Source organism: Polyodon spathula, chromosome 20 (assembly GCF_017654505.1).
Source record: "Polyodon spathula isolate WHYD16114869_AA chromosome 20, ASM1765450v1, whole genome shotgun sequence".
NCBI classification, from domain to species: Eukaryota; Metazoa; Chordata; class Actinopteri; order Acipenseriformes; family Polyodontidae; genus Polyodon; species Polyodon spathula.
The window spans coordinates 20925545-20997633 of NC_054553.1; the positions used below are offsets into that span (position 1 = coordinate 20925545).

General features: G+C 38.3%; 2 protein-coding genes across 3 annotated transcripts; one reads left to right on the top strand and one right to left on the bottom strand.

The window, feature by feature from the left end:
* Window positions 1-20384: 20384 nt before the first annotated feature.
* On the bottom strand, window positions 20385-37124 carry tsen54 (TSEN54 tRNA splicing endonuclease subunit). 2 transcript variants are annotated; one of them, XM_041220468.1, is made up of 11 exons: window positions 37039-37124; window positions 31346-31504; window positions 30169-30232; window positions 29536-29619; window positions 27222-27320; window positions 26300-26352; window positions 25207-25305; window positions 24387-25027; window positions 22492-22552; window positions 21854-21970; window positions 20385-20818 (listed from the first exon to the last, which is right to left on the bottom strand). In XM_041220468.1, exons 1-11 carry the CDS (start codon window positions 37107-37109, stop codon window positions 20668-20670), a joined length of 1599 nt encoding a protein of 532 aa, XP_041076402.1. In that variant the 5' UTR covers window positions 37110-37124; the 3' UTR covers window positions 20385-20667. The 2 variants fall into 2 exon arrangements, with proteins under 2 accessions (XP_041076402.1, XP_041076403.1); XM_041220469.1 differs by lacking the exons at window positions 20385-20818; window positions 21854-21970; window positions 22492-22552 and adding an exon at window positions 22935-23452.
* A 4491-nt stretch (window positions 37125-41615) lies between these two features.
* On the top strand, window positions 41616-53244 carry LOC121295917 (5-hydroxytryptamine receptor 3A-like). The gene is made up of 9 exons (XM_041221045.1): window positions 41616-41664; window positions 42533-42693; window positions 43027-43071; window positions 43163-43272; window positions 43689-43858; window positions 47045-47205; window positions 48381-48591; window positions 50718-50882; window positions 53009-53244. Exons 1-9 carry the CDS (start codon window positions 41616-41618, stop codon window positions 53242-53244), a joined length of 1308 nt encoding a protein of 435 aa, XP_041076979.1.
* The last annotated feature ends 18845 nt before the right edge of the window (window positions 53245-72089 follow it).

Genomic DNA, 72089 nt, shown 5'->3' on the forward strand with positions numbered 1-72089 from the left:
CTGGAGCGCCTTAGCACCTTCTCCACACACATCACACCCATGCCAGGTTATTCAATAATGAGGTGCTGACACCGATGTGTGGTCTAATCTCCCTGAACTACTCTGCATCCCTGTGAAGTACCATCAGTGTATCAGTGCTGAGATCAGAGCAGGGCAGAGTATCACTAGACACCGGCATGGGGTTACAGCCCAGCAGGAGACCCCACCACTGTACTAATGCTGTGGGTCCTGCTCCTAAAATCACCATCGGGGAGACCGAATGAGAGACAAAAGAGGTATATTTCTCATCATTTAGAAACTTGAGTAGTTTTAAATACATTTGAACCACACATGTAAAACACCACAAAAGAGAAATAATCAAAATTAAAAAAATGTTATCTGCTTTATTATCCCCACAGAGGATGAAAACCCCGACAACAGTGATACAGTACTGGTGGTTTTATATTCGGCCTGTCTGCATATATCTGGAAAGCCACTCATCCAATTGTGATAGGACATGGTATTGTCATTTCTTATTCCGTACTACCATGCTCATGTTGATACATGTCATGATTGTCCTAAAGTTTTGCATTACCCTGTAGAATTAACTCATTTTGTTTCAGAAAGTCAAATGAACCCTGCTGACCAATGTTACTTTAACATTGCATACAGCTTTGTAGTTTTCCATATGTGACATTTGACATCTATAGATAGTGCCTTGCAAAAGTATTCAGACCCTCTCACAATTTTCACATTTTGTTGCTTTAAAGCCTGCAGTCGTGACACTGAAGTAGGAATCAATATGTGTTCATGGAACGCCTGCAAAGGCAGAAGGGAAACTGAGTGCTTGTGGAACTTGGCTGACAGAATGTTAGTGACAAAGTCGAACAGACAGGACAGGTCCCCTACTGCTTGAAGAGCCGCTAGCTGCTTGAGCAGTTGTGGCGAGTAGGGGATGACATGGATAGAGGAACCCCCCCCAGTGGAGGACTTACCTGGTGGTAGGGAGACCCAGCTACCCCGGGGGGGACAGAAAGGTACCCGGACCTGGAAAGGAAAAAGATCTAGTCAGGTCCCATCCGTAGAACCGACCTCCATCGGGTGTTAGCCTCTAAGTGAGGGCCGGGCACCCCCTGGATGCCCTTGGGTCCTGGAGGAAAATGAGAGAGGGTTAAGAGAAAGGCGTATAGATTAGAGCCTCTGAGGCTAAAGCGCCCGAGCTGTGAAAGAATAGGTGTGGCTGGGGGTCCCCTCTGACCTACAAGGAACCTAGATAGCGCAGCCAGAGGAGTGAGATAGCTGCATATTACTGATACACTTGTTAAATTTTTAGCTTATTCAGTATTCCACCGATAAATGGGTTTAAACATTTCTAAAGTAGATAGGAACATACATCTCTCTCTCTCTCTCTATCTCTCTCTCTCTCTCTATCTATCTATATATATATATATATGTGAAAAACTTACACAACTCACGGTTCATTGCCCATTTAAATCAGTACCCAGGACACAGAAATTGATTTCTTGTGCTTACGTGCACTTGGAATAAACCCAAACAAAAATAAACAAAACAGCTCCCTTGGAGCACTAACTAAACACCAGCACGAGAACTTAACTACAACAGGACAGCTAGGCTGTTTACCTGTAATTCAAACTCCTAAAGCAGAACACACAAAAAGGCTTTTTTCACACTACCTTTGTTACAGTTGAAATCACCATCAACCAGGCTCCTTTACACCAAAGCAGCCCCAAACAGCCTGGCTGCCTTCTTTAAATACCCTGCACCTGGCTCTAATTTACAATAAACACCAGGCGCAGGGGATAACTAATAATTAAACAATAAACCCATTTACACCCAAATGTGCATTCTCACATGTTTCTGGTCAGGGAAACTTAACCCCTTTCCTGCCATGTTTACTATATATATATATATATATATATATATATATATATATATATATATATATATATATATATATATATATACAATTTTTTGTGGAATGTCCAACATTTTATAAAGCGTGTAAAAAAATTATAAATGATTTTGTGTCTTGTTTGTTGTTTATTTCTCTTTTGCTTCTGTATCTCCAGCAGCAGTTTTAACCTTTATCAGATTGGAATGAGAAGAAAAAGAGAATTTCTCAGTGAAGTGCAAGAGATGAGCAGTGAATTTCCCCTCTGGGGTGATTATAATCCAAACACATGTAACAAAAACAAAATGTCTTTACTTTTGAAAGGATCCTGATAATTGGTTGAGAACACATTCATGATTTAACAAAGCTTCAAGACATTGCTGAAGAGATCTGTCAGGTTAATAACACTTTCGCAGGGGAGATATCGTTCACTATCCTTCTAAAATCAGACCACGGTCAAATGCTAGTGTAATAAATTAAATAGTCTGGGAGCAACTACTCAAAAGAGTTTTCAGTCTATTTCTCCATATTATCATCCATAACTAAACATTCAATAGTGCTGAAATACTAAAGAAATGTATATTCAAGTCTTTTCCAATGTCTTCAAAGAGCCTGAAAGAGACTGAATGGAAGTTTCTCTTAGCATTTCTAGAGTTCACCAGTTTAATACATTGTGTTGGGTATCTTATTGTATAAAATACTCTATGTTATCATGTGTAGTTTGAGCAAGACTGATTTATATACAACAGAGCCCCTGAGATGCATGACAATCACTGTTGTGGATGTAAAACATGGTGCAGGTTCTGAGATATGACCTAATGTAAAGACTTGCCCCCATGTGACATATTTTACTTTGCATAGGTAGACCTGATCACTAGCACAGCATTACCAGCAATGGCAACTTCATAGTGTATTAGAATACATACAGTACTGCACATGCACTAGCTCTGGTTCAGGTATGGTGTCAATGGTACACAAAAAATAACAACCTGGGTCCCTGAGTAATGCTTATTCTTTACTGTTCAGAAGGTAAACATGCTTTTGTGCAGTGTGAGCCATACAGTCAGGGAAGCGCATGTCTGTGTCCTGGCTGTGCGAAACTGTCTTTGTTGAGAGCGTTGCATTGGATCTGGCGCTCCTGTGGGTTAGGGATCATCAGGGACTGTTTCTCCTCATTGGGCTACAGCGGACCCTACTGGCCAGGTGCTGGTTTACAGTAAATCAAGTTATTGAAATGTTCATTTTTAAACTGTGTTATTTTATAGCTTTCAATTCTCCTTCTCAATTCTACAGGCTCAAGGACGATCTTCAATGGCTACTCAGCAGTGGCGAGACAACAGCAATTGTTCAGTACTGAAGGGCAAAGGTAGCACAAGGGCAGCGTCAATGAAACTAGGCTGCTGTTGGTAGTGGCACCCGAGTTGCAATATTCTCATATATATGTCAACCAATGGAAACACAATTGATTAAAGTGCAGGAGAGTGCAGTTAATGTATTGGTCTACAGTAGTCCATACTAAAAGAAGTCCATTCACAGGTGTCTGTAGGTGTTTAGTGATACTCTACCCTGCTCTGATCTCAGCGCTGATGATACTTCACAGGGAGGCAGAGTAGCTCAAGGAGATTAGAACACAGATCAGTGTTAGCACCTCATTATTGAATAAGATGACATGTGTGATGTGGTCTGCCTAAGAGGTGAGTTTGTATTAGGTGCTAATGAGCCGCAGGTTTTGGTGTACTAGGACTTACATTTCATATCCCTGGATTACACCACTCTCTAATGGCTGTTTTCTTTCCTTGAATAAGTGGCTCACACATATCTCCCAGCACTTACACTTTCTCAGGGAAATAGAGAGGCGTTCATCCACACTGGAAAGTGGCATCCTGTTCTCACATCACAGAAGAATGAGCCACAAAAATTGACAAGAAGAATTGAAAATACCTTTCATTGAAATAAGAAATCCCAATAATAATCCCAGTGTATCTGTCTCAAGAATTCCATGCGGAACCTTTAGCAGAGCACAGCATTACCAACAATGGGAACATAATGGATTGGGAACAAACACTGCACAGTAGTCCTGATTATTAGGTGTGTTTACACTAGCGTTCTGGAAACATTCCAATAAGATTCTAGGAAAGTCTGTACCGGAACGGTGCGGTTACACTTGCTTCAAACAGCGGGGGGTACTTCTCACAAGAGCTAGGAAAAATAAAAATAAGGAAAAATAAAAATAAGAAGCTGTCGCCCTGCTGTAGTGACAATATAAATTAGCACCATCATTTGAAAATATCTCCAGTGTAAGCAGTGGATCTTGAAGACTGTTGAAAGAAATTTAGAAAAGTGAGCGATAATTAATCTTATCAATATTTAATATAAAAAATATAGAATTGCTTTTTTAGATGCTACGAGTTGAAGTTCTCTTTAAATTTGCTTGTGTTCCCGTTTTCAATTCCAATGCTTAAATGAAAAGGCAACACTATGATAATGTTGCTGGTCAGCCTGCAGTGCCCACTGGATATTTTCTGCAATCTTTCCAGAATACGTCATCAGAGCTTTTACACTGAAAAAAGTGACTTGAATCTGTCCTCTTATCCTCTCGGTCTGGAATATTTGTACCAGTGTAAATGCACCTATTGTCTGGTTCTGACATAGTACCCAATATCCCGCAAACACTGCATAAGAACCACTATCACATTTTAAAAAGGAAAGTACCCCTTACTGAACAGTCAAAGAAAACCCAATTAAGAATTCATCAACTTTTTTAAGTGAATATGCTTCTTGAAATGAAAAACGTCCATATTGCCGTCTTCTCTGAGAATGTGATGCACATGTCGCCCTAGACAGACCTACAGTTAAGAACAAGTGTGTGCAATAGGGTAATCCAGCGTCCTAACCACATGCGAAAGTCTGCATTCGTGGTTATTGACTGTTTAACTTGATCTCATCTCACCAACAGGGTACGGAGCTTCTAATAATAATATTTGTGACAAAAATGGTCTGCATCTAATTCACATTATATTGTGCTACATTGGTGATTTTCTCGTGTATTTTGCAGGATACCATGTTGTGAACTGGCTTGTGTGGTGATGTCAGGCCAGGAAGGAGTAGCACACACAAAGACAGCACTGGGGTATGAAGACACTGCAGCACGTTTTTTTGATAAATAAAACAGAACAAAACACTTATATAAAACAAAAAGGCACGTTGGCCAAAACAGGCAGAAATAGCAGTTGTAATGATTTGTTTTACTTTCCCTTTCACTCACGTTTTGTTCCGCCTCTGAACACACTCGCCGATCAGCCAAAGCTGTGGGTTTTTATACCAGTGACTGTATCCAAATTAGTAATAAATTAATCAATAAATCAATTTGGAGATGGTCACATTCTGCATGGGTTAAGCATGAATGGAGAAATTTAGCCCCATCCATGCTGCAAAAACAACAATAGCAACAAAACATTGTGTTTTATACAAATTATGCAATACATTTTAAAGAATAATAGCAACAGATACAAAATAATACACACACACATAGGCGGGGTGTACCCTGTCATATATCTCCCCCCCTTGTGCATAGCACACATGGCCTCAAAGGCCACCTTCCCCCTTATAATCCCAAAAGTCTTGAGTGTACTCCTGAGCCAAGAATGGAGGAATCAATGGACCCATGGGTGACAGTGTAGTCAGAGGAAATGTTGACAGGGCAAGGCTGGCTCCTCCAGCCAGGGCAATCCTGCCAGTGGAAATGCTGTTCTTGTCAGTGCTGGCAGTGGAACTGTTGTCAGCGGAAATGTTGACAGCACCACGGCTTGCTCCTCCAGCCAGGGCACTCCTGGCAGTGGCAATGCTACCAGTGGTGTGGCATATTCTGCCAGAGGCCACAGCAAATGCCTGGGAGTCAACAGCAAACAATCCCCAGGCAGTGACGAACAGGCCTCCCTGGGCGATGGCGGTGGCGCTGACAGTGGTAAGGCTGCCCTCAGCACGGGACATTCCGGCACAAACAGCAGCACTGACATTCTCCAAATTAGTAATAAATGAATGGATGAATCAATCAATCAATCTGGAGACGGTCACATTCTGCATAGGTTTAGCATGGGTGGGGAAGTTTAATCTCATCTATGCTACAACAACAACAATAACAAAAGGGCATGCTTTATACAAATGAAACATTACGTTTTAAATAATAATACAACAAAAATACAAATATACACACACATGGGCGGGATGTACCCCGTCACACGTTTATTGTACGGCCTGTGGTTACTGCAATCTTTGTATCGTGCACGGTTTGAGCCCTGTGACAGGCATGCATTCAGTGCGCAAGGCAAGCGCGGGAGGCAAGCTCGCGTATTTGACCATCTATAATGGCTTTGCGGCGATACGTCCTCGTCCAGTAAAAAAATACAAATAAATATTGAAGCAAATTTCAAGCTTTGGACCACAACATATTCTCACAGAATGCAAATCAACTTTGGAAAAAGGCATGCTTTCTGTAAACTATGCAGGACTGAAATTTAACATGGTGCTAACCAGTACCAGCTCCTGACTTTAATAAGTGGGGAGACTAAATTATATATTTAAGCGATAGAGCTCGTAGATGTGGGCTCTACCGTGTGGAGTTAATGCGTCCCAGCTGTGAGTGAGGGCGCTAACGAAAGTCAAGGTCATCTACCACATAGTAGAGCCCGCACGAGAATGCTCTATCGCTATTAGAAAACGATTTATTTATTTGTTTTCTCTTTAAAAAAAACAAAATTTAAAACCTATATTTACCTTGAACTTCTGATATTTTGCTGGGTAAACTTCCGAGGAAGAAAATAGTCCCTAACATAATTAGAAGAAAAAAAAACATTGACGTAGAGAAAACAGTTTGTATTATCATTATGACATTACCAGATAAATTCACTTTAGGATTGTTGAATAGTCTGTGTAGTATAGAGTAAAAACTTATAGAGTATAGAGTCAAAACTTGTTGTTGGAGGCGGGGCGTTATTCAAGATGGCAGGGAGAGGATTGGCTGGTGCGGAAAGAACTGAAACAGGGTTGGAAAAGTTTGACTGTCTGGTTTTGATGGAGGGTGTTGTTTGGATCCAGCCGATGGCAGAATTGTGGACCAGTCGTGTCTTCCTTGTTGATTTGCTGTCCAGTAGCTGCGAATTGAGCCTTCATTGCCGTGTCCTGTCACAGACATAATTTCGCTTGTCTCTAAACCAGCATGAGAAAGTATGTTTAAGTAGTTTTTTATGTTAACAAATTAGTTGCAGATTAGAATGTTAAGGGAAAAAGCCGGTATGCATGCGCAGATTTATTTAAAATTTAATTCACAGTTAAGCACTTCAACGTTCCAACGGGCATCTATACAAAATAGAAGCCCGCTAGATCTGGAAGCTGATTGGCTGTTCGGACTCAGTCGTTTTCTAGAAAACCCATGACGGAATACTACACTAACTATTCAGCAAGTGTACATGTCCAGATAAATTATTCTAAGAAAGAGTAAGACCCCAATAAATAAATATTTTAGCTAAATAATAATAATTTTAATAATGATAATCACGTCTTCTCAACATGTATGTCGTTTTTATATTCTAATTATGTTAGGGAGTATTTTGGGCTATGCAGAATCTGCAGATTTCTCTGGGTGTTGAGTGACGTCTACAGCAATCTGCAATTCTGTGCAGAACTGCGGAAATATGCGCTATAAGAATAAAACTAACACAGACCCGCGGCTGCAGCAGGATATCAAAGGGACGATGCAAAGATCACGAGTGACCTGCTAATCGTAATGCAAATAACCACTAAAACTACTGCTGCCACCTAGTTAGCGGAGGCGAACCACATTTTATCATTATACAATAAAGCAGTGAACAGCCTTGTCAACGCCATATTAAATAAATAAATCAATTATTGAAACAATGTACTAAATCCGTGATAAGTGATGTACCATTGTATCATACAATGTATAGTAGACTATTGAAAACACATGTAATGAATGCATTATAATCAATGCAACACTTATAGCAGTACTGTAACTATTTCTAATCTGAATTTGATTTGTTCACATAGAAACCAAGTAAGTTAACTTATAGTAGTACTATAACTATTTTCTAAGCTGCATTTGATTTGGTTACATAGAAACCAAGTAATACAATTTTACAATAAAGTTAATGTAAATATATCATGTTGAAAATGTGCACTGTGCTGCAAGGTGTGGAGAAGGCGTTTCTCTAAAAGCTGCGCGTTAGGTTGCTAAGGTTGCAAGTACCATCGCTTGATTTAGAAGAAGCGTGTTTTCAGTAGAGAAATGCGTTAACCGGTGTATGAAGGAATTACGATAATTGCGGAGTAAAATAAAAGCACCTGTATTAATACCGTAATGTACCTAAACCGCGGTAGAGCGAAAAACCGGTATACCGACCCATCCCTACTACATAGGCAGACCTACAGCATGCTGTGACTAGTTTATCAAATCTGTAGCAGACATCTTCCCAGAGACTTACAAATTGCAAAGTATTCTACGGGAAAGACTAAAGTCACACAAATGGTGGAAGGTAAGTGTTCACAGTTTCTATTACAACTTCCGCATCAACATTGCTTTAGAAATTCATATTGATTGATAACACATGTTTATATACAGTAACAGCGTGTTCATTTAAAATAGATGATAGTTGACTTAATGAAATGTACTGACTGATATTACTGATCTGCCACAATATGAGTGTCTTGGCTTTTTTTGTTTTGTTATATAAAGTAGGTGCCACAGCTCGCCCTTTGATGATGAGGTCAGTGTGCAGTACCAAACTCAGCCTTTAGGTATCTTGTGTGATGAAAGTAACACCACCAACGGTGTATGCTTGTCCTGCAAAATCAGCTACAATAGACCTGTTTACTGTATTGTGGCCGCTGCCAAATCAACCATCTACAACTACAGTATAACAAGAACCACAGGGACCAAGAGAGGATTGGATTGTGAAGCATGGCATGGTTGTTTTTCTGTTTGATATTTTTCCCTTTTAAAAGGAATTAGAAGGAGCACCGTATTAGTCTTACCAAATAATAATTGTGAATGGTTGTATGCCTTTCTCTTATGTACATATTCACTTGAATTTAGGCCACTAAGATTTCAGTTTACAAAGGCTCCCTTATTGACAGGTATGTGCAATATTTGGTCTCCACGACTCCCATGTGCAGCAGGAACCAAAGTGTAAGAGTGAAGTGGGTGTGTTCTATTACCTGTAACACAGGTAAGAGCTGAATTCAGGAATGTTGCACATGGATAAATGTCTCCAAACCTGAAGGAAGAAGGACATCCCTCCCAGTTTGACAGAGCAACAGAAACTGAACATTGAAAAAATACAAATAAAGGTGCATGAATATATTTGATCATGCAGGCTAGGGCTCCCACCCAATAAGGTACTGTACACAGAACACTGATCATTAATCCAAACCAGTCAAGACTGGACCCAGCTCAGATTAGTGGTTTTGTTCTTATCATAATCTGCACCATACTAAAAATGCCTCATTGTACTGTTTTTAATAAAGCATATAGAAGCAGATTGAAATGTTTAACACAATTTCATGGAATCATGACATTGGAGTTTAGTGTCTGTGACAATGCATTTCATTATAATAGCATTGTTCGGATTATTGATCGGCATAGTGGAGTTCAGATTAGTGAAAATATATTGTATTCCTCTCTGGTGGCAGTGTGAAGTGTTGTACACATACCTTTGCTGACATCTAGTGGTCACAACATTCAATGCAATGATATAACAAACTTGTGTCTGCTAAATATTCAAATCCATCCTGGATAGATGTCTGACCAGTATAATTCATAATATATCTCATATACTGGTATATTCTCTACTTGTTCTCACCACACTGAAATATCACTGACAGAATATAATGGGAGCCAACAGGGACAAGCTCCTAATAATATAAGTTTAGGTATTGTCACACTGTTTAATATCAATCACATTTATCAGTCATGCAACTGAAGCACACCTGCAATCACTTTGGAAATAAAAGCATGATATTGGAAACTGTACTTCTAAATAAGCTGCTGTACAGTTTGAAATGCAAGATTAGCATACAGAACAGACAGGCTTTAATTAATAGTGTGCTGTACAATGTATAGAAGACTATTGAAAACACATGTAATGAATGCATTATCAGTGCAACACCTATAGTAGTATTATAACTATTTCAATGCTGTTTTTGACATTTTGTTGGGGAACTCCTGATAAAATCAATAGCTTATTGTCACAACTTGTGACCCTTCCAAGTGATATTAAAACTAATTACCAAAAAAACAGGGAAGCAGAATCCTAAAGCTGCTGTTCAGTGTTTGACAATGCTAAAAACGCAACGGGCAGTAGTATAGTGGAGTAGCTAAGTCCAAAAATTATGCACTGCATCCTAGATGCTTAACATTTTCCACATTCATAGTTTATGACTAGACAGTGTCTGATTGAGTGCTAAGCTGAATTTGATTTGGTTACATAGAAACCAAATAATACAATTATCGCTCTTCAGCACAGAATATCCAGACCAGTGACCAGCTGCGTAAAGCACCCAAAGTTACATTTCCACTTAGTTTTCTCTTAATTTGTTTATTAGGTTGCAGAAATCTACCTTAATGAATTTTGTGGAATTTAATAGAGATTTGTAATCTGCATATTCACCACTAGATGACAAAGCATAAAAAGAAAAATAATTTTATTTGTGTAGTACAATCTGAGCAGTGAACTTGTTTGATAAATTTATGCGCTTGAAAAAAAAATTTGCTACAAGCTCAATGGAAACAGGTATAATTTGGATACATTTTGCACATATGCAAACTTTTAAAATATGCTACACGTCAGCATATTTTAAATGTCGACATTTTGAGAAAATGTGCATTAAAGTGCCTAGATCTGCATACATTTTAATGGCATTGAGTTAATTCACATACAATGCTACGAAATGCTGCAGTATTTAAAAATGTACAAAAGGGGATGGCACTACAGAGGTTTTAGAAGCCCTAGGAAGTAACGAGAGCTCAATGGAAGGCTTTGAATCGGGCCTATCTGAAATAAAAAAGGAATGTCTTAAATTGACCATTTAGTACACACACATTACATATGTATTTATACTGTAGGCACACATGTAACGTCAGAAAATGCTTCATACGGGCATACGCAATAGCTTTGTCGCTCCTATGGGTATGCGCACTAGCTCTGTCGCTCCTATGGGTATGCGCACTAGCTGTGTCGCTCCTTTGGTATGCTCAATAGCTCTGTTGCTCGCTCCTGTCGGTATGCGCAGTACCTGTTTCGGTAGACCCCGCCTCACTCTTTAGTCCAGCCTGCTGTTTTTTTTTACATCCCGGTTAGTGGCCTTTTTCAAATCAGTAAATTAGCTAGATTGCTTTGAAATAGCTGCTTTTTTCTGCGATCTTGCGCTATAGGATAATCATTTTCGTTATTTCTATCAAGTTTTCTTACATGATAGTTTCGCTAGATTATTGTGTTAGCCAGTATAATCTCTCTCCGTGAGATACGGGGCAACTTTTTCAATTATTATTTGTGACACAACACCACACTGATTTGAAAACAAAATGGGATCACGCTGGACCACCAAGTGTAATACTACGACTACGCGAGAGACCACTTGATGAATCTGCTCCTGGCTCTTGCCAGACTGGTCATCTACAAGACCTGGAAGTGTAAGATCACTGGGGAGGGTCTCTTCGACAGCAGAGCCATGTTCAGGGCCCTGGTCAGGTCCCAGGTTTTTTTGGAGCACGCCCACACAGAGACAACTGGCGTCATGAAGGCCTTTGTCGACCAGTGGCCTCTGGGTGGTGTGCTCTGTACCGTACCCCTTTTGTTTTGAGCTTTTAATTTACAGTCCTTTGAAACAGGTGTTTTTGTTAAAATTAGTTAGTTGCCAGTTTTTGTTAGCACTCCCTTTTGTTTAGGGGGTGTTAAACTGAATTTTTGTCCGCCTGCCATTGGGCAGCCGGTGGACCAAACGGCACTGGACAGACAGTGTAGTCCCCCTACTGGCACTAAATAGGACTGCTACTACTAATAATAGTATGTTTCAGTGCACCGGCCATATGCGATTAAATAGCATATAAATTCACACATACATGTCCTGTTTATAATTGTGGTGGGTGTGACTGCTTTAATAGTAAAAAAATGAAGCACACATAATAGTGTCGGGGTGCATTTTACAACGGGGGTTCACAATTCAATATATCAGAGCATCAAAAAATGCTACCGGGTTGCATATTCAAAAGAATTTATCCATATTAATTTAGTTGTAAGAGCAATCTAGAAGTGTTGTGCCAGTGAATATGTATTCTGGAAAATGAAGAAAAAAACTACATTTACATGTACATTTTTTTTTTAAGAATTATACAAGTACAGTGCATTCCAATTATTGCATACATGATAATTACATATTCCTGTAAACTTAAAAAAACAGTCAAGCACAATTCTTATGGAAATGAACATGCAGTAGATTCCTATCAATTGCATGTTCTGTGTGCCTCACATTTTTATGCATTTAACCAGAATAAGGAACATACATTTTCAAAAGAAATTAAATGCAATTATCAGGTATACAATTGCACTGTATATGTTACTGTATTGGTTAATTGCATAAAACCTGGGCTATTCAACTGACAAGAATCTATTGTAATAGGACTTCATATGATGTGCTTCTGGTTGGATTTCGGTGTAAATAGAACTTGAGCCATACTAAAAAAAAAAAAAAAAAAAAAAAAACAAAACAAACAAAAAGTCTCTCAGATAGTCCAAGGTTAAGATTTCCAAAAGGACGTAAGTAGATCTCTAAAAAAAAACCCCCCACCCCCCGAATCTGGCAACACTGGTTTCGAGTCAAGATCTGGACTTGTTCTGATCTTCCTTCAGAGCAAGATCAGAAGCTTGGTCTAAGGTTTTCTTTCTTGTTATATAAATTGAGGAACTGGTATTTTTTGATTGGCGAAAGCCTCTTCAAGATTATTGCATTATAGCATACTGCAGTCGTTCTTTTGCTTCAAATAAATTAACAAATACACTTGGTTATATAGAATATAGTAAACTGAAACAGGACAAAACAGAACAGCCCTTCTTATGCATAGTATATGCTTCCATCACATCCTGCTGCAGATTAGAATTTTCAAGTTTTAAAAAGCAATTGCCACTGATGTAGCTTGAACCTCAAACTTCAGTGAAAATGTAAACAACACCAAGCTACCGATATTGAGTTCCAAGCTTTAAACACTGGACCACAAAGCCTCCAAACTTATTGGTACAAAACTTTGACAAAAAGAACAATAACAACCACATTATATTGTCTTCAAATATTTACAAGATAAGATTTAAAAATTTAAGTCATTAGAAATAAATAAATATGAAGGATTTCCCCTTCAGTCTCACGGAGCACACCAACAATGCACCAATTTAACTGAAAAGAATACAAATCAATGATCATACTGTAATAATAATAAATAAAGTCCAGCCTGATTCTGCTAATCTGTCAAGTTTTCAATTTTAAGCAAATGCCCTTTGTCTTCCTTGTCTTGACTGATTGCTGGAGAAATTAGTAAGAGGGGGAAGAGTGTTTCACAGGAGGGAAGAAATGCACTTAGTAAAACCCCTTCTTAGAGTTTCTTTCTGCTCATTAGGTTAAACTGCATGAACCTGGGAAAGCGATGCCCCAGCTACCCTTACAGACTGCAACCCCAAGGTTAAAGACAGGCTCTGTTCACTCCTCCAATTGAAATTGACTAATAATAAACGTCAAGCCATTAAATTCTCTAATCCGACCCAAGGCATTCAAAAGCAAAAATGACAATGCATTTAAACTTTCTCACCATGCTGGAAAAAACTAAATACTTTCGGGGAAGGGGGGAGTGTTTCACATTAACGTAAGAAACGAAAATTGACACCTACAAAAAACAACCCCTGTCTTTAACGTGTCTTATGTGCTTCATTAGTCAACATAAACATTGACACCTGGGAAAGCGGGCTTTGGATTACGCCAGTGGTGTCTGCAAACCCCCAAGTTAAAGACAATAAATACAATGCCCATGAGTAGTGTATCTAAAAAATGCATGGCCATAAAAAGTCGTAAAACTTTTTATGGGACCCCCGGCCCCTTTCTACCTTACATATTTAAAGTTCTGAAGACACTTAGCACATTTCCTTTTTACAAATACGGGGGCTACATAAACTCAATAAAGGTTTCAAACCCACTGTACCAGTAAAAAAATGCAACAGGTGCCCCAATAACCAAACCCACCCCCAGCATTGTCTTGCAAATGCTTTCAAAAACAAACTTTAATCGGGAAATAGTTTAATTCAAAACTCTTTCAAAAAGGTAAAACATGGCATAACTTTATGACCCCCGCCTCTAGTATTACATTTTTAAAGGTCTGATAATCTAGCATTTCCTTTTTACAAAGAGGATTAAAAACTAAAGGTCTCTCCAATTACCAGTAAAAATCAAAGGCCCCCTCTTCTAGACCCACCCCCAGACTCTGCCATGCTTTCAACACACTCTGATAGGCTAATAGTTTGGAAGAATCAACCAGAGCAATATCTAAAAAGAAAAAAAAATGCCTACCAAAAACACATATGCACTTATGCCAGAGCATAGAAGCTGTCAAATTATTATTAAAACTCTGCCCCTGTAAGAGAGCTGTGGCAAGACCCAAACGCACCCTTACTGCCTTTAACACTCCCTCCTAATTCCTCTTGGTTGCTCTCCCTCCCCCAAAAACACCCCTAGATATTTAAACTCTTTCAGACTCAAAAGCAATCCACCAGGCAAGACTGGAGGCCCAGGCTTCCTGCATTTCCCAAATAATTTAGCCAAATGAATTCTAGCAGACAAAACTCTTTCAAAAAGCTTTTGACTTTCATAGAGGTTATCAACATCTACTTGACTGGCTACAAAAAACAGAAACCTCACCTGCATAGGCAGACACCTTTATGGGCTGAGCCGGACTCTCTAGGATAGAGAGCCCTGTTGGAACATGCCTGAGCATGCAAATAAGAAGTTCAATAGAGAGGGAATAGAGTATTCCTGAGAGAGGACATCCTTGCCTGATACCCCTGTGGACTGGGAAATGGGCACTGTGGCAAAGTGGTTAACAGTGTACAGGTGCAGGTTGCTTAATCAGGAAACAAGACAGTGACAATCCAATTAGAAAGGCTTTAATGTTGTAATTCACATCTGGTGACCTTGAACAATATTCCCAGGTGATACATAACAATGTGTGTTGCACTGTTCAAAATAAAGGGTTTGCACTCCCAAACAATAAATACAGTCCAGTTACATACACAATATACAAACACGGTCACCAGTACTGGGTGAGTGCTGCAGTGCTTGTGGTGCTAATACAATTATTGTGACACAGGTGTAGTGATGTCTGGGTTTGTGCTGGCCTCTGGTGACAGCTCCGGAAAGTGTCAGCTGTCTACTAATAACTACAAGCAAGTAACAATTAGAGACGAGACATAACAAACAAAACACTCACGTAAGATATTTTTAACTCAGGCCCTTCAAGGTCGTTTTCTTAACCATAAATGAAGGAACTGATCATGTCGCTCCGTCCCCTATTTGTACCGTCACTCATGACCACTTGGTAAATGATTGCAGCCGCTCCAATCTGCAGCTGCCATATCATTTCCCTTTCGGGTCAATGACTTAGTGCGCTGGACCGACTTCCTTTTAACCCTGGGAATTAATCGTCAGGCTATCCAGTCCAGGGTTCTCTGTTCTCTGTACTTAGCACCCCCACAGGTCGGGAGGAAGATTTACCACCAAGAATCATTCTATTTCTGTCACTGGCAATCAGCAAACTGAAAATGTCACAGTACAGGAACTGCATGTGGGATATCAAACCTGGGCGAAATCCGAAGGTTTGAAATACCTTTATGACAGGGTAGTGTCACGGCCAAGATATTCCTGGCAGGTAAAGACATGAAATCTGCAGTTTAAGCACTTTCACGCACATTTATTTACATAGACAGTACTAAACAGTACAGACAAAACACATTAACAAAACAAATGGCACAAGAGCCAAAATAAAAGGTCTACGAAAACTCACGGACATAACAACGAACAAACAGCACAGAACACATACCTTTACCTTCACCAATATTAACTCCAAAACTAATTGTAAACACCTGTGATCACCCTTTTTATACACCTGTGGCTCACATGTTTTTGCAGGGAGGAATTTAACCCCCTTCCCTACCACCCAGTATTCCACACACACACACGCCCATGCATGCTTTCACCCTGCCACACTGCCACAACCTTCCATAAATAATTGTGTCTGACTCTGTCAAAGGCTTTCTCTTGATCTAGAGAAACTGAAAAGCTCAGAAGCAGTCAATGTGTATCGAATTAAAAAAATGCTGGGTATAAAGAAGGTTTTGTCAGGATGAACAATATTTCCCATTACATTGCTTAACCTATTAGCGAGGGCTTTTTATATATGCTATAGTCCGAGCCCAGCAAAGACACAGGCCTCTAGTTCTTAATGTTGCACAGGTCCCCTTTTTTTGACAGCAAAGTTAGCACTGCCCTCCTGCAACTCAAAGGCAGCTCCTCTTTCTCCAGACTTTCTGCATAGACTGCATACAGGTAATTCTCAAATAATGTCCAGAAATACTTAAAAAACTCAATGAGCAGTCCATCCTATAAGGGCATCTGAAAGCTCTTCTAATGTAAAAGACTCATCCAAAAAACCTTTCTCCTCTTCAGAGATCTTTGGCAGAGCCTCCAAGAAAAGCCATGTCTCCTCATGCCGTCCTCCAGCCTCTGCTGTAAACAGCTCTGAATAGAAGTCCACAGCACATTGTCGGAGCTCTCCGGGCTACCTCAGGTCGTCCCCCCGACAGTGTCTTCAGGCAATGAATAACGTTGCGTTGAACACTAGTCTTCTCCATGCCAAAGAAAAACTATGCTGGCGCATCAGCCTATGTAAGTTACGGCACTAGACCTCACCAGTGCCCCTGGCACTTTGACATTCAGCAGCTCAACCAGCTGCTATTTTTTACTTTGAAGTCTTGAATCGTCCTGCTGTTGGGATTGGACTGCAGAACTCCCTGAAGCTTGAACATGTCCCTCTCCAGCTCTTCCAGAGTCCCAGTCATCCTCTTTGTGGCATTAGCAGTGTACTACTGACAGAAAAACTTGACCTGCACCTTCTCTACCTCCCACCACTGAGCCAGGGAAGTAAAAGCAGTCTTCTGCTCTCTCCACCTGTTCCATAAAAATGTCAAGCATTTCATAAAATGAGCATCTTCCAGGAGCTGAATGTTAAAATGCTGGTAAGATCCTTTTGGCCTCTGAGAAGGCAACAAAATGGTAACTGTTAGAAGATCAGAAAGACTGGTGGGAGAAATAAAACACTTAGTAAACAAACTGAAATGGTGTTTATAAGTATAAAAACGATCTAACCTAGCTAAAGAACTGCTTTATCACTAATCTTAACCCATGTGTACAGTCTACTTGTGCCATAAAAAGTTTGCAAATTTAAGTGCAATTAAAATAACTGCTAAAAAATAACATTTCCTCACTTCCACAGCCATTCAGAACTTGATATAAAATATGAAAAAAACTGTTCTCTGACATATTTCAGTGCATAAACATTAATAAAAACAAGCAAGAGATTCCACTGATCTTCACATGCACTTTAAGTAGCCATCCTCTCGCAAACCTCAGTGCTGGATGAACAGCGTGTGATCGGGTTCAATCCCTATGAGAAAGACAGTGTGTGCGTATCGTCAATTCAACAGTTTTGAAATCGATGTAAGATTATCCCAGTAATCATCAACTGCAAAATAAATAGATCCTTTTTAATAGAACTCAGAAATCAGAATTTGGGGTGGTTTTATGTTTAGAGCTCTAAAGTCACTACAAATCGCAAAGGACAATGAAACCTGACATATTAACAGTGTGATAATTTCTCAAAATATATATCACTCATATAAAACAATATTATTATTTTTGATTGTAAAGTTCACTTAAATTGCACTTTGTTGACATCCAGGAGGACAGCATCCACTCTGCAGGATAACTACGCCGAAACCTTCAACTGCAAGACGGTGCCTGTGAATACTCTACTCAGCCAGGACCGTAGCAATGACACACAGTCACTTGGAGGCTGGGACTTTGGGAGCAATAGCAGTAAGTTAGTTTAGGGGATGTTGATAACAAACAGTAGAGGATTTTCGTAGTGTAGTAGGTTCCTGGAGCGGTACATCTCTTTTAGTGAGACTGGCGCTCGCCTTGTGTGGCAAACATTTTTAGCTTTGTTTTCTTTATTAAATCTGACGGTAGGGCTACCATTGCTGGTAACCTAGTGGCAGCACTTGTGTTGAATTACATCTGTGCGCCTGTGCGGCATGTTAACAGCCAATGCTGTGTCTTTGACTCATTATTGTTCAGTGACGACCCACACATAACACTTCCTTGCGTATCACTTATATTTGAACATCAAAAGAAACTTATCACTTATATTTGGATAAAATTCACTAGATGTGATCAAAAAATGACACAGGTGCAGTAACTTTTTATTGTGCTGATTAACAATTGACATCATGAAGGTGCTGCAAAATGATCTGTTGATCTTGGGCAGGTGTTGCGACTCTTGGTCTCTTAGTTCGTGGCCTGTCAGAGTGTCTCCGGTTATACCGTCTCGCCAGGTTTGAAATTGCTGGCTGTGATGCCCTAGTCTAGCCTCCAACATGCTGATAGCACGAAGGCGTGGCTCTCTTGACAGATGTGGCATATTGTTTTTTTTTGTTCTGTGATTGCATTTATTCAAGCTTGCAATTCAATAGCAGAAATCACTCCATAACCAGTGTCCAATCAACCGTGTCACTGATTTGATGATTAAGAACATAAGAAAGTTTACAAATGAGAGGCCATTTGGCCCATCTTGCTCGTTTGGTTGTTAGTAGCTTATTGATCCCAAAATCTCATCAAGCAGCTTCTTCAAAGATCCCAGGGTGTCAGCTTCAACAACATTAGATTAAATTTTTTTAGCCTGTCTGCATATGACATGCCTTTTAAACCCGGAATAATTTGGGTTGCTCTTCTTTACACTCTTTCTAGAGCAGCAATATCTTTTTTGTAGCGAGGTGACCAGAACTGAACACAATATTCAAGATGAGGTCTTACTAATGCATTGTACAGTTTTAAAATTACTTCCCTAGATTTAAACTCAACACTTTTCACAATAAATCGGAGCATCTTGTTGGCCTTTTTTTTTTTTATAGCTTCCCCACATAGTCTAGATGAATGCACATTTGTATTGCCTGTGTGTAGTACCTTACACTTTTCTCTATCATTTGCCATGTGTCTGCCCACTTCTGAATCTTGTCTAGATCATTTTGAATGACCTTTGCTGCTGCAACAGTGTTTGCCACTCCTCCTGTTTGTGTCATGTGCAAATTTAACAAGTTTGCTTACTAAACCAAAATCCAAGTCATTAATGTACTTAGGAATAGCAGAGGACTGAATCCCTGTGGTACTCCACTAGTTACCTCACTTCATTTTGAGATTTCTCCTCTAATCAGTACTTTGTTTTCTACATGTTAACCACACCCTAATCCATGTACATGCATTTCCTTGAATCCCTACTGCGTTCAGTTTGAGAATTAATTGAGAATTTGAGAATTAAGTGCATATGCTTCTGTCATAGTCACTCAAGCGTATGATCATAAATGTATTCATGCACATCAAAGCTTTTGTAGAAAAGGTCCAGACCAATAAGGCATTTTGGGGCTGATGGAAGGATAGGTACAGTGCAAACAATTGTGGCTGCAAAATCCAAATTACTCAATGTGCACAAATAATGAGCTGCAATTATAATAATGAGGGTCACAATGAGTGTTGCCTGTGCATCGGGTTATTTAGCAGCCGCACTTACAGCCCAGAGGACAGGAGAGTTAGGAGTACAGAGAGCAGTAGGCACTGTATGAGATTAGTGGAGCATGAAAATCAAACCAAACAAAAAAAAAATAATTGTCAGATGGATAGGAAGCAAAGTCCACTTGGCACACAGAAAGGTTTTCTGAGGAGCTGAGTCCTTATGGCTGAGGTCACACAGCATGAAATTCAGTTATTTGGAAAAGCTTCTACCAACATGTTATGCTACCTAAGAGGCCATATGGTCCACTATAGTGGAGAAAGTCACTGCTGTCGTGGAAGTCAACCAGGTGATGAAAAGGTGGCAGGACCTGAGGCGGCAAACAAAAACGAAACTGGCAACACAACAGAGGCATCCACATCACAGCTGACATCGCTGGAGAGACAAGCGGAGAGGACATTCCATCCCAAAGTGACCCTGGCTTCTCTTTGCACGCATACTTACATCATAAAACAGTTCTTAGTAATGGTGAATCAACCACGCATTCATACCTCCTTTATTGTTGATAAACCAAAAAAAAAAAAAAAAAAAAAAACACGACCACTCATGTTGTGCAGCAAAACCTTCCTCCATTTTATTTGCTTAAAAACATTTGAACTCAACCAGAATTAAAATGCCACAGTATTGTATACTAGAGACATTAAAGTTGAATATAGTATAAAACAGTTCTCCAAATTGTTTATATTAAGTTATGGAACTGGGGGCTGGAGGTTGGAGGCTGGAATATGGCCATCACAACATGATGAAGGAGTTACCACTTTGCTGTTCTCATGACCCCCCCCCCAGTGTGGTTTGCTCCCACATGGGGTTCACCCAGTCAGTGGGCACTGCCTCAGTGGCAGCAGTCAGTGGGTAGCTGGAAATCCTTGAAGGAGTAGAAGGAGATGTCTCCATTGTCCACCACGGCGTAGGTCACTTGCACATCCCCGCTCTGAAAAGCCAGTCTCTTTAGGGTCCGCAAGTCTGGCACTGGCCCGTCGAAACTGCAACACAAAACCACACGTCCTTTTTTACTGTAATGATAAGGCAACGCTAATTTAAATGGGGTTACGCTAACCAGGAATGTAGAAACATGTTTCCTTCACTTGAACTGCACCCCACAGAGGCAAACCAAAGCTGAATTATATTGGAGCATTTTACAGCAGTGGTTAATAACCCTGGATTGCACCCATGGTTATCCTGATATTACCTCTAAAAATAGGAGGTTCAAATGCTTCTATACAATCCAGCTGTGGCTTACAGGTTCATCAAATCAACCCCTTTGTCCCTTTTATCTGTTCAGTTTCCCAGGCTTTGTTTTCACTTTGACCAACACTAAAGTCCTGTGTGATGCACAGAATGAAAGGGAGTGTGAGGCTGAGAGGGGGTCCAAATACCTGCAACATAGAAAGGAAGGGAATCTGAACTGGAGGACTCCAAATCTCACTTGGTCCTCAGCTGATTTAAGACACAACTATTTAACCCTATTGTAAGGTAGTCTTTCTATAAAGTTAGTTTGCGCAGTAACAGTTACAGTTTTCTCAGCTGTGTAAATAGTTTTAGCTCCATTGTCCTCGCCATTATAAACCCAATCCACAATCCATCTATAGCTCCATAAATCTTACCTGGTTTGAACTTCCTTTAGCAACATTGGTCTTAACTGCTTTGAAAGAAACACATGTACAGCTACTTTGCATTTTCATTAGAAAACTTGATATCTACTAAAGTGGGTTAAAGAATGTTTTCAGCTGCCATTTCCTGTGTCATCCCAGCAGTGTCTTCATGATCATGGTTCTGGGACAGGTTACTGGCTGAAAGGATGTCAGTCAATAGAGGAAGCAGCTGATTAGCTAATGACAGGAAAGAAGCCGTGAAAGCAGTAAGGACAATGACCATAAGTACAACCCTATCCAAATGCATGGCATGGTTTTCCCAATGGTTTAGCTTCCTGGACTTGCGCAATCATGTGTCCCTGTATATCCAAATCTGAAAAGCATGATCGCACAATAGCGCTAGCAGAGATCTTCAATATCTGTTACCTGCAGACACACATCCTTGAGTAGGGTTTCCCTGGATTGCTTTTCTTAAACTCAGCTACAGTGTTCGCCTGGTAGACATCAAAGGAAATCTTCATTCCTCCCGAATCCTCCACAAGCCTGAAGAGACAGACAGTGATACCACCAGGTGAGCAGCTGCATCACATTTTACAGCACAACTGCTATTATTTATTTTTTTGTAACCCATACTCAGTGTATTTTAGCTTTGGAACATTATCTGTGAATCCTCAGATGACTGTTTTATTTTGGGCATTGGTTTTGTATCACATTCAAAAGATAATAAATACTGATAACTTGCTGCTGTTTCATTATTGCAGTACCCTCTTTATAAATGTGGATGCTTCAGGTCATAGACTTTTGTTCACATTAAGCAGCTGTTCATAATATAAAGTACAAGAAACAAAGAGGTCTATGATGAAAAATAAACAATGCAAAAGTTTAGTTTGAAATACAATGCGATAGTGAAAGGGTTAATTTTTACTGGATGACACCGATATTGTAAGTTAAGTAAGAAAATCAAAGTGTACAAAACCTCATGAACTTAGGTTAAAAAAAAAAAAAAAAAAAATTCCATAAAACTATTTTATGAAGAGGACCCTTTGACCCACAAGCACACTTACCCGGCAGCTTCATCAAGCAGTCGAGAAGGCTGCATCAAACCAATCTGCTGCAGCAGGTCACCTTAGATTCACAGGGAAAAAAAAAAAAAAAAAAAAAAAAAAAGAACTGATGGACCGGCAAATGGATCTAGATCAGACAGGTCAGAAACTAGCAATCTAACAACACCAGTTTACAATGTAAGGGTGATCAAACATCAGATATTTAGTGCAGAACCAAGGACAATACCCCTGGATACAGCCAGGCAAGAGTGCTTCCCTTCACACAGACAGACAAACAACAAAAAACTCCCAGCAACAAAATTAGAAAAATCTATTTCAGCTTGGAAAACAAATATAAATCCCATTGGGAAAAATGAAATTAAATCACTTAATAAACTAGAATGCTATCTGGCCCTAAAAAGCGTTTACCCTGGTAGAATATCTCATGACTGTTAAAAATACAAAACAAAAAAAGGCAGATCCTGACCAAGTACAGACTCAGTGACCACAACATGGCCATTGAAACTGGCCAGCATAAAGATTCCTGGATAGCCAAAGAAGAGAGGCTGTGCTGTCACTGTGATTTGGGAGAGGTCGAGACAGATATGCACTTCCTGTTACACTGCCCCCAATACAAACAAACCAGGGACACGTTCTTCCCCAAATTCGCCAATCAAGCCACATAATTCCCTTTACTCTCTGACACAGAGAAAATATCAGTCCTGTTAGTAGAAGAGCAGCAGACAGCAGAGCTCGCTGCCCAGTATGTAGCCGCCTACCACTACCTGAGAGAAACAGCCTAGACACTCTGCATGGGGGCCAGACATTATTGTTCATGGTTGACACTGTAAATATGTATAGGGGAGGGAAGGGAAAAAAGAAAAGGGGAATGGGGGTTATCTGTTTGTATTGTGTCTCTAGTCATGTTTCTTATTTAAGTGCTTTGGCAAAACCTAATTTTATTTTGCCATGCCAACAAAGCCTTTTTTGAATTTGAGAGAGAGAGAGAGAGAGAGAGAGAGAGAGAGAGAGAGAGAGAGAGAGAGAGAGAGAGAGAGAGAGATAAGAGAGAACTGCAAGTCAGTTTGTGATGCACACTAAACGTAAATGTCCACTGGATGCTGGGTTGAAACTCTTGTGACCAAAGTAGTTAAATTTAAGGCACGAGAGGCTAGTGAATTAGCCCACTGCAGCAACTATGCCCAAATACATATTAAAACATCAGTCTAAACATGTCTAGTTGATTTTGTATCTGCCATTGTACTGAAATTTTTTTTATATCAGGCAGACAGAGCTAAAACCTGTTTGAATTGAGACTCTGTCATAGCCCCAGTTAGGATTGTGGTTCGCGCGTGACTTTAATCACTGGACTGTTAAAAACGGCAGGACTGTCTGTTCATTGATCTGAAAATACTGGAAGAAGGCAAAGAAAGGTATAAATGGGAATTAATGAAAACAAGACGACACATGTGGACAATTCCTTTACATGACCTATTGTATCATTACAGAAGCGTGTGTCATGATAAAGGACAAAGTTACAAACTAACACTAGTCCTTCACCTAGTTCAGGGTTTCAGGAACTCTTGTTACATTACTGAAATGACCAGTTGCCTGAAGACATTTGTCAATTCTACTCTGAAATGCATGCACCACGAATAAGTCTCATCTGAGTCAACAGGTTTACTATTAGGTGATGTTCATCCAGCCACTGTATAAGGGAGGAGTTATTTAATTACCAGGGACCTGATAGCTCAAACTCCGAGCTCCTGATCATAGCTACTATACTTAATTAAGGGGAGCTCTGAAACCCAGGACTGGGTATAGGACTAGTGTGGGTTTCTTGTTATATTAGAGTAACATTACGACAGTATTCACGAATGGGGGTTTAAAGTCAGCGACGAGACTCTATTCTGTACCTGTGGAGGTGGCCTGTCCAGGAGCAGTGAGTGGCTTGACAGCTTCGTTCCAAAGGTGAGCCGGCCAGTTCCTACAGCTTTGTCGGCTCCTTCTCTGCAGCAGCTCCTTGTAGTCCTGCCAGTTCCGGCAGCTCCGCACCTCCCTGTCCTCGTTCACTCCTCTCTTGTAATGCCTCTCCCTGTCCTTCTGCTCCCTCTCCCTCCTCGACAGATGCTCGTCTCTGAGATTCAGCCTCTGCAGCCAGGCCGAGGCATCGCAGGCCCTGGCAGGGACAGCGCTGGGCAGCAGGACAGGGTCTGGGGCTTGCAGGCTGGTGAGAGGGCAGTCCAAGCCCAGATTGGGAAAGGAGATTCTTGCAAAGTCCCACTTGAGCCCGGAGGGCTGTGAAGAGTGTGGCTGCCTGTCTTCTGTCTGCTCCGATTGTGGAACCAGGGGGAAGTCCCACCAACAAGACCTCTCCTCAGAGGTACCTTCCTGTTTCACCTCCATGCTGCAGGCAGCAGCCCGTTCAGGTGGGATCACGCAAGTACTAGACCCAGATTTCTGGCTGTCCTCTCTGCTGCTCATGGCATCTTCCTGTGCCTTCTGTTCAGTATTCTCTCCAGTCTGGCTTTGTCCTTCTGGAGTATCCTTGGAATTGCTGGTTAACGCAAACAGAACATTTGTTTTAACAGTGGCAGATGTTTAAATTTTTACTGTGTAACTTTATTGTAACTGAAAATAATTTAGACAGTTTAGATGCCATACCTAAACTGACAGTAGTGAACAAATAGACAAGTTTCCCCCCTTTAGCACTAGACAGGCAGAGTGGCTCATTACCTGGGGCTGCGGCTCCTCTTTCTCTTTCGATGGCGCCTGTCGGCCTTGTCTCGTCTCTGCAACAGGTTCAGCTGTCTCTCATACAGGGAGGGAACGGCACTGAAAGACACAGGACACAGCACAGGGAAGATGATGAAAATGATTTCAAACTCTACCCCAGTGCCACAATCACTATATGCTACATACCCCAACTAAACATGTTCAGACAACAAGATCATTTATGTAAGCACTAGGGCCTTTAATCGTTTTACCGCAGAACTTAAATTGATTGTAGCAAACAGATTGATCCCATAAATCACTTCCACCGGCTACACAGGTCTCCAATGTGGTGTTCCGAAAGAAACACATTATTTTAAAACATCATACCTGGTGCTGAAATGAGCTATTACTTTCAATCCCCATGCTTTCCTCTCAGGAAAACTATTCCACTTGTACTTCATAGGTCATTTAATCTCAGCAGTGTCTTTGGGTTCAAAGGATGTTACTGGCTGAAAGCATGTCAGTCAACAGGGGAAGCAGCTGACTGGTTAATGACAGGAAAGATGCACGATTTGATTCTTCAGGTGAAAAGATCAAGGGAGTGCACCACAATCTGAAAGCTCCAAGTGTAGCACCAGATAACATGTTTAAATAACATGGATTTCTAGACATTTCAGACCTACAGCTATGGCCATCACCCTATAGAATTAATTAAATGTTGCTTCATAAAGCTGAATGAAACTTGCTGAATAACATTACGTTAACATACTGAATTACATGATGCTTTTGTAGTTTTCCATATAAACGTCATAAAAACTGACAAAATGTGACATTTTGAAATCATTAAATACTGTACTACTGTTGTAGCTTCTGGTAGACTTTTGAGATACCATTTTGCAGTTTCTTTGATTACATGATGTTAATGTCTCAATCCTAAAATTCTAGGTGATGCAAACCTTTGGGCCATATCTGTATATAGTGAACGAAAGTACACAAGAGATAGATGGAATTACTTTGTTAGCTACAATCACTTGAAGGCATTCTGAAACCACTCAAATGTGTCAATCTCAAAAATAAACTGATGGACATGCCAGAAAAAACAAATGAAGGTTACCTGGCATCAAATCTTTTAACTATATAACCCAGTCTCTTCAGATGACTGAACACCTGTAGAGAAAATGAGGCAACAGTGAGGAAACAAAGATTGCTAACAGTCTTTAAGAGCCTTGTGACTGCTCATTCAGGCTAGCACTTACAATAATCTGCAGTTTTAATGTAGTGCTTACTAAAGTTGGTCAGACAAAATTAAATTCGACCCACTCCTTGTTCAGCCAATCAGAGGGCTGCGCAGCACATTGGCCACCAATCAGAATATGGGCGAGCATAAGGTTTGTTTTTTTTTTTACTCCAAATTGTTAGTATGCTAGTTTGTCAAAGAAAAAAAAACTAAAACACCAACTGAAATTCTAACGCAAGTAATTTAAAACTACTTATTATTGAGTGAATTATGTCTGACCTCATTTTGCTGGGTGCTTTATTCTCTATAAAAAAAAAACATCTTTGTAATACCAATTTGGAGAAAAAAGTGTTTTAAAATGCATTAGTCAGACTTACAATTATATTCACGACTGAAGTCAAAGACAGCATTAAAAATCTCCTGAAATAGTACTCATTTGAGTTACTTTTTTTGGCAGGGGTGTTCTTGCATTAGAGATTCATTCATAACTTCAGAAGTTAAGTATACAAATGTTTCAGCAATTGCATTCAATGTTAACAGAAGGTGTTTTCTTATAGTTTGTCAGCATAGTTTATCACTTAAAATAATCAGTGGGCAATACATTATTGAATAGATATAGAATACATTATTGAATAGCTAAACAATTAGCAGTAGAAGTAGTACTTCAGGTATATCGCAATGTGACTACTAATGCTACTTCTACTTCTTGCTGTCCCGATCAAGTACCAGATCTGAGGTAGGACCAGATCTGCCCCACACTTTACCCTAAACAGCTAGCTGTGTGCCCTGCCTCTTGTACCTGGTATTGCTGCAGGGAGATCGTCCTGTTTGACAGCATCAGCTCATAACCCTCCTGAACAGACAGAGGCAGCTCTCTGTAAAACACCTCCACATTCCCCTGGAGAAATACATTCCAAAAAACACACTGTCACACATTGTCCTGAAACTGTAATTAATCAACTTGCAATGGGTAGGAACCATTGCATTTGTCTTGTGTTACAGAACACCCTGTGAAGTGTATGTATTATGCTACCTTTGCTGTGTCCTGTGTTATATTTTTTAAACATATTGTCAATTATTTTGAAATGTTTAATGACCATCATGGATCATAAAATCAACCAGGCAATATATTTCTCAATAGTTACTCGGGAAACGTATCTTCTAAGGATCACAGTGTATCCAGATCACGCTCCCTCCTGAATGCTGATTTTCTGTTCCCACAATATGTCACTCATTTCAATCAGACCACCAGCATTGTTGCAGGAGGGAGCATGAACTGAATACACTGCAATATTTAAAAGAAAAAAAAATCTCTCTCCTGATCCTGGCGAACGTGCCAGAGTAAAAGTTGAAAAAAAAAAAAAAAAAGGAATTTCCCAGTTGTATACCTATGATGCAGGAATTAAAAATAAATACATAAATAAATAAATACCACAACAATCAGTAATACAATAAAAAAAGGCTGTGACACACAAAACAAAGGGTACAGCAAAGGTAAAGTACTGGGTTTCTTATAAACGCTGCAGAGAGTTCTGTAACACTTTAATACTGCTTGTTGTTCAGATTCATTGGTCTGTACCAAATTCAACTTCTGTCATTACATCCTTGTGACATCCCTCACAGGGATGCGATGGCAGAAACAGAAACAACAAGAGGAATATATTATGTAGGAATATAACTCCCCAACAAGCCACATCTCCCTATAATGGTGGTAATCACGTTTGTCTCTTTCTCATTAGTTTAACATTTACTGTTTTTCGGGCTACAACGAAGGGCACATTTGACCTTCAAAGGTTCGGAATACATTACCGAAGGAAGGTTCGAACCTTCATTGGTACTCATTTACATAATTTTTTGGTGACGTCACCACAGCTACTTGTTTATATTTGATTGAAAATCCTATTATTTTACAGGTAATGCATATAAATGGAATAAAACATTCACATGTAGTTAAAAAAAATATGTTATATAGAACAGTAATCATGTTTTTATAACAAATAAAAATACATGCTGTTTATTTACATGTAATTGAGCCTGCCTGCAATCTATACAGTAAGCTTGCATTGCACCAGCACCAACTGCAGCGGACAAAGCTTTATTTAACAGTCACCGTTCAAAGAAAGTTATGAGTCACATTTTACTACTACTAAAAATATTAATAAAACTAATAATATGAATTTACGCTTGTCAAGTGACCTCAGAGATTGGTTATACCTCCATGATAACCAGTCTGACGAACCTTCGATGGTTCGAAACAATCTTCGAATCCCTGGCTAGCAAACGAACCTTCGAACCTTCGGACACTGCCCTAAATGTTTTTGTATTTTTTTTGTTTTGTTTACCACTCTATTGTTCGACACAAAAGGAGGTTGGCAAAACCTGCCTCACAATAACAAATTGTTTCTTTACCTCATCACCATTCTCACAATGCGATTTGCTGCTGTGTTTTTGCGCTCTGATCTTTTCATTGATTCATTTTTCTGTTCAGCTGAAAACTGAAACCTCAAAAGAAACCAGTGACCAAATCCACCCTTGTCAACACTTCTTACAAACCTGACAACTGTGTGACCGGTAGCCATCAACACTTTTATTAGAATTCATGAGATCTTTTTAAAAAATCTCAGTTTATTGCTAAGAGATGGAATATCAACTGCAGTTGGCAATGGCACTTGGAATGAATATCAGTTGAATGTCAAATGTTTCAAGTGGTATAAGCAATGATAATTAGTGGTTAGTGATCAAATAAACCCATTTCTCTGGTTTTATCCCTGGTTTGTTTTGTTTTTGGTAGTTATTTGAATGCAATGTATGTACCAGCCATTATTAAGCCAAACCCTGTTTGTTACCCAAGAAAAATGTGTTGTTTATAATATACATTTTGGACCCAAGTGCTCAAGCACACTGTAAACCACACAGCTCAGCTTAGTTTTATACAAGCGAGAGACTCACGACACATTAACCTACAGCATGAACCATCCCTGTTTTTTCTCTGAACTTTGTCATTTCTGAGATTAAGAACAATTAATTCCTTTCTCTTGTGACCCAAGCAGCTGGATTTAAACCCAGGTTTCCAGAAGTGAAGGGCAGGCTAGTGAATTAGCCCTCTCACTCACACACTCCATCAGGTACAGGGCCTCCTCGCACTGGAGAAACTGCTTCCCCTCTTCAGAGTAGCCCATGGTCTGCCAAAACTTCCCCTAGATTGGAAAAGACAGAAAGAGGCGGTTAGCTCTTCTGCCCGTGTGTTACTATCAGTGCGGTATGTTCCCATGACAGAGGTAGAGGAGAAAGCACAAGTTAGAATATGAGGACATAGGGAGATGCTTGTCTGTCTGTCTTTACATACGTACGTTCATATGTCACATATCAACTGGAGAACCGCTACATGCAACTTCGGAAGGACATTCTTCAATAGAGGAAGAATCAGTATCTGAGGGTATCTGGAGGCACACGTTTGCATATCTAGAGAACTGCTTATCCCGATGACACTTGGTATCGACATACTGAAGAATCAGAATGTGGAGTAGTTTTGTGTCAATATGTACATTTTTTTACACAGTGCAAGGCTTTGTGATGGATCTTTTCATGATGTTCACTATTGTGTATTTATAGCCACTGCAGGGGAAGTATGTTGCCAGCATGCTTGTTTATCATATGCTCCGAACTAAAGTCCCACCCTATGCACTGGTTGAGCAGGGCTGTAGCATGTTGCTAATCTTCCATGCTATTCCATTTGAAAAGCTCACCGCTGGACATTTGAGTACCACAACATTGTCTTTGGGCTTCCATTCTGCTTTCACCAGACTCCCCCTAGGAAACAAGGAGTACACATGAGAAAGAATCCACACTGCTCAAAATTGTCTCCCAGAGGACAAGGGTCTAAAAGAAACTACAAGAGACAGCCAAAAATGAAATATTTAATAGAGAAATTGCATCACCTTCAATAGCCCAACTTCAGTCTTTGGTAAGGTGTTTACCATTATGAGATGTGATTAATGTTAAAGGATAATACTGTTTAAAGATGGCGCTCGCATAAAAAAAGGGTACAATGTATGAAAAATGACCTTGAAATCAGAAAATGTGCACAAGTGAACCTACACAGGATTCAATACACATGGAGAAAATAAGGTTAATTTCTGCAAATATATCCCTACGGTAGTTCCAGTAAAGGTGAAACAACTTCCATAGGAAATATTAGGTTTCTGTTTGTCACTTTTATTTAAAATAGACCCGCCTTTAATATTCAGCATTGTTGCACCACCGGGAATGCTTCTTATGGGGTCCTTGTTACTCACACATTACTTTGTATTTTGTGGCCACATGTTGCAGAATACTGATAGAACTGAGTTAAAATAAGTAATTGAGGATATACATCAAACGTTTTATATTTTGTATTGAGAGAATTATATAAGGTAAGTTTTTGGAGTTTGCAGTTTGGTTTGAAATCTCAATAACAAAATTCTGTTTGCTCATATTTTTGCTGTACAGCCTATCCTGACATCTTCTAAGTAATTGCTTTTAAGAAGTATTTATGAGCAGGTACTAAATAAATCAAAACACACCTGTGTATTTAATGAGTGGAGTTGTAGATCATCATATTGTTCACATTGCACATTTGCCAGCAACGAGAGTGGGGGTTAAGCTCCCTTCGTAGATGGGTGTAACTTTCGTTACACGAAAATAGAGGAGATGGTTATTGGATGATTATTCTAAAACAATTCCCTGTTAAAGTAAAACTGTGTGTCAACTGTGTAAATTAAATATATGCCCAGGTACTACAGTTCAGAAAGTTAGCTACCAAATGATTAAGTGTGCTTTTCCCCTTCAAGCAAACACAGTTAGAACCACTGCTCTATATCCCTAATGGTTTAAACCTGCAAACTCTGTGCCACTCAGCTACATGACCCCTTTGGTCAGACTCACTGCCTCTCGACACGCTCCTCGGAGACCAGTTTCCAGTGCTCCTCCAGGCCTCTCCGCAGCTTCTCACCCTGCCGCTGGGACCCGTCAGGGAGAAAGTCCTTCTGGCCTCGCGCAGGGAGCTTGTGGTCCCGGGTGCGAGCCGCAAACAGCTCTGAGGGACTGTCAGGGAAAGAATATTTTAATATCACTTGAAATGCATATTAGCTGGCAAAAAACGACCATGTTCATATTAGTTCATTTAACAGAATGTATGACTGTATCAATTCTACCATGGGAAGGAAACCAATGAATGATGGCTGAAATACATCACATCCATTCTACCCCACAATCAGACTTGAGAAAGCATTTCAGAATTTTTGTTTGCTGGAAAAGTTATTAATATTACTATTTGTTTATTTAGCAGATGCCTTTATCCAAGGCGGCTTACAGAGACTGGGGTGTGTGAACTATGCATCAGCTGCAGAGTCACTTACAACAACGTATCACACAAAAGACGGAGCACAAGGAGGTAATGTGAAAAGCTCAGGGTCACACAGTCAGTGAGATGGGATTTTAACTGGGGACCTCCTGGTTACAAGCCCTTTTCTTTAACCACTGAACCACACAGCCTCTTGTTAGTAAGTTAGTAAGCATGGCAATTAATAATCTAAGCAGAGAGAACAATAGAGAATCATACAGAACACACATGAATCACAGTTTTTCACTAATGGGGGAGCACTGTATTATTATAGAGGAGAAAATTATGAATATGTATGATACAAAATATACATTTAAGCAATTACTTGAACCCTGTATGCCCATTTCTGTATCACATACATACACAATACTTAACTGCCCCTCTATATTATAAGCTTTTCTATCCAGCCTTACAAGCCAGAATTTTTTTTATATGCAATTAGCGATGAGCGAGTATCACTTTTACAAGTCAATTCGATTACACTATGTAACACAATTTTTGTTCCTGGGTAGTAAGTGTTATTTCCTAACTGCTTATGCCTCAAAAGTATAGAAAATGGCTATTATTCCCCACAAACTTTGCTTTTGTGACCAGGACAGTGATATTTCAAAATATAACTATTTCCAAAGGGAAAACGGGCAAATGCGTGTCTTTTCATTCACATAAAGTCAGAAAAAAACAACATATGAATCCAAATTAACATGTATTTATACTAAGTAATACAAAAATGACTACAAAAGATTTAGAAATGAGTAGTTTTTCGAGATTTACGATTATACTGTATTTACAGTATAATCCTAAATCTCGAAAAACTACTCACTTCTAAATCTTTTGTAGTCAAGTCATATGTTGTTTTTTTCTGACTATGTGAACGAAAAGACACGCGTTTTCCCATTGAAATACTGATATTTTGAAATATCACTGTCCTGGTCACAAAAGCAAAGTTTGTGGGGAATAATAGCCATTTTCTATACTTTTGAGGCATAAGCAATTAGGAAATAACACTTACTACCCAGGAACAAAAAAATTTGTTACACTGTGTTATCTATTCAATATTTGAAAATAATCCAAACTGCAGTTACGATTATCGATTATTCTAATAACATCATTCTTTGCGGGAAAAAAAGACTCCTGATTAAATGTTTTTTATAATTATAATCTTTTGTTTCAGGTTGTCATTCTTTCTTATATATCGTTTCATTTAATAATATTAAAAGTAATACAAAAAATAGACATTTGAAACATTATTTTAAAAAAAATAATTTATTAACCTGTCTCGCTGACTAAACTAAAATGAGCCAACACTAACAGATACATAAAAGTGAAATACCCAGTAAAACAATACAGTAACTTTGGGGAGCTCACTTATAAATACATATTTATATCAACGTCCATGAACCTTCACTTTGGTTTCAAGGGTGATTGATCTGGACACGGACTGACTCTATATTTACAGAATTTAATATCCGCTGCATTTCTCTTGAGGAATGAAATGTCATTAATAAGGCGATTGATAAATATGCTAAAGCAAATGCAAATAGTTTGTATTTATGAACTTACAGTATTTAAACTTGCTCACCTTCTTTTGCTGAAGTATTTATAAAGAGAGTTCTGGTACGCTCCGCTCCCTGTATGTTTTTGTTCATGGTGCCGTTTTGTACACATTATGGAAGCATTACAGAAGGACTGGTCTCGAGGTTCTTGCACTAAAGATCCCAACTTCAGTGGTTGCCTGAAGCAAACCGCTGGAATTGAAAGTAGCTGAGATGCAGAAGGAACTTTTATGATGCGTGTCCATAAAGAAAACGTGAAGTTCTATAGTATAATAATCGATCGAAATTGTGCAGTTTATTAATCGTTCGAAGCCGGTTTCTGTGTTTAATTTAATAATTGGAAATTAATCGTATTTTAGATTAATAACTCATCACTATATGCAATACACTGTCTTTCTGGACAGAGAGAAGAAAAACACAATGCAATTACATAAATAAAGTAGCTTTTCTTATTTAAAAAATGCTTGGGCATTACAGGGTTAATAACATTTGTCAGTTGTTCCAAAAAGTAGTCAATTACCAAATGATTAAGTGAAAAGAAGAAAAAAATATTTCACCTTGTCACTCTGTGTTGGTAGCAAATGTGGGAATAATAGAATGAAATAGAATAGCGGTAACCAACTTGTGGTCCGTGAGTAAACTCCAGGTGCTCCACAAACAACTCACAAAATTTGGTTACGCAGCTCTTGCAAAAACACATTTCTACATGATCACGCTTTGTGCTACTACAATATGTATTACAAAGCAACAAAACAAACAGTTTTAACCACGTTACATACAGTTCCTATAGAAAGTCTACACCCCCTTGAATTTTGTTGTGTCAGTGCTTCAGAGTTTCATTCATTTAAATGAGGATTTTTTTAACCCCACATATCTACACACCGTACTCCACACTGTTAAGGGGAAAAAAGTTTTTATTGAGAAAAAAATATATATTAAAAATACAAAACTGAAAGTGGAAGGTGTATGGCACCACCAAGACCCTGCCTAGATCAGACCATCCCACCAAACTGGATGACCGAGCAAGAAGGAGACTGATCAGAGAGGCTACCAAGAGGCCAATGGCCCGAGTAAATACTTGGTGGAAGCACCTTTGGCAGCAATTACAGCTGTGAGTCTGTTGGGATAGGTCTCTACCAACTTTGCACACCTAGATTTGGCAATATTTGACCACTCTCCATTACAAAACTGTTCAAGCTCTGTCAAGGGGAGCACTGAAGGACAGCAATCTTTAAGTCATGCCACAAATTTGATTGGATTTAGGTCGGGGCTCTGACTGGGACAATCAAGGACATTTACCTTTTTGTTCCTTAGCCACTCCAGTGTAGCTCTGGCTGTGTGCTTTGGGTCATTGTCATGCTGAAAGGTGAACTTCCGTTCCAGTTTCAGCTTTCTTGCAGAGGGCAGCAGGTTTTCCTGAAGGACTTCACAGTACTTTGTTACATTCATTTTCCCTTCTATCCTGACAAATGCCCCAGTCCCTGCCGATGAGAAACATCCCCATAACACGATGCTGCCGCCACCATGCTTCACAGTAGGGATGGTGTTCTTTGGGTGATGCGCTGTGTTGGGTTTGCGCCAAACATAACGCTTTGCATTTAGGCCAAAAAGTTCAATTTTAGTGGTGCTCATGGTTGAGTCTTTGCTTTGAAATGTACTACCTGGCAATGGGAACCTGCAGAAACTGCTGAATTGATCCTGAAATCAAGTAAATCACTACAATTTAACAAGATGGAGGCCACTTAACATGGTGTGTGATTTTTAAGGCGATTGGTTACACCTGAGCTAATTTAGTTTTTATTTTTAATGACTTTTTTACACATTTCTAGAATATTTTTTTCACTTGGAAGGGGTAGGATGTGTAGATAAGTGAAAAAAAAATAAAATAATGCATTTTAATTCCAGGCTATAAGGCAACAAAAGGAGAAAATTTTGAAAGAGGGTGTATACTTTCTATAGGCACTGTATGTATACTTGGAATCTTGGAAGTCTAAAAATAAATGTAACGACTTGTTGGTTTCATTAATATTTTTAGAAACTTCAAATGTGTCTTTTTTTGTATAACTGCAAAGAGATTGAAAACATTAAAAAAATACAAAACAAAATACAGCTTATGGCTTACCTTTTCTTTATTCAAATGTACTACCAATTAATACTACTACTTATGGTCTTTAGAAAAATAGGAAGCAATTTCTAAATTAATCAGGCTCACTTGGCATTATGGTATCTATACAATGTGACATTGTTTGTTTTGTGACTGAAATATAATTTATTTATTTAACTGATTTCTGGTTCTTTCTTTCACCACTTCTTTCAGCTCGTAATTATTGCAAAACCAAATGTTGTTTGCATAAATATGTGGACTTCACTTACTTTGAAATGTACGGTGTGCCAAGACAAGTTTGTGGTTTTAAAATTCTAATATAAATACATTATTTTGTAATTACTTTTTATGGACACTGGTAACTTTTACTTGCTCCACACCTAAAATCATTTAAACAAAAAATGAACAAAAAGTTATTCACTTATCTGTACCCTCGCTGGTGGACGACCCCCATATCCCCTGCCTTCGACTTGGGATTTCTAGCACCCCACTTTAAATGAAAACATAAAGACTGTATCTGTTTTCTTTTCTTATGGGTGTTTATAAACTAATTTATACTACAGCTCCCTTTATTGCAATACCAAGCAACGCCTTGAAAGCCGCCATTAACTTAAAAAGCTTTCTAATGTAAAATATATATTAACTAAATGTTACACATTATGAAGCCAATTTTGCAGGTTTAAGTTTCGTTTGACACAACCTGCTCACAAGTAATGCACACTGGGTCGTCCTCGAACCCAGTAAATAAATGTAAATACCAGTGCTGGTCCAGTAACATTTCTAATGCAACTTAGTTACTGCACTCACTGAGTGGCCAACATTGGTCAATGTGCATAAAAACACACCGAATACAGAATTCAAAATGTGAAAAAATAACCGTTTTAAACAAAAGAAACGGGAACTTTGCCTTCAGCAACTTTCAATGTGCACAATGACAACATATTCCTTGATGAATTGGGAGACCCAAGGCCAAAATAGTTTCAAAATGCTATGGTAAACAAATGCATAGCAAGTGGTCCCTGGGAATAATCCAAACACCAAGGTGGCCCTATATTGAAAAAAAAAGGGAACCACTGAATAGAATAATAGGTAAACCGACACAAAACTGTAGTAGTAAATAAAATAAAATAAAATAAAAATAACCCTGACATAACAGAACGGCGTTGAATTATCGACACAACTTTTATCATTACCAATTTAAAATGTTCTCTCGTCACTTTCCCCCAAACATTCTGATGTACCACACTATATTTATCGTGAAAAAAAAACTAAAATGTACGAGTCCAAGAACAACAAGTGATCAAGTGACTAGTTAACATACACGATTCATCACGCTGGGAACTAGTTTTGAATTAATTCTGTAAGCCAAGAATAACAACTGCACTTAACGTCATCTTAATTCACATCGAACTTATATATAAATAGCACTGTTTATATTTAGTTCACTCCTAAACAACTCCACGTGTACTGCAGGATTTCCGGTACCTGTTACTTATCAATAACACAGCTGTTAGGATTGCAAACCAATTGCGCATGGTTTACAGATTAAACGTGTGTTAGCTTCACGGTTTATTATTACCTGAGCACTTCACCAGACCAGTATTCATTCTCACAAGCACTTGCAGAGCCCTTCTCAGCGCAGTCCGCCATTTTACAACAAAAAACAAGCGGACTGCAGTCAGTCAGGCGGCTTTGATTCCGCTGGGTCCTACTGCCCGTTGAGTTTGCGGCATGGTCAAACAGAGGATATTAAACAAATTGACCATATACAAAAGATATCGCAAATTGATGATATGCCTTTGTAGATGGATACCTTTCTTAATAGAGTTGGAACGTATTTTTTACCTGTGCTATGTGTTACACAGAATATATCAATACATGAGATATACTATGAGTCATACTCGTCAAACATCCTAACAAACCAGGATGTTTTTTTTTTTTTTTTTTTTTTTTTTTAATGTGCATAGCAAAGTCACGAGTTCGTTTTGTCAGGGCATTGTATAGTATGGCCACTGGGTGTCAGCAAAGGACCATGTACTGAATTCCACACTGCCACCAGAGTACAGTACAGTATACTGTATGTTCACTAAACCGAACCCCACTATACCAATCAGTAATCTGAACATTGCTATCATAATGAAATGCACTGGCATAGTCACTAAACTTCAATGTCACAATTCCATGAAAAGTGTGTTCAGCATTTCAATCGGCCTCTAAGTCTTTATTAAATATAAAAAACACAAACAGTACAAAAAGGCATTTTTAGTATGGTGCAGATTATGATAAGAACAAAACCACTAATCTGAGCTGGGTCCAGTCTTAACTGGTTTGGATTAATGATCAGTGTTCTGTGTACAGTACCTTATTTGTTGGGAGCCCTAGCCTGCCTGATCAAATATATTCATGCACCTTTATTTGTATTATTGCAATGTTCATGTCCTTCTTCCTTCAGGTTTGGAGACATTTATCCAGCTGCAACATTCCTGAATTCAGCTCTTTCCTGTGTTACAGGTAATAGAACCCACCCACTTCACTCTTACACTTTGGTTCCTGCTGCACATGGGAGACATGGGGACCAAATATCTGTAAAACAGAAAGTGACTGAAATGAGGGTCTGATATTGTTAAACAAATTTAATACATTTAAAATGAGTTGACCCTACTCCTTTTACCCTAACCAATATTTTAGTGCAGTACAGAAACCAGGACCAGAGGACACACTAGAAATGAGGTTCTTCACACAGAGAGCAGTGGTTAGAAACAAACTTAACCTTTCAATATCCACCCTGGTATTCATCTTCTGAATTAAACTGAAGTGCTATCATTTTATCAGTGCTGAGATCAGAGAAGGGCAGAGTATCACTAGACACCTACAGACACCAGAACCAGAGCTAGTGCATGTGCAATACTGTATGTATTCTAATACACTGTGAAGTTGCCATTGCTGGTAATGCTGTGTTAGTGATCAGGTCTACCTATGCAAAGTAAAATATGTCACATGGGGGCAAGTCTTTACACTAGGTCATATCTCAGAACCTGCACCATGTTTTACATCCACAACAGTGATTGTCATGCATCTCCTGGGCTCTGTTGTATATAAATCAGTGTTGCTCGCCGGTCATAACATAGAGTATTTTATACAATAAGAGACACCCAACACACCATAATCCACACTGTTAGGGGAAAATTTTTTTTTATTAAAAATACAAAACTGAAAGATCATAATTGGATAAGTCTCCCCCCCCCCCCCCCCCCCCCCCCGAGTTAATACTTGGTGGAAGCACATTTGGCAGCAATTACAACTGTGAGTCTGTTGGGATAGGTCTCTACCAACTTTTCACACTTAGATTTGGCAATATTTGACCACTCTTCTTTACAAAACTGTTTGAGCTGTCAAGTTCCTTGGGGAGTGTTGATGAACATCAATCTTCAAGTCCTTCCACAAATTTTCAATTGGATTTAAGTCGGGGCTCTGACAGGGCCACTCAAAGACATTTACCTTTTTGTTCCTTAGCCACTCCAGTGTAGCTTTGGCTGTGTGCTTTGGGTCATTGTCATGCTGAAAGGTGAACTTCCGTCCCAGTTTCAGTTTTCTTGCAGAGGGCAGCAGGTTTTCCTCAAGGATTTCTCTACTTTGCTTCATTCATTTTCCCATGGCAAGTGCTCCAGTCCCTGCCGATGAGAAACATCCCCATAACATGATGCTGCCGCCACCATGCTTCTCAGTAGGGATGGTGTTCTTTGGGTGATGCGCTGTGTTGAGTTTGCGTCAAACATAATGCTTTACATTTAGGCCAGAAAGTTCAATTTTAGTTTAATCAGACCACAAAACTTTTTGCAACATGGCTACAGAATCTCCTTAGTGTTTTTTTGCATACTTCAAATGGGATTCAAGGTGGGCTTTGTTGAGTAATGACTTCCTTCTTGCCACCCTACCATACAGGACAGATTTTTGGAGTGCTTTGGATATTGTTGTCACATGCACACTTTGACCACTCTTGGCCATAAAAGCCTGTAGCTCTTGCAAAGTTGCCATTAGCCTCTTGGTAGCCTCTCTGATCTCCTTCTTATTCGGTCATCCAGTTTGGAGGGACGGCCTGATCTAGACAGGGTCTTGGTGGTGACATACACCTTCCATTTCTTAATAATTGTCTTGATCATGCTCCAAGGGATATTCAAGGCCTTTGATAATTTTTTATACCCATCCCCCTGATCTGTGCTTTTCAACAACTTTGTCCCAGAGTTCTTTTGAAAGTGCCTTGGTGCTCATGGTTGAGCCTTTGCTTTTAATGCACTACCCAGCAGAGGGAGCCTACAGGAACTATTGAATATATCCTGAAATCATATGAATCACTACAATTTAGCACTTAATATCAATGGTATAAAATGGATACTGAATGAGTTGAATTTGCAAAATAAATAACTTAAACTAGCAGAATTACAACTTTTCATTCAGTATCGTCTATAGTCCCAACACTATTTCACTATTGATAGTTATGGGCGTTTACCTACCAATTCGAAGGCGACCACCAACCAATACTTTTTGGATCTGCCTGCCACAGGTCAGGTCAGGTATTTACTCAGCATTTTATGTCAGAGCTGCCGATAGGCCTCTCCGGGGAGTGACGTTCTCGGTCCCGCCTACTGAGGGAATAAGTAGTCACTCCGCAGAGCTCACTTCCTCTTTTGCTTCTCTTATCAGGTAAGTGAAGGTAGGTATAACTAACCTGTCCAGTTGCTGTGATTGAGTATGGTAAAAGTTTTTCTGGAGTTCCCCTGAAATTTTATTGCCTGCAATTATTGATGGTAGTCGGCTTGCCACTTACCTGGAACTCACCTTCTGAAGAACGCCACCCAACTACACTATGTTTTATTTCTTATTTATTTATTCAACAGCCACATCGCTTACGATTGTAGTCTGCTTTTCTAACCTTATAGCGCTTGCTGTTTTGTGCTTTTCCTCTGCTATTTTATAGCTTAAAAAAAGAGACGTTGCTTCCTCCACCAGGCCCTGGCTCTGTTACGCCCGCTGTTCAGTCAATTCCGTTGGATTATTTTAACCCGCCTGCCTGCTGCATTGGCCTAAAAATCTGATTTCCCCGCTACTTAGCGCGGTGACTTTTCTATCCCCATAGCTCCTTGTTGTGTGTGTGTGTGTATTTTTTTTCATGTACTGCCTCGAAGTTAAAAAAAAAAAAGGAAAAGGAAAGGAGACCCGTGATTCCTCCACCGGGACCCAGCTCTGCTGTAGCCCGCTGTTGACTCGACACCGCTGGCTTGTCTCAGCCTGCCTTCTCGGCCTGCTTAAAATTTTTAAAAAAAAATGAAATATATTTTTACAGTTCACCTGCCTGGTGTGGTGATTGTTTTTCTCTTTAATTATACTACTGTGTGTGTACATGCGTTTTTCTTACTACTACTTACAGTAAAAAAAATAAATACTGTCTGTAGACTGTGCTCCACCCTGCTGCAAGCTTCGTGCTGCCCGGTCGTGTGGTGACTCATAGTCCAGTTTTGGCCTCCCTGCCTGTAGATATTTGTAATGCAGCTAGCTAGGCTACTCTGCTAACATTCACCAGGTTCTACAGACTTGTGCTAGATCCCTCTATGCCTTCCCTAGGCACAAGGATCCTTGAGGTTGCATGCTCGTACCACTAACTTGGTTTGGCAGTGTCCAATCGTCCCTTGTCCGTTGCTTCTGCTCACGCTCCCTCACGACGGCTTTGGTATACTTTTCCCAAAAGTATTGGTTGGCGGTTGTCTTCTCTTTCAGGGAACCAGGGTTACATCCGTTTTCTCATCAGTACTAAAACGTATCAATATTGCAATCAATTAATGACCTAAGACCAGTAATGTTAAGGGAGACTAGGAAGTGAAGGGCTGGAGCAGCTGTGCTGGAAGGGAGTGTTCCAGTATTGTTGTCCTTCAGACTCCAACTGGGGAAGTCCTTTCAGAAAGTGATACAAAACAAACACTCCAATAAGATGCTATTGCTTGTATTAGATGAACATGTAATTGATATCCATTGTTGCTGTCTCCCACTGTGCAAACAGATAGCTATAAAGATCTGTCTCCAATTCATTAATCTCAACTCCATTTAAGGGTAGATCTTTGGAAGACATTGTTGATGTTTTTTTGTAATTATTTTAATTTTGAAATGGCTGAGCTGTGGACTGCTTATCTCTTTATCTGCGTAGCTGTTTCAAGTAAGTCTTGTTCTATTAATAATAATAATAATAATAATAATAATAATAATAATAATATAATAATAATAATAATAATAATAATTATACGTGTGTGTGTGTGTGTGTGTGTGTGTCTTTATTTTTATATAGCACCTTTCATAGTGGACCACCATCACAAAGCGATTTACGGATGTAGGCTGTGAACTGTGCATTATATGCAGAGTCACTTACAATAGGACATTGATTTAACATCGCATCCGCAGGTCGGAGTACAAGGAGGTTAAGTGACTTGCTCAGGGTCACACAATAAGTCAGTCAGTGGTAGAGGTGGGATTTGAATAGGTGATCTTCTGGTTCCAAGCCCTGGACTTGATCTACATTTACATTATGTAGAATAAGGCATACAAAATGAACATCCATGTTTCCATTTCTTTTTATCCCTGAAGCGTCTTTTTCTTAAATGTTGAGCTCAGCTGGGGTTATAACAATACTTTCTCAACTAAAGACCTCTGGAATATGCCTCTAGTTAGCTCCCTCAATCAAGGGTTGCATTAGTTTGTTTTTCATAGTTAAATATTTATATGAATTTAAACAAAAGCTGGACCTCTCGATAATGTTTCAATTTATTTGAATAAATGGTTGTACTGGAAATAGAAGCATTACATATGATAGCAGTACTTGTGAATCCCAATGATTTTTTAAATTCATTTCGTTGTTTTATTTTTAAAAAATCTCAGTATTCCGGAATCAATAATCAGCGCCTCTTTAAAAAGGGTTTAAGAAGGATCCTGAAACACTGGCTGCACATCTGTACATCTGTACATCTGTACATCTGTATATCTGTATATCTGTCTGTTGAGGCTTGAGATCCAATCACTTCTCATTTCAGGTGCCACAGCCACCGATAAAGTGTGCAGCTACTACGATGTTTACCGCTATCTGAACCTCTCGCAAAGCAATGAGCTCTTAACTTCAGTGCGGCCAGTGAAAGACTGGAGAACTCCCACCACAGTGCATCTGGCCGCTAACATCTATGCTATACTGGGAGTGGTAAGAATGAATCGCAACTACTGTCTGTCCAGTCTCTGTTTTTATTGTCAAACCTTGGGGGTGTTTTTTTAATTTTTGTTTTATTTAACTAGTGGAATGACTAATGTACTTCTATGGAAAATGCCAGTGTCTAATATTTAATATGTATATGAATCCATTATAATAATGTAGAAATGTATTTCCTATATGGACAGGAAGCACCTAATGCTCATAATGCAGAGATATACATTGAAAATGTGTCCGCACTTCTGTTATGTTAAAACTTCAAACCACACGCACTGGGAACTAGGGGTGTGCTGAGTGTTGGTGACTTGTGGCTTCTCTTTATTTCAGGTTGAGAAGACTCAAGTTTTTACATCTTTTTTCCAAGTACAAATGGTAAGTATTCACCCTTTCTGTTCCTGTAACCTTCACATTTTCAATAAAGTATTTTCACTGTTACTCAAACTCTTGTGATTCTGTCCTCCAGCACTGGAAGAACGAATTTCTGTTCTGGGACAAGGATCAGTTCTGTGGGATTAAATCTATTACTGTGCCATATGACTTGCTGTGGAAACCAGACATCCGTGTCCTTGAATTGTAAGATTACAATGATGTTTTTATTGCTATTTTTTGTGTATGTTTCTGGAAGGTTTAAGGAAGCTACAGGGGTGCTTTAGACTTCAGAGTTTAAAAAAGTCACTGGGATGTGATGAGTGAAAGTGAAAATGATACAAAGAGAATCTACAGTAGGAGATGAATACTTTAGCTCATAACTCATACCAAGTTGCTCTGTAATTTATATATTTTTTTATTGCATTCATATTCATTTTATTCAAATTGAATTAAAGGTGTATTTTATTAATCTGGATACATTGTTCTTTTTTTAATTGTTTGCTTTGTTTATGATTATAAACTACATTGTTTTCAGATCAGCTGTATTTCATATAAACTGCACAACTGGATCTGTTTAATAAAAGTAATTCCTGTTTTTTAATTATTCTCTTTTTTTTTAGCATTGACGAAGACGTTTCTCTTAAAGAGGCATTTCTGTCGATCAGGAGTAACGGAATGGTAGTCATTAACAAGACGTTAAGAATTGTCAGCACCTGCACAATATTTGCCAAACAATTTCCATTTGATGAGCAGAATTGCAATCTGACGTTCTTGTCATATCAATATTTAAGTAAGTGCAGCTGGTGAACTGACGCAGCCCTCAAACTTTATTTTTATAACTTAAAAAAGTAACCATTTATTTCAGTAAAGACATTTGTATATATGATGTTATAAATCCCAAGCTATACAGTCATTTTGGGGGTGTCAAGAGAGTATTCACACATATGGGGCAGGATTTTCAAAAGTTCCTAAATGATAACCACAGTTAACCCGGAACACACTGCCTCATGACATCGCAGGATGGGATGCATGGATGCATAAAATACAGTGGCAATGGGGCGAATAAATAGGTGATAAGATAAGGCTATGGTAGCAAAAAAAATATCTACAATGTAGGTTAGAACTAAAGGCAACCACACATGACTGGAGACATGCATGTATTCACACATACACACATACACAGTATTCCTTTGGTTTGTATATATGTCCGTGCCAATATTTTTTGAAAACAAGACCTGATAGCCCCACATTGTACTTTGTAACACTAGAATCGCCGCGGTTATACTCCTACGCAGTCATCACAGGTGGAGGTGAGACGCAAACACGGGACCTCCCGCGCTGAAGCATAGCTCTGATACCACTATACAAAGCAGATATAGGGCTTATGGCTTTTAGATTGCGTCACCTACCAACTGTAACCCCATACCGCTGAGCACGCTACAGTATTAAAATGAAACACAAACTATCCGATACAACTCAAGTTTTATTCAAGCACATCATATCAAACATCTGCACAGCCGAAACTCTGTATTTAAACGAACAATTAAACATAAAAGGGTTTATTTTCTAACTTACCATATATAAAGCACAACTTCAAAAAATGAAAAACTATAATAAAATAAACATTTCAAAAGCAGCTAGTGTGTAAACAGGTATATGTACATACAAAACTGTGAAAACAAAAGCACTTTTTAATTTAAAACGAAAGCCTACTGTGTTGCAGTTTTCTGATTGAAATGTTTCTGCTGAAGCTCTGTGGCTAGCTTCAAGATGAAATCTTTCCTCATATTTACCCCGGTGCATTCCTTGTACAAAAAGAAAGAATTGATGCCTGCCAGGTCCAGCAGAGATACAAACATGTATTGTAAAATGCAGTCAAAATGACTGCTCTGGCGGTTCTAGGTAGATGATAGGATTATAACTTTTCATTTTTGCGATCCTGCCTTTCAAACACCATCAGTGTATTTAATGCACGTATTTAGGTAGTCAAGAACAAACAACAGCGTCTCTTTCACACAGGCAGAGTAATTCAAATTTTAAAAGTGAAACCCGTCAAAATGACTGCAGTGGAGATGCTAGTGTTAACTGTTAGACACAATATTTACAGAATACTTAAAAACTTCTGTTATAATCGTGATTCATTTAGTATTAATAGCGTTATCATTTAATTATATCAAATGACGTTTTTTTTTTTTTTTTTTTTTTTTGTATTATTTACAATGAAGGTAACCTATACTGTGTGGCAGAAATGCTTATAACACCGTGTAACAATTTTTTTTTTCTTCCTGGGTAGTAAGTGTTATTTCCTAATTGCTTATGCCTCAAAAGTATAGAAAATGGCTATTATTCCCCACAAACTTTGCTTTTGTGATCAGGACAGTGATATTTCAAAATATCACTATTTCCAATGGGAAAACGGGCAAATGTCTTTTCGTTTACATAAAGTCAGAAAAAAACAACACATGAATCCAAATTAACATGTATTTATACTAAAGTAATACAAAAATGAATACAAAAGATTTAGAAGTGAGTAGTTTTTCGAGTTTTAGGATTATACTGTAAATAGGAAATTAGGAAATAACACTACCCACTTACTACCCAGGAACAAAAATTGTGTTATATAGTGTAATGTGTTCCCTTCACTGTAGATAAAAATGTGATTTGATATAGTGAAATTATAACGGTATTAATAATAAACAAATCATGCAGCATGGTCCAGATATAATTTGTTAAGTATTCTGAAAACATTTCATCTATTAGTTAAAAATTATAATATGGGGCTTGCTTTCAAGTGATATGGCCACGGATATGAATGGAATACCCAATGTGATGAGTTCATTGACATGGATTTTGCCTAAACTATTTGTAATGTTGTCAGTCTCCCCACACTGTATGTACAATATACACTCTCACTGTCACACTGTCTGTATGCACATATTATAACATATTCTTATAATACTGTAAGTGTTCGGTGGTCACTTCTATTCATGTTGAGTTTATTTATCTTGGAGGGGAGCAAACAGTACCAGAGAAAATGTATGATTAGAGGAATTCACAGAACAATTAACTGTATAATGTATAATGAAGTGTTACATACATGGTATACATGTATAATAACTAACAACTACAAACACCAATGACCCTTCAAATGTATTTATTTATAGCCTATAATCGTACATACAAAAGTAGATGTGAACATAAGAAAATAAATTCCAACCAATATATATAGATGGCTTAGCCCTCCCAGGCCAAAAAATACAAGTATACAAAAATATAACAATACATTTTTTTTTTAAATCTGTGCCTTCTGATTTTTACCCACCCACCGGATAATTGTAAATCAGCATTGCATATGTTGTATTATTATGCACATGCAAGTTATCAATAAATGTACATTCTGCATGACAAAATGCACAATTTTAAATTAAGTTTACAAATTATACACAAAATAGATATTCCTATTATTTTTCATTTCCATTTGGCTGCTGCACATTGGTGAGAGAGCCGTCTCCCCGTATGCCAACGGATTATGCTTCAATTCATTTTTCTTGATCTTTTTAACATGTGTTTTGATTAATGAGTTCACCTTATTTAGTCGTTGAGACAGGAACTGTTGTACGTGACAATAAAGCTTTTTAATGAAAGTGTTCATTAGCGACCTTATTGACTTAATTTCTAAGCATTAACATATTGATTTAATTAAAACATTGCATTTCAAAATCACTTGCACTAAAGTAACTGCGTCGACAGGCCACTTCTGAAGTCAGCCCTACTTTCCAGAAGTACTTTGATCTTTGTACTTTTATTCCCAGTTTTAAATATGAAAATCTTCCAAATTATCACTCAGGTAGCATTGCAGGAGGTTGGTCTCCCAGACATGAAAATAATTTGTTGGACAAAAATCATCAGAAAATAATTTTCAAGAGAGGATAAATCTGTCTTCTCTTACTTGATCTTCTCTATTTTTGTGTACCAGCTGGAGACATACAACTGGAGTCAGAGTTTAACTCCTCTGAAATCTTTTTCTTCTCCAAGAACTATATTGAGAGTGAAGGAGAATGGGAACTTAAGGGTATAACTGTTTTCCAAAGCAGTTTGAACTTGGAAAAGGAACCCTTGGCTACACTTGTCTATCAGGTATGCTATTCTGACAGCTCCACCTCTGCTGTGTCTTTAAGTGTTTATTCATAACAACACATTTTGAGATACTGACTTTATTTTTTCAGTGTTATGGAAACTCCTAATCTAACGGTACATTTCATATTTTGGTTTGATGGTAATAACCTAACACTAAGATATTGGCTTGATACTTGGTACACAACTGTACTCTATGATCGATGTAGTTCAAATGTTTAAGGAAAGTTTGCTCTTTTGTGGCACTCATTTCATTGTGTTAATATTTGCTACACAGCTGTATTCTGTTGTTATCTTCAGTTAAAGAGCTTGTATGAATGTGTCAACCCACTGCCGCTTACTACTCCTAATGTCATAAACCATTGAAGCTGGTTCAGTTCTGTCCCTTATTGGGGTCTTGTGACTTATTGATAAAGACCTATAATAAAATAACCCTTTCTTTAAAGTTTTTTTGTTCTTTCAAACTCCTGCCGCCACAGCGTTGTATCTTAGAAATCGTTTGAGGTAGTGACTTCATATTTTCAGGTTTCTATGCCCCTTTCATGTTAAATGTGTTGCTGACCATAAAAGTGACCTCTGACCTAATATGGCTGCCATATTGAGGTCATGTGACTTTTGACATTACAGATGCATAGAGACAGTACACTCATTTACTGTATTAAACTGGTACACAGCTGTATTCTTTGATTTTCTTCCGTTGCATTATCGGTGCTGTCCAGTAAAAATGAACCCTTTCTCTGCTTAATTTATAAAACTCTGCCATGATACAGACCACATGCTTTAGCATACCGTTGGGTCTTTGTAGTTGGCATAGTGATCTATTCTATTATTCCATTACAGCTGGTGTCCCGTGAACATTAACCGTTTCAGCACCACATTGATATATCAGTGATACAATCTTTTACACATTTGCATTTTACTTCATGTTTACATTATTCTGCCACTGGGGGTGCTTTGTTTTTGTTCACTACAAACTCCCATTTGTAGTTTTTTTTTCCCATTCCTTGTCTTTTCTATGGTGCTCCTGATCATTCTGAGAAGTTAAAAGTGCCCAAAAGGTAGTTCCACTAAAGGTGAAACTTCCATAGTAGATATTTCATTTTTGCAGGCAAAATTCCCATCTTAGAGACCCTTTTCCTGTAGATGTACTGTACCTCTATACTGTCTTTCCTCTCTAGGTGTCCCTGAAAAGGAAGTACATGCTCTATGTGCTTAACCTGCTGGTACCAGCGGCATTCCTGCTGATGCTGGACTTGGCCAGCTACTTCATCCCAGAGCCCAGTGGAGAGAAGCTGGGCTTCAAGATCACAGTCATCCTGGGCTTCTCTGTCCTACAGCTCCTTCTCAGTGGGATCCTGCCCTCTAATGGCAGAATTCCTCCCCTGATTGGTGAGTTACTTGAATAGCTTCCTGTTGTACTGTCATATTCACAGACCATTTACAACCATACAATGTTTACACTGTTTTTTTCTAAAAAGAAAAGGACAAGTAAAGCTCAGCATATTGGTAAATCTAGCAAATCAATAACCATCAGATTTGCATAACATACATAAGATTACACCCACTGGGAGTCTAGACCTACTCTTGTCATTGCATTTCAAGCAATAGTACCATGATTTCAACTGCAAGCATGCATGCCGGTTTTTATATGCACCCGAAAGAACAAGAAGCAACATGCAATATCACACATAATAACAGAGAGCTCATTCCAGATGAACAAAATAAGACCAGTGTACCAGAACATGTTTCACACTTAGACCTCATGCTATCTACGAAACCCCTCTTTTCATTTTTATTGTGTTCCCGTCTTCTACCTTTGCGACATTGTCTCTTTACATTTTCAAATGGTCTTTCAATAGGATTGCTATTTTAAAAGATACAAGGTGGTCAAAACGTTAACATTTCTCCTGTGAACAATACAAATTATACTTTCATTTTTCAGCACACCTGGAGAAAAAAATGAATATCTTAAAGCTGTGGTACTCAGCACTGAGGCAGTGGTCTCTGCTGACTTCACATCCTACAGTGGATAGAATTTGATTGGATTTGCAGTTTTAAAGTTATTTTTATTTTTAATGTTGTTTTTTATTGCATGTACATTCTGCAATGGTATTAAATCTGAGTACAAAAAGTTCAGTTAAATATAAACAGATTTAAATTAAAACATAGATCCCGTCACACACCTTGTGCTAAGAGCCACCACACTCACATTTTGTTAATTGCAGTTTTTACAGCTTAGAAACACTTAAATAAGTTAAATATAATCATTATTAGTTAGTTATTTAGCAGATGCTTTTAGTGACTTACAGAGACTAGAGGGTGAACTATGCATCACAACTGCTGCTGTAGTCACTTACAATAGGACCTCAATTTTAAGTCTCATCTGAAGGACAGAGAACAACGAGGTTAAGTGACTTGCTCAGGGTCACACACAGTAGGATTGAACTGGGAACCGCCTGGTAACAAGCCGCTTTCTCTAACCACTGAACCACATGTTTTTAGTAAGTGCAAACCACCATGTAGAATTATTTAACATAAAAGATAATGTTATTCTTTGCTATTAACGAACTAAAGTTAACTGCAGCTGTCATTTTCCCAATGATTTGATTGGATAATGAAAAAAATAGTAAAACCCTCATCTGTATTAAAATAATTATTGCATTTGGATTTAAGGTTTGGTAAGTTTATAATTTTAAAGTAAAAAAAAAATAAAAATACAGATTCTAGTTCTGCTATCTATATAAACCTGGATTAAAAAAAAAAAAAAAAAAAAAAAAAAAACCTAAGAGCTACAGCGAGGTAGCGGTCTCTACTGGTTTCATTTCCTACAGCTATAGTACACGCCACCGAGGTAGTGGTCTCTGCTGGCTTTATTTCTTACAGATATAGTACACACCACCAATTTAGTGGTCTCTGCTGGTTTCATTTCCTACTGTGGTTAGAATTTGATCACATATTTTGTTCTGATTGGTTGTTTCAGAAACAGGCTTTTCTGATCGTAATTCTCGATTCTCTGCACATCGACCCTGTCAGCAGGAGATACAGACTCTCTGCTGCTGACCTCCTGCAGATGTTATTTTAATGCAATGGTACATCAATTGCTATATGGAATGTGTCTGCTACTGACAATGCACATCTAATTTATGTAAGGATGAATACATATTTTAAGAGTCAAATTGAAATATTTTGCATTTGTGTTGCTTTAAAGTTTCTGATGCAAAACATTCAATTTGACTCTTAAAATATGTATTCATCCTTACATAAATTAAATGTCCATTGTCAGTAGCAGACACATTCCATATAGCAATTGAATATTTTGCACTTCTAGTTACATTACATAAAAATGTTTAGAACTGCAGGGTATAACATTATGGATCAATGGGCATCAGAATTTTAATAATTATACATTAGTTTAACACCATCAGAAAGTAAATACAATTTTATAAATTGAAAATCAATTTCCTTTGATCTTTTTTAAAACACTGCCTGTTACCTGCTTGTTTTTCCACCTACAGCAATAATTTTCGCCTCCATTTTCACATTCATGCTCTTAAGCCTTCTCCAGACAATATTTGTCAAGTACCTCTGGAACCTAAAGCCGGACAGCTGCTTACTGAGAGGTTTCTGCAGAAAACAGAAGCCCAGCACTGACCAATTCAAAGACAGTGGAAATCAAGAGGGTGAGTTCCCTTCACAAATGATTTTCAATGGCAATACAGACAATGGCAGGTGTAGGGGCAATAGTATCATGAAGGCAGCCATTTGGACTGACACATTGTTAGAGTGGTATTGCATATTTTGACATTTATTATTGCGACTCGTTGTTCAATGGTCTGGAAGGCAAACCTGGCCATACACAGAAAATGTTGTTATGCACAAGATTGCACACTTCTATAATAAACAAAATTAAAAACAACGGCCCTTTTATGTAGGCTAAGGAGTTTTGCAACAGTCACCCAGCTCATCTGATCTCTGTGATGAGGACAGAGAGTAGTAGCATCTGATCTTCTTGAGTCCTGAGTTCCTCTTTTTTCATACATGTGGCTAGGCTGGAATCGTGAAATTTAGTCTGACCACGTTCTACCAGGGTCTTGCAGTTTCCCTCCAATCAGGCCAGACAGCCCAGTCCATATTCTCACATGACTGGCTAGTCTCTGCAGGAGGGGACTAAACAAAACACAGGGATTTTACCCAGATGTACAGAAAATGTCATATCAAATGTACGGGGTTACAAATGATACAATATGTTGTTTGTTTGGGTTAAAAATAGCGGCTGACCTGGTAAAGGCACAACTTTGTGGTGTGCAGTGTGCAGTCAGTGGTTTGCATCCTGGCTGTGCCAAGATGTTAATCTAGACTGGGGATCCAGCAGGGGTACCATGCAGTAAGGAAGTAAAATCAGAACAGTCTGTTTCTCCTCAGCAGTGCCTGGTGAACTCAGACAAACGCCTGCAGGCCTGGCCTTTGTTCTCCTTGCCGACATCCAATGTGGTGCTCCTAGGCAGAGCCGTATTAAGGGGTGGGCCTACGGGGCCCAGGCCCAGGGCCCCTAGAAAACTAGGGGCCCCATAATTATGATCTTACATATTTCATCTTACTTATTTCATTTACAGAGCCTTAGAATGTATATGTATTATGTGTACATCACTGTAAGACCATTAAATACTGTTCACAATTTTTATCTAATAACATTTGACACCCACCCTCACTTGAAAATGGTTTTAGTGTTTTTGACACTTGACCTGCCTATTTTTAGTGTAATGCCATGTAAATTAATGTACTACCACTGTGTGCTTGCGCACACTCATGTTAAAGACGTATTTTAACTGCCATGATATGTTAATTGGTAAATCATGGATCTGGCTACCAACCATCGCTACTCAAGTGGGGGCGGTAAAAGAAACAAAAAAATAAAAAGGTTTAAAAGAAGCAGCTTTAGTACAACTAAATCCAAAGCTTAGATTGTTTTTACAAAAACAAAACAAAACAGACAAGCCCCTACAAGACAGCTGTGAAGTGGCTGAAAAAAAACAATGAGGAGCAAAGCGGCTTATTGGAGCTGGTAATGTTGAGAAACTGCAAGCAGAAGAAAATGCAGTAGAACTACAACAGCCTTTTACTACATTCGAAGCTGCTCAACAAAAGGTAAATTTATCTCGTCTGTGCCCAGGACCCTGTGAGTTCTTAATCCGCCACCTGTCCTGGGACCAGTTTTTCAAAAGTTTTAATCTGGATAACAGTGATCTGGATTTTGTAATCCTATATTTTGTGATCAAGATTACTTTTATCTGGATTGTTTTGATCAGTTTTTTCAGCAAATGTCTCTGCTGGATTACATTTATCCAGATTACAAATAATTACGATTACAAAATCTTTTTTTTTTTTTTTTTTTTTTTTTTTAAGTAATTTCGATCACAAAATCTAGAATTACAAAATCCGGATCACTGTTATCCAGAAAAAAGTTTTGAAAAAATGGCCCCTGGACATAAGGAGAAGAATGCATGTTTGCTATGTCACTTTCTCCATCAGAGTTACTCGAATCGAGCAAATTATCTCAGCCTGTATTCACAATTCAAACCACGTTCATATGACAGGATCGATTTAAAATCCCTTTAAACTAAACAAGGTTTAGCAGGTGGGTTTATAATATTGTATTCGGCTGTACATGTAAAACAAAAGTGAAACATATGAATGAGAAACACCACGATTGCTCATCTTCGTGGATAATTAAAAGTAAATGGAAAGTCTTGTATAGCAGTCCTTTACCTAAGTGACGTAGTTGTAATCTCTCATTCTCCCCTCACAGACTCTGTTAAGACCGTATCCATTAACCTGGGGCAGGCTGGCCCTGACTCCAGCGTGCTCAGAGAGATGCTGCTGGAAATACAAACTGCCCAACAGATGGTGATTGGCCTCCAGAGAGAGAAAGAAACTGTTCTCAGCCTGGAGAGTGCAGCCAGGGCACTGGACACTGGTTATTTTTATCTGTACCTCATGTCTGTTGTGAGCTTCTTCACTTACATTGCTGTTAGTATCATGTAACCCTTTAGATCCTGGAAAATACATATATGGGACAAGATTCTCAGAAGCAACCTGCAAATGCATTTAATTAAGTGCTCATAAACATGATGATCCAGCCATTCTCTCAAATCCAATTGCATAATATTTTCCTGAACAGCTTTTAAATAACACACGGCAGCAGGGGTGCATCAAATGAGAAAATGCTTGGATTAGCAACATAACTTGTTAGTTTACAAGCTGTTTTAAATGAGTTATTCATTTTCATGCCATTTTTTACTTTTCACCCTTGCAAAAAGCCACACGCACGCACACACACACACATTGGAGTTTGGGTTTATATATTAGACCTGATAGTGCAGTGTAGCTGAGTGATATGAGGGAGACTACCTGTAAAAACAAACACTATTGTTATCTGTTTCAGAAATACAAAATCTGGTATTAGGGTTAGGGTTATATCATGCAAACAATAACACATTGAGTACACTGTAACTATGCATAATAACATTGTAATTATGTGTAAGTACGCATGTATTTAGTAAGTAACTGGTAATTAGAGATACTCAATTCTATTTGGTATACATTTTTGGTATCAAGGTTTTTCTTTATTATTTACGATAACAGACGATTATATATTTCCACACTACTGATGAATTTGCGATAGTTTTAGGAAAATAGCTTTTGCTTGTCTTGGCTTAAACATAAACAAAAAAAATAAAATAAAATTACTGAAATCACATAGTATTCAAAATTAAAACCCCATTTTCTTTATTTCATGGTAAACTAGATACCTGTTGTCCACAAAGAATAACCTTGTAATTACTGCAATGTAAGGAAATCCACTCCATTGTCTTTTTTTTTTTTTGCCTTTACATGTTTTGGTTCTTTATCTAGTGAAGACCCACACACGGCCATTAACACTGTTGTAAACAATTTCTTTATTTTTATTTTTATTTTTATTTTGTCAAAAAACTTTCTTGTATGCTGTAATTGAACACTAGGGAACCATCTTGCAACTATATTAGATGACATAATATTACAAACAGCAAAGCTGTCTGTCTTCTATACAGCAAGGCTATTCCAGTGCATACCATTATTGAGGACTTTTAAATAAGCCTGCCCTGTAGAAGGGTTGGGAGGGTTTAATACAGCTCTCCTTTTCTCTTCCTGTATTTGCCTCTGCTAAATTTCATTGAACATTTGTTTGCAGTGATTAAGTGTGATACAGCTGTTCTTGTTTGTAGGGTTATAGAATTGCATGTGATGTCATTTCTTTGTTGTAAGCATCTCTGAAATTGGACGTGAGTATTACCTTTTAGAAATGTTATACTGAATAAACACTTTTAATGAGAATTCTGTGATTGTAGGCAGCTAAATCAGCTGATTAAATATCAGAACAATAAACTAATTATGACTATGCCCTTTCTTTCATTTCATTCTTTTTTTTAATTATTGGCTGCATTTGCTTGACAATGCTGAACGCAATATAAGTACTGCACTTTTAAACAGCAATGATAAACCATGCCCTTATCACTACAGTTCTGTATTTGCTGAATGAGAGGACCTGTATTACTCAGTATAGTTTTTTCTGACACTGTGCAAAACCACACAGTTGTAGGGCCACCATGGGAAGCCCAGACTCCACAGTATCTCTGCAGTTTTCCTATGTTTCTCATGGTTATGCTATGATTTACCATAATTTACCCTGGTTTGCCATGTTTTTTAATATTCTTTACCCTACATCTCTGCTTGCCTATGCTTGCCCATGCTTTCACTATGCTTTATTACCTTTTTCTATGCTTTTACTACGGGAAGCTTTTATAAGGGCTGTGTTGGTAGAGCAGCAGATTTTTCAATGTTCAGAATGTAAACACTATTTCAGGATATCCCCCTACCTGGATAGAGATGTGGACAATTAATAATCTGACCTAAATTATTAAAATTACATTATGAATCAATAAAAGAAAAAGAAAACAATAGCACTTAATCATTTAAAATGCTATCATTTGCAACAAGAATTAAGAACTCATCAATGACTGGAGTGTACATACAATCATATATTGATAATGACAAACTTCATTTTTGTACATCACCCAAACAGTCATCTTACAGTCATCAAGTTATTTTGCAGGTATGCAGGTTTCTAATGTACATTTGCAGGTCACTAGGGTAAAGTTAATGATTTATAATAAAAGTTAAGATTAGGTTTAGGGTAAGGATTTAGGTTCTATCATGCAACACTATATACACATTAAGTCATTGTAACCATGTGTAAGTGCACATGTATTTCCTAAGTAACTACCATGTAAATACACAGTACAGTTTTAATTGTTTTATTCACTGGTGGTTTTATTGTATTTTGTTTTAGTTGCACTATTTATTGTATATTTTTACACTCTGTTTTATTTATTTTTATACCCAAAGGGAGACCCCAATACGGGGTTACATTTATGTGACGGGCACGGTCACAAGTGATTGGGATCTTAATTGTAGTCAGGTGTAAGTCATCAGAGCCCCTTGATTAGTTCCCCTATATAACTGGAACCAAAAGAACAGGAAGTGAGAACAATGGTGGAACACACTGTGGCCATTTTGGACATGGAAGTAAGAGAAGCAGCACTGGAGCCTCAGCAGTGATGCATTGAAGAGAAGCAGAAGGAAACAAAACGGCACAACTAAATGCAGTGAAGACTCTATGTCACAGAAAGTTGAGTACTCTTTGCATTGTTGAGATTAAGAGAATACTGTTTCACAACTGTTAAATAACTCTAGTAGAGTAACTCTCCCTTACTAGAGTTCCAGATCAGTGGCCGAGTTGGAAGACTTATGCTCTTGTAGGAGGGGCTGAACTAGCCCCGCTCAGAGAGTGAGACTGGGAGGGGAGAGTGAGTATTAAGGACGGATTGTTTTCATTGTTTCTCCAGGATTGACGTTGCAGAGGGAGGAAGCACCCCCTGGAGGCGGGCGTAGGATCTGGATGCAAAGTATTGGCAAGGAGCCAGTTGGACTTTCGTGGACAAATTAAAATGTCTGCATTATGGTGAAAACAATTTTGGTGAAGATTGCTTTTTGTCCTTTGAGGAACAAGATGTTCTGCGCCCATTGAAGGTCAGGTGACACTAATGGTGTTTTGGACATAATTAATGTACCTTCTAAACAGTGTAGGACATTTTGAAACCCTCCGGTGGGACTCTACTATACTGTTTACTTACCTGAATACTTACTGTATAGATATTCAATGATAACATCCCTGGGGAAAAAGAAAATGTTATTTTAGGGGGTATAGGTGGTACTGTTCTTGACATTTATTTTTTTTGTGTTGATTTTTTGTTTACTATAATAAAAAAACCTTTTTAAGTACCTTTCTGTGTGGTTCCTTTGCGCTCCTGGAGTGGTCCAGTGGTCAGTCTGAAATTCAAACAACCTGGGGGGTATACAAGAGAAGGCTATTATAAAAAAAACATACTGCCTGTTGTGGCAGTGTGCTCCTCCCCTGTGTGTATTTTGTGTTATATGTTGTGAGTGGCGTGTTAATGTTGCTGTATAGGTATTGGTGCACGGGATATAAATGGGTCTGTGTAGCACCAGTGATTTAAAATATATACTTGTATTTAGGCACAGGGATTGCACAATCACTTCAAGTGCAGATAAAGTATGTAATAGTATGTGAGCACGGGGATTGCACAAATTAGTTCACGTGCTGGGATTCAAGTGAATACTTAATTATTAATTGAATCCTGGCACAACAGTATACATAGATGCACGTTTCACTCACTCTGGGTTGTGTGTTCGGTGAGTGGAGAATGGGTGTGGAGACGAGAGAATTAAAAAGAAAGTAAATATAACAACTGCTATGAGTGCTGGACGCACCAGCACCGTATTTGTTTTGTGTTTAGCGTTCGTCCACTACGTTTGTTAGTGTCTGTTATTTGTTTGTCTGTTTTGGCCAACGTGCCATTTTCTTTTACAAAGTGTTTTCTGTTTAAACTTTTTATTTTTCAATAAACTCACTGAGCGCCGCAGCGTCCGTTTCACCTGCCAGTACTGCCTGTGTACTCCTTTCTGGCCTGACGTCACCCTACAGCCAGCCTGTTCACACCTGTAAAGAAACACAACCCCCTGACACAAATGAGTGGACATTTCCTATTGACCAATTTCTGTATATCCTATTCCCCTAACAGCTGCTTCCTAGTAAGCGATACACCTGTATTTGTAGAACTACATTAATTGTCATAAAAAAACAGCAAAGAGGATGCCTGCTACTGTGTGGTTTTAAATGTAAATATTAGCGTATTACTTTGTGAATTGACAACCAACACCAAAAGATGTCAAATTTGAAAGCTACATCTATTTCAAACATACGCTCATTTTATGGCATGACTATAGTCGTAATGTCACTGTTTGCTTGGGCCAAGTAAGTGAAGGACAAAGAAGGCATTGTAGGGACACTGCCAGAAAATAGTTGGTTTTCTTCTTCTTCTTCTTCTTCTTCTTCTTCTTCTTATTATTATTGTTAAATGTTGTTTCTCTTTTTTATCTGTAATTTGTTTCTCCTGTTCAGGTTAAAACAGAAATATAACAATCCCAGAACAATACTATTTTTCATAACATTTTTTATCACATAATTTTTCCTAGGTTTAACCAAAAAAGAACCAAAGTCAAAACTACAACTTGTCAATGAGTCCCGGCCCATTTAAGTGTTTCACCTAGGCGTTCTTCACTTTTACACTTGGTGCCCCATAGGACACTTGATCATCCCATCAATTGTTTATGCCTACAAATATATTAGACTACTTGGGTAGAATATAGTATAGAGGAAAACTACTTTGACTAGCTTACAGGACAAAACTTTAGGGTATTGCCACAGCTACCTCAATTGTTTCAGTGCCATCCCATTTTTTATGGCCAGCTCTAAACACAAACCAATATTTTAAAATCTGAATATATGTATTTGTAACAGGGATTTTCTGTTACTGTGTGGGTATCTGCTGAGAGATGAGAGAGACATGGAGTGTTTGACTTTGAAACGCTGCTCAGGCATCAAGGTTTTATTTAGTCACACAGGCAGTTGCAGTTGTTGGTGTCCACCACTAGGGTGCCAGCAATGGTAGCCCCAGATTAGGAGGATATACACCAACACAGTACACATGGGAATAAAAATTACAAAAAGGCAAAACAAAACACAGCGGGAAACAGCTACAAAATAAAAGCTGACCCAACAGTGGTCGAGCGCTGCTTCCACTAAAAGGTAGGTCCTGCTCCAGGAACCATTACCTGAACAAACTAAATATACTTTGGTTGGGATTAAAATCTCCTAAATGAATCCCTTTTCTTGAAGTATCAATTATCCCAGTCAACACACAGTGATAATTTGTAGTACACCCTGGATCACCACACAGTTGTGAGGATTCTTCCCATTCACATCCAGGCTTGCAAAAGAAAGAACAAAGGACTGGCTTCCATGGGGCCAGGCTAATTGATAATCAATTAGTCGTTTAAAACCTGGCCAACTGCTGCACATTATCTCAATCAGGCAGAGAGGGAACTCTAACCTTGCAGCTCTACCATATCTAGCACACACTTTAATTTGCAAAACCTTTCACATTATACAAATTAAACACATTTTATTTACCAACCCAACAAATACAATACTTATAGGGGCAGGCCTCAGCCCTACCTCAGTATTCAAAAGCTTATTATATTTCTTCTTTGTTGAGAGGCAAAACAAAGGAAGCCTGAACAAATACACCACACTAACCCAGTAAGCACTTATCTTTGGATAGGAAGGCGATAAAGATAAAGGTATAAACAAACCCCCAACCCAAACTGTCCAGTTCAGGTAAATAAACAAACTATATTTTTTTCTTTTCAAGCAATTAAAATACCAGGGTATATGAAATCCTGAGGAAAGGAATTGCCAATTATTTTATAATCCAGAGAAATGGGGAGACAAGGAGGGTTACAAAGACAATTACTAACAGGCAGAAACAAACAAAACACTCAAGAATATTCTCTTTAGCAGTTTTCACTGGGTCTCTCATGGTCTTTCTAGTTTCAAAACAAAAAGCAAGTGAAGAAGTAGATTTTGCGATTCTCAGTCCCCTTTTATGCCATCACACATAACCCCTTGGTAAATGAGTGCAGCTGTCACTACAATCTGCAGCTGCTACCTCGTTTTCCATTCCGGGTCAATACGTTCTTGCAACGGAGTCTCGCCTTCTTCCAGACTGACTGACTTCCTGACCCTGGGAAAGAACTGTCAGGCCAGCCTGTTACAAAGGACTCTACTTTCGCTGCTTAGCTTCACAGGTTGGGAGGGAGATTTACAACCAAGATTCATTATATTTCTGTCACAGGCCTCTATATACTAAAAAACATGTTGTCGTGATATGAGTCTATGATTCTTTAATCATGTAGTATAATTAGACGTTTTTCATTGATTTATGCTCCTGAACGGACAGGTTTGTCTTGGTCTGGAAGTAATTTGATTGATTAAAAAATATGAAAATGATCATCCTTTTTACTATATAGACTATACTGACTGAGTAATTGCGTGATATCATTTTTAAGATGCTTCACATTGTTAGTGCCAAATCTGATTTTTCTCCTTATTATAATCTTCTTTTCAGTAAAGTATGCTTTTGTTCACTTTGGGCCATTGTCTCACCTCGTACACAAATATATCTGCGCCAGTTGGGTGTAGTCTAAGTTGCGATTCATTTCCTGTTTTGATTCATTTAAATGCATTCATTTCCATAGCCTTGCAATATTAACATTTTCTTTTCGATTTCAGACTATTTTTGCCATGCAAGTAGAGTTGCATAAACGTTGTGTGAATACACTAAGTCTTTGAATATCTTGATTTTAGTGGTCAATCCTAGAACATATTGGCTTATCTGTTTCTCTTTCAGTGGTAGTGTAACAGCAGTGTTGTGTGATGCACTGCTGCTGTGGATTCAGACCCATGCGAGATGAGATGAGGTTAACAGCTCTATAACTATTAATATCTTACCATATTAATAGCAGATACAAATCATTCATTATCATTTTAATCAACAGTGCGTACCACAAAGGCAATTTACTATCAATACAGAGACTGTGTGGTGTATTTATTCATCCTTTACTAGTAATACAGAGACTGTGTGGGCTATTCATCTTTTTATCCTAAATAATATGGCTCTGCAATGGGGACTGCTTAGACTCACCATTGTAGAAACACATCTATTCAGGAATACAAAGATATTTAGTGAACCAGGCAACTAATGCCCAATCCCCAGTTGTTCTCTTTTATTCACCTGTTTTAATATTTTAATAACACGAGGACTTTGCGCATTGAGTGCCAGCTAGATCAATACACAAACACCAGAACCAAAACAAATATACATTTCTCCATTATCTCAATGCCTCTTTTGTGCCTGAAGCCTGAAAGATAGTTTCTAAGGTATTTTGTTTAACCAACAGGCAGTAATTAGGATTGGGAATTGTACCACACGTTCACGTCTAGTCTTAACACTGAAAGATTTTTTTTTTTTTTTTCACAGAGAAAAGCTCATGTACATTACTAAGAAATGGGTTTGGGTTCGGGTTAGTAATAGGGTAGTACAGTACATTGTAACTATGCATAATAACAATGTAATAAGTAACTACTATTTAAATACACTTAATGTAAAGTGTGAGCCAAGGTTCATAAAAACCCATTTAAACCAATTCTAGCCTATATTAGTGTGTGGTAATGTATTCTGACCTATAACTTAATATATGTATATCTAACTCACCAATGGCCATTACAGGGTTGATATTTGTTAGTGGGATCCTCATGACTATTTGGTGAACCAGGGTAAACTTTTTTTTTTTTTTTTTTAATGTGATTTGTATTTGATTTTGTCCATTTATTGTATTTACTACTTGCTCTTAATGGAATTTAGTCTTAAGCAAATATTTTTTTACTAAATGTTTACTGCTCTTAGTCAAAATCGCTCTCAAATGTAATTATTTACTGTATTTATCTTCTTACTTGATTTAGCTCTTACTTACTGCTGACTATTGTATTTTATAGCTGCTCTTATCTGTAATGTTTTGTAATGCTGTATTTTACACTGTGATATTTGTAGGTCACCCTGGATATGGGTGTCTGCTAAGAAATAAAATAAGATTGAGTCAGTCAAGCAGTATAAAACCCTGTTCATTTTATTGATGAAAGCCCAGATGGAAATTCTACTGCTCATCTTTATCTTTTTTAGTTCTCCCGAGAAGAAACTGAAGTCTCAGTTCCATATCATGTATGTCTTTATCATGTCTGAAATGTTTCTCCTAAAAGCGCTATTGGAGAAATAACATGAGCAACAAAAAACAACAAAATGAGATGTATTAGAAGAGAAATACAGTTCAGCAGTATGAGAAATAAGTGATCTCATTTTTCTATCAATTGCATCTCTTCAGTATCTCAAATGTTTATCCTAAAAGCCCTATTGGAGAAATAACATGAACAACAAATGAGACCCATGCAATGAGACTTGTTTGAGACCCATGAGAAATACAATTGAGCGACTGGTTTCAGGTAACCAATAGTTAACTAATGTGCATTGAATACCAAATCATTCAAGTGACAAATAATACTTATAGTTTAACCTTCCTTCCATTTCCTCAAGAGTTAAAAAAGTTATTACTTTTCCTGTAACGTGTTTTGAGATTCTTTGGTTAAGGCACTGTGTCAGGAAATGGCGTTGCGGTGATGTCAAGCCAAAAGGCAGAACAAACAGACAGGCAGGTACTACAGTTCAAAGGCACGGCGTGTGCCGTTTATTAAATACACAAAAATAAATGAAATAAACAAAAATAAACACTGCTCACAGAGCAGAAAAATAAAAGATTTAAACAAAAATAATCACGAACACTAACATAACACTTAAGGTCCGGCTGGGCAGTAGCCATCACGGATCCTTTTAAGTTTGTTTCGTTTTCAGTTTGTTCTCTCCTCTCGCTCTTCCGTTCTCCACTTCCGAACACCCACCACGAGCAGGGAAAACTGCAGGGTTTTTATACAGGTGAGCGTCTCCCTATTAGCAACAAATGAATCACTTCGGGAGATGGCCACCTTCTGCATGGGTTTTTAATGTGGATGGGGCTTCCCAGCCACGCTGCAAAACATGTACTAAAATAATAACAAAACAAAACGCAGGGCCACGTCGTCATATATACAAATACATACATAAAGCATAATAAACAAACCACATGGCTTTCCTGTCATTTACATATATAAACAAATAAATCATAATACAAACACAAAATAATACAGTACAGGGGTGGAGGGGGAAACTCTAAAAATAAACAAACTGAACATTTAAGCAGGGCTTTCCTACCGCCCTGCTACAGGCACTCAGAAGTTTGAGTTTGGTATTAAAAATTCCAGCTTATTCCCTTTTGAATGCTTTAGAATAGTATCCAAGACAATTTATGCTTTTACTGCACAAATGTCTACTCTAATAGTATTTGTGAAAATAACAAACATTTCAACTTTTAAATGTTCTTTCTTGCTCACAAAAACTAAATCTTCACACAAATCTGTGTTCACCATCTTTCAACATAAACCAACATTAAACAAATATATACATTTATTTTGTTCCTTTGGGGAAAAAAAAAAAAAGAAATCTGTGATGCTGCCATGCTTCACTCTTCAAAAATGCTTTCAGACCTTGAGCAACAAATCCTGAACATTCACCATTCTGTAATAAGGACATTTTTGTGACACTGGGCCTTTAAATCTCTAAGTCTCCCTACAGTATTTACCCTCCTGCATAAACTATGCAAAATAATGAATATGCACTGTAATAAAGGTAAAAATTATTCATATATTCAATTTCAAGAAAAATAGCAAACTATGTTTCACTATATATAAACAAAACTATTTTATTCAGCATAGTTTATGCAGAAAAGCGAACTCCTTAGCGTAAACATATGTTCCCTGTCAATGAGTTTGTGTGAGCAGATATTTTTGGGATATAAAGTTTAGGTTTCTGATTCGTTTAACTAGCCTCCCTATTCTTTTTAACTTTTGACAAAAACTAATATTAAAAGAATAGTATTCATTAATGGAAAATTGAAGCCATTGGGGGTTACACATTTAACCTAAGCACCCTTGTTAGTTTTGAAATTCAACATAAAAAATGTTTGTTTATAGGTTTTTTAGAATAACTTTTCACAAGATATTGGGATAATTGTGCTTTATCATTGTAAACCATGAATGTCCAAGAAGACAAGCAACAACTAGGGGGTCTGATGTTAGAGATAAAGCTATACTTACATTGTATTCCAACTGATCCAAAGGCTTTTTTTTTTTTTTTTTTTTTTCAGGGACCTTTCCATGCTTTCCAAATGGAACAGCATCAGCAAGATCCTCCAAGCTGAAAAAGTCTTCAAACAGCAGATGTACATACACATACATATAAATCATTATTAGGTAAAATGTACGTTGTATAGTATAAATGACCTTTTTCTCAACTGAGTGAGGACTCATTGATGAATCATCACACTCCTTTATCTTTTCTGGCAATTGTCTTTCTGTTTGGAAGCTCTTCCCTGCCATCCTGCAGTATATCTGTCAACAGTTCTAGGATTACTCACTTACAAATCATGGTCTTTTGTCCAGGAAAAAAAATGTACTACATTATGTTACTATAGATTACTAATATTTAAAATGGAAGATACATTCCCATGAAATTTCTACATGTTACATTACATTTTTAATTTATCCTAAATATAAATATTTACTAATCAAAAGGTTACTACTGTACTTAATTGTATTGATGTTGTTTAATAACTACTTTATTTTCTATAACTTTTACATAAATTAAAGTAGCAATATATTCAACGTTGCGAGTGTGACATCTGCTTGCAAACAATATTTTCATCAGAAATGCGTTAGTCTTACAGATGTAAATTACAGTTTATCCCTTGTGCATCTTCATTCTAACATAATATAGAATTAATTATTTTACCTGCTGTTTATTTTCACTGCAGTTATTCAAGTATGTTCTTGTACTGTGTAGGTCAGGCAGCAAAACTCTTTAAAAAAATAAAAAATAATTAAGTGCGCATTACACTAACAAATGTATGTATATCTTTAAGTGAATAGACGCGTTGCTTTAAAACCTGTATGTTTTTATTTATTTATTTTTAAAATTCTTATAAAAACAGTTCATATATACTTAAAGATGGCACAAGAAAGTTAACAATCAGCCTTTAGATTCAAACTGCAATATTTTCTAGTCTGTATAGCGTGCTCCCAAGCGTTACGTTAGGTTCTGGCTGCAGCAGGCATGCTCTCAAATGACATTTTCAAACACAAAAACGATTCAACTTGAAAAATCGTGATAATATGCCCATATTATTTAAGTTAAACATTAAATACCAATTTTAAGAGCTCCATCTAAACATCCCTGTATTTAAATATTTAAAACAGGCCTGAATAGCTGTGCATGGTTATGTTTTCAGCAACAGTTTTCGGCTTAGTTTTCTTTTCCTTTCTTTCCTTTCCTTTCGAAGACTCTATTTTTGTTTTTAATTCCAACACATACAGCTTTAAGCTTACTTTTCATACACGGTTTCTTCAGCTAGTTCCACTGCGCTCTGAAGAAAATGACGGTTGCCGCCAGAAAAACTTTGAATTTCAACTGCTAGTTCAAATTTGCGCGATATCTTCATACGTCACTACAATGAACGTCAGCTGTTCCGAAGGTTCCTGAAGAAAGCCCCAGCTAATCAACTCAAGCAACAACCTTATTTATAATCTGCTGAAATTAAATAAAATGTTCTCCTGTATCTTATAATAATATACAAAAGAGAAAAAAAGGCTCGCACAACCTTGGATTTCTCATAGAATATTAGGTGTTTAAAAAAGCAACCATAATGTATTAATAATACATTGTTTTATTTTGTATAATCGCTTTTCATGTAATGTCAAAACGTTTGTAAGCTTAATGACATAATTTACAAGTCTAATTATAGCTTTATTTTTAAAATAAACGTCATTATCGTTATATTTGTCTTACACGGAAAAATACTTGATGGAGGCGGAAACTCAAATCAGAAACGACAAAAGAAAATCTAAAAAAAAAAAAAAATGTATGCACAAGTACATGTACATTTGTTTACAGAAAGGTGGATTTGTGGTTTTTGTGGAAATTAACACATAGAATAATCCATAAATTAAAAAAAAAATTAAAAAATCATCTGCACACTCATCATTTCATAGCACACCCGTGCTACCGGTGACTCAGAGGCTAAACAACAAAACCTGTTTTCAAAATTACACGCTTATATTACTGCAGTATTTTTTATAACATATAGGTAGATGGATTACTACAATCAGGCATGCTAAAATTCAAAAGATAGAGCACACAAAATCAATAAGTGCTGTTAAAATGTAATGTCAAAAGTGTAAACCAATACAAAGCTGCTGCAGTACCTCCACTGTTTTGTCATTTCAAATCTTTACACAAAACAAACATTAACCTTAAAGGTGCAGTGTCCAGTGAGAAATTACATTATGAAAAAACACGTTTGTAGGTGAAAAAAACCTACTTTAGTCTACTCAAATCAATAAATAAATATGTATGCATGGGGACTCAATCAAAGAAGTTAGGGCGGTAACAGTAAATTGTAATTTATGTCATGAGGATTAGAATGTAGAATTTTGACACAGATTATAGAGAGAATTGTCTGAGTTAGTGATCTCATCCTGAGATACTGAGACTGAGATTATCAAGAGAACTGTCTGATTTAGTTGAGGTTTCTACTAGTTTTTGTCTCAGGAGATAAAATGAGAAACAGGAGATATACAATATGTCTCAAATTTTTCTTAATGTCTTCTCATTACTGTCTCTGAGAAAAGAATGAGATAAAAAAGAGGTCTCATTCACATTTTTTGTTGCTCCCGGGAGCTTACTTGGAAGTGCACTTGGCTTTGTGGGAAGGGGAGTGTGGCAGAGCAAAGCTCTGCCCTTTAAATTGGCAGGGATGGGGTTAACTTCCCCTACCTGCCTGGGTTTATTATGTTCAGGTGGCTGGGGTTGATTAGTTGATTAGGTTGATTAACGATCAATCAGCGCCCAGCCACCTGATATAAAAGGAGGCCTCTGCTTCTCATTTGAGAGAGGGAGCTGAGGAAGCAGGTTGGTCCGAAAGTAAAGTAGGAGGAGTAACGGGTAGAGGGAGAGTCTGGTTTTGTGCAGCGGGAATTTTTGAAACACTAACATTTCTTTTGTCTTTTTTTTGTTTATGTATGGTCACCACGAAGACAAATTAAAGACGAGTCATCACAGTTTGTTTTGGATTCCACCCCTGCACTCCTTCCCTCACACCATTTTGTTTTTCGTTTGTTATTTAATCCTTTTGTTGTGTATAGAAAATTAAAATAAATTATTTTATTTCTGTACACATAAATTACTGTCTGGACATTCCATTTAATACACTCTCGCCTCACACGTGGTGTCAGAAGTGAAAATGGATCCAGCTACAGTTTTGACAATGTTTAGGGAGCAGGAGGAGAAGCGAGAGGAGAGAGAGACACGGCACCTGGAACAGCTCGCCCAGTTCTTGGGACAGCTGGTAGAAAAACTATCAATATCAACATCAGAGAGAGCGGTTGCCCGGATGTTTGCAGCTCAGCCTAATCTTCAGAAGATGACCTCGGAAGATGATCCCGAGGCTTTCTTGATTACGTTTGAGAGAGTGGCAGAGGCTGCAGAGTGGCCTAGGGAACACTGGGCCATGAAATTGGCACCCTGCCTGACAGGGGAAGCTCAGGCAGCATATCGAGCCCTGACGGCCACGAAGCCATTCTCTCACGCCTCGGGATCACGGAGGAAACATACCGGCGCCGTTTTCGGGAATACCAGCTGTCCAAGGGGATGCGGCCCCGGGTTGCGGGACAATATCTTTTAGATCAGTGCACCCGGTGGCTGCGGCCAGAAGAACATACACCCCAAGAACTGGTGCAGAAAATAGTTATAGAACAGTTTGCGTCTATACTACCGCCAGGGAATCGAGAGTGGATTAAGAGGAATAGACCTACCACTCTCGAGGATGCCCTCCTCCTGGCGGAGGCCTACGAAGACGCAAACGAAGGTGCCGGGTCAGACCCCACTCCTGCCCCTAAACTAACTCGGACCAACCAACCAATGAAGCCCAGAGGGGGTAACCGGACCTTCAGACCATGGAGGTCGAGGTTAGCCCCATCCTGGGCGAGAGAGAATCCCCCTAACCTGCCGGTCGCGGACTCGCAGGACAGATTAACTCCGTTGATGCCTCCTAACCAAGTGTGCTACCAATGTAATGAGCCTGGACACATTGCCAGGAATTGTCCAGTAATAAAGGTGGACCTGGCGACAAGATCCTGGTCAGCAGTAACAGGTAGGAACACTGGGGAATGTCGGGAGGGCCCTTATCAGTTAAGAGTACAGGTCGGGGGAAAGAGTACTTACGCATTTGCGGACTCTGGGTGTGCACAAACATTGATTCGGCAAGCTCTCTTGGATGGGGTAGCCTGGGAGCCACAGGGTAAAGTGGCTATCTCCTGTATTCATGGAGAAACTCGGGTTTATCCCACCACTAAAGTTAGACTTATTGTAGGTGATTATTCAGCTTGCGTTAAAGTGGCTGTAGCGCAATGTTTACCATACCCTGTTCTCCTGGGAAGAGACTGGCCGTTTTTTGATCGTATTTTAGGTCGGGAAATGGTCTTAGTTTCTACCAGGGGACAATTAAAGCAACAGGAGAAAACAATTGGCGAGATTTTTCCGTTGCAATCCGACCTGTTTAACCCTAAAATCCGCCCAAGAAAAACAAAAAGAGAGCGTCGAGTGGAAAAATATGAGGGAACTCTGAGACGACAAGGGGAGGAGTCTGACACAAAAGTAAACCAATCGCTGAAACGGCAAGGAAAGGGAGTAGGTATTCAGTGTAACCGGGGCTGCGAGGTTACTGAGGTGGAAGGTCATGTAATAAAAGACACTCCTCTCTGTGTACCTAACCATTGGGACCGAGATATTGACTTGGGATATGAACAACAAAATGATCCCACTTCTGACACCACGTGTGAGGCGAGAGTGTATTAAATGGAATGTCCAGACAGTAATTTATGTGTACAGAAATAAAATAATTTATTTTAATTTTCTATACACAACAAAAGGATTAAATAACAAACGAAAAACAAAATGGTGTGAGGGAAGGAGTGCAGGGGTGGAATCCAAAACAAACTGTGATGACTCGTCTTTAATTTGTCTTCGTGGTGACCATACATAAACAAAAAAAAGACAAAAGAAATGTTAGTGTTTCAAAAATTCCCGCTGCACAAAACCAGACTCTCCCTCTACCCGTTACTCCTCCTACTTTACTTTCGGACCAACCTGCTTCCTCAGCTCCCTCTCTCAAATGAGAAGCAGAGGCCTCCTTTTATATCAGGTGGCTGGGCGCTGATTGATCGTTAATCAACCTAATCAACTAATCAACCCCAGCCACCTGAACATAATAAACCCAGGCAGGTAGGGGAAGTTAACCCCATCCCTGCCAATTTAAAGGGCAGAGCTTTGCTCTGCCACAGGGAGGATCAACGCTAATGTTGGGGAAAGACATGCAGTTTTGCAAATTGGGGATGCTTGTAGTTTGTTGCCCCTTTTCTATGAAATATAATAATATTCTATTAATCTGGGTGAACTATTCAAGTGGAACCAGGTAAGTAGGTTCTGTGATATGAGCCACTGTAGTAAGTGTGTTCTTTGTATATTAATAATTGTTCAGCCTAACTGTATAGAACTATAGCTATTTAACAATCATATGGTAATGGTAACTGTTCCAATGCTGTAAATGATGATGTGTGTTATTCTGGTTCCAGCCAACCCAAACAATTCTATTTGATATCTGGTGGAAGATCAATGCTAACAGAATTGCTGGTTTGCATGTATATGGGAATAGGCTTCCTAGCTACTCGTTCATCATTAGGATCGCTCTTCCTTCCCAAATCACTGTGTAAGGGTCATTACTGAAATCTTTCTGCAAGAAAACTTCCCAGAGAGCGACAGACACAAGCCTAAATCATGTGGACTTTGCTTCTTTGGTCATTAGTACTGTTTGGCAAGTCTGTTTTTAAATGGAAACTTCAGAGATGTATTGACTGTTGGAATTCGATTCTTGTTTTGTTTTTGTTTTTTCCACAAGGTGTAAAAATGTATCACTGTGAATTACTAAAAGGGGGTTTAACCTTGAGGCTTTCAGTCAGGACAATCTTGTGTTAAATAACCACCTTTATTATAATACAAAATCTTACAGATTTCCAAGACATTTAACCAATACAATGGTTGAATAATAATAACAAATAGAATAAAAAATAATTGTTGCCGAGCCTCATCCTTCTTAGCATTACTGGGCTGTCTGCTAAATCTCTGGGGTCCCTAGACCTTCAGCTTCCTCCCCTCCAAGCCTAAAATAGGGTAATTATACACTTAATAGGTGGCATCATGTAGCAAAATGCATTTTTGTATTTTTTATATGACAAAGGATATGGCAGGGTTGGATCCTGGAGTGATCATTAGGATGCCGGGTCCAGGAGTCATTGCTCCTTATGTAAATCTCATAAGCATCTGACCAAGCTTTTTGTGCCCCTATGTTTATTTGTGTTATTTTTGCATTATTATTGTTATTATTGAAATGTATTTTGTATTTTGTATTAGTATTAGTATAGACGTGTGGCAGCATGGCAGGGTAAAAGCCCTGCCAGGGCATTGGTGTGTGTTGTGTGGGGAGTATTGGGTGACAGGGAGGGAGTTAAAAATCCTCCCTGCAAACACAGGTGGGAATGTGGCTGGAGCCATCAACTGAGTACATGTTTACATCATTAGTTAAGGCTCCAGCCACAGGTGTACAAAATAGATATTCACTCAGGTTAATTAAAGAGGATTATGGTTAGTGTTGTTAAAGCTACATTGTTTGGTTAACTCACTCTTTTTTAATCAATTTAAACCCAAATAAAAAGTGTGTACCTTCATTTTGAAGGTTTATAATTAGTAACTGGCTGCACTTCAGTTTATTTCACATACCTTATGGTAAATACCTACTGCTGTAAAGCCAGTTCATTGCGGTGCACCCCAATATTTATAGCTGGTGTTTTAAACAATTAGATACACCAGACTGTCCCTGTGTTTGACTGGGCACAGATCCAATCGATACACAATGACATTAATTACTTGCGTTCTGATTCTCCCCATGTATGTATTTTGGAGTTCGGCACTAGTTTGCCTTTGCCAGTTACGATGGGAGTTTATTGCACAAGAAGTAATAAAGATTTTTTTTTTCTTGAGGCTTTAAATTTAAGTGTGTTTTTTGTTTTTTCTTAACTATAATTCAGATAGAAAAATGTTTCACATTCAAGGCTAAGCGTGACAAAACTCCACTGCTGCTCCTAGACACCGGTGCTTTAGAAAACCAAACAAACTAATTGACAAAACTCCAACACTGCAGTGCACAGACTTCAAAACAGCTACAAGTGTACTTATTTCAAGGGGTTTTGTAAGTGCTGATCTTGTAGAATGAAGTTTGCATTTAGCATTACTCTCTGCAAAATGATTGGGAACACTTTGCATTGTGTCTCCAATTACTGGATATTTACTTAGTATAGCTCTGGACAAATGTTTTGCTTCAACCAAAATAATTAACTCATTTTGCTTTACAAAGTCGAATGAAACCTTACATTAACATATTGAATTACATACTGATTAACAATAACATGAAATACTGTTATGACTTCTGGTAGACTTTTGCGATATCATTTTGCAGTTTCTTTGATTATATGATGTCAAATAAAAAAATCAAAATTATGTTTTATATCTTTTTCTCAATCCTAAAATTCTAGGTGATGCAAAACTTTTGGCCATATTTGTAGTTAAATAAATACACATGTACTTACACATAATTACACGTTATTACGCATAGCTACGATGTACTTAATGTGTAAATCTTTTTGCACGGTTTATGTAAGTATACTATTGTATCAAAGGCAAAAGTAATAAATATAATATACTAAGGGCCTCATTTACTAAGCGGAGGTAATTAGGCCAGAATTTTGGGAGGAAAGTTGAGATAACTACGCATGGTATTTCCCAAAGTGTCACACCCTGTTACCAACTACCAGATTCTGCCGAGTCAAACTACCCCTGTTTGAACTACCCCCCCCCCCCCCCCCCCCAACGTACACCCCACACACTTTTAGCTGAATGTCAGTTTTTCACTGTTTCTAATAATCATGCGCAATAAATAAATAACCATGCGCAATAAATAAATAACCATGCGCAAATACACCTGAGATTTCAAATCGCGCGCTTCTTGTGAGTAGAACAAGCTGTGCAGCACAGTAGATTGATTGTCTGTTAAGCTGCAATCCATTATTTTTTTTACGATAGACTTCAGTGTTTAAGATTAATGTGTGTTTTATGAATATTTAAAATGACATTACAGAGGACTTATGCAGCACCCTTTTTCAGGCAAACCCTTTACTTTGTATTTCACCATTTAATAAATGTTAACTGCATTTCTTGATTCTTTAATGGAACTATGTGCTGTGCCTTTTGAACATGCCTTAATTATAAACGTGATCTTTCTAGCTAATGCTAGAAATGTTACAGTAATGTTGCTTGTTATGTCGCCCATGTCAAGTCAACGCCGCTCCCCTGCATTTGCCTTAATATCACGCCCAGGGTCGTTGACTCTGCAGAATTCGGTAAATAGAAGTAAAAATTCCAGTCAAATTCTAATTAGCTTACAAATTGTGGGAGGTAACAGGTCTGAAGTTTCAAACACTATTTATTCTATTAACAGGTGAA

Excerpts from the sequence above, each read along its gene's own strand:
- tsen54 (XM_041220468.1), bottom strand. The coding sequence starts at position 37,109 with ATGGCGGACTGCGCTGAGAAGGGCTCTGCAAGTGCTTGTGAGAATGAA. Across the intron at positions 29,620-30,168 it reads TGGTACTCAAATGTCCAGCG|GGGAAGTTTTGGCAGACCAT; the intron begins GTGAGCTTTTCA and ends TTTCCAATCTAG. Across the intron at positions 20,819-21,853 it reads TCAAGGATGTGTGTCTGCAG|TTTCGACGGGCCAGTGCCAG; the intron begins GTAACAGATATT and ends TTTGTGTTGCAG.
- LOC121295917 (XM_041221045.1), top strand. The coding sequence starts at position 41,616 with ATGGCTGAGCTGTGGACTGCTTATCTCTTTATCTGCGTAGCTGTTTCA. Across the intron at positions 43,273-43,688 it reads GACATCCGTGTCCTTGAATT|CATTGACGAAGACGTTTCTC; the intron begins GTAAGATTACAA and ends CTTTTTTTTTAG. Across the intron at positions 48,592-50,717 it reads CAGAATTCCTCCCCTGATTG|CAATAATTTTCGCCTCCATT; the intron begins GTGAGTTACTTG and ends TTCCACCTACAG.